General features: G+C 37.7%; 1 protein-coding gene and 2 pseudogenes across 1 annotated transcript; all 3 read left to right on the plus strand.

Moving 5' to 3' along the window:
• The first annotated feature begins 12,112 nt into the window (after positions 1-12,112).
• LOC141511851 (myc box-dependent-interacting protein 1-like) lies at positions 12,113-18,057 on the plus strand (annotated as a pseudogene).
• Positions 18,058-24,358: 6,301 nt separating this feature from the next.
• Positions 24,359-40,720, plus strand: LOC141511852 (guanylate-binding protein 6-like). The gene is made up of 6 exons (XM_074220864.1): positions 24,359-24,552; positions 27,820-28,033; positions 28,818-29,013; positions 33,784-33,896; positions 38,564-38,673; positions 40,297-40,720. The coding sequence occupies exons 1-6, from the start codon at positions 24,359-24,361 to the stop codon at positions 40,541-40,543; spliced, it is 1,074 nt and encodes a 357-aa protein (XP_074076965.1). The 3' UTR covers positions 40,544-40,720.
• Positions 40,721-45,956: 5,236 nt separating this feature from the next.
• On the plus strand, positions 45,957-54,089 carry LOC141511853 (guanylate-binding protein 3-like; annotated as a pseudogene).
• Positions 54,090-70,645: the final 16,556 nt, after the last annotated feature.

Raw genomic sequence — 70,645 nt, forward strand, 5'->3', positions numbered from 1 at the left:
CAAACACAAAGGAAGGTTCAAGGCTTAATGGGTTTTGTACTATGGTGCATTCAGGTGAACAGTTGAATCACAATTAAGGTCTCTTTAAGGCTGGGAACATAGAAGTGACTGAACTGGGATTTTGAGGGAAAACACTGACCTGAAATGAGCTCCTCAAGGTAAGGGCCTTGAAGGAAGAGTTGAGGCTTTTAGAGAGGTCTAGAATGCTAAGTAATATGATCAGGATGGAAGAAATGTCAGTGTTGACCTATAAAAGTTTTTTTGAGGGAGGGGAGTGTTCCAAATTTTTGAATTTCCTGAGAAATTGGGACATAAAAAGTACTCACTCAGTCTCAGCAAATGAATTTGTGAAGAAATGAACTCAGTATTAAAGTTTGAAAACTAAGAATTTGTACAGTAGTTACTCTGTCCCAGGCCCTGTGGAGAAGGACTGAGGCTTTCTCCCAGAGTTAGCACTAAACCATGAACCAGTGTCCACTATGCTTCTGTCTCTGTTGTATCAATTAGGTTCTGTTCTTTTTTTTAGGTTGTTTTTTTTTTGCAAGGCAAAGGGGGTTAAGTGGCTTGCCCAAGGCCACACAGCTAGGTGATTATTAAGAGTTCATGGTTGTTATTAGTTCAGAACACCATCAGAATGGGAGTTTGAGGGGCGGCTAGGTGGCACAGTGGATAGAGCACCGGCCCTGCAGTCAGGAGTACCTGAATTCATATCGGGTCTCAGACACTTAATAATTACCTAGCCATGTGGCCTTGGGCAAGCCACTAACTCAGTTGCCTTGCAAAAAAAAACCTAATAAAAAAAAAGAATGGGAGTTTGAGCCAATAGGCATAGTCAAAGAAATCTGAAAATTTCAGATATCCATAAGGGTAGAAGAAGCCTGGATCAGGACCCTGACTCATTAATGGGAGTTGGGATGAGGATGCCCAAAGCCTATAAAGGCTGCACTTATCTGTTACCACTGGGTAATCACTTGAAGCCTTGGTGGGGTGCTTAGGACTTCCACATCAAATTCATTTCCCAACCCTGACTCAAGAAGGGGTGAATGATATGTTTCTAGGTGCATTAATATAACTTATGACAAGGAATAGCAAAAAGACATGATTGGGTCTGCTGGCAAAACATGTGTTTAAGTCAAACTCCTCTTCATCATCTTAAAAAAGTAAGAAATAAACCAAATAAAATGATGGAAAGATAACAAAGCAAGTAGGAAAGAGAAAAAAACCCATAATGTGTGAACAGGAAAAGGACAAGGAGGAGGAGGAGGAGGAGGAAAAAAATCAGGAAGAGAAGGTGAAAAAAAGAGGGGAAACAGAAAAAGGAGGAGGGGGAAGGAGAAAAAGAAGGAAGAGGACAAGAAAACCAGGAAGAGGAGGAAGAGGAAGAGGAGGAGGAGGACTAAAGAATATTGTGACTTTAGCATCAAAACTCACTCTCATGCTACTCATTTTCATTCCCATATGTCCTTTATCTCTAATAGTTGCAATATAGATATCCCATTTCTATTATTATCTCTTCTGTCTTTTGTAGAATTCCTTCTACAATAGATGCATCCCCTTCCACTTCTCTCACTGACATCTTTTTTAAAAAAAATTTAAATATTATTTTATTCAATCTCTTCAATTACATAAAAATAGTTTTCAACACTCATTTTTTATAGTTCCATATTTTTTGTGTTCCATATTTTTCTGCCTTCCTCTCTTCCCTCAATACTCATGAAAGTGAAATCTGATATAGGTTAATGTTTCCTAATGTTTAACATTTTCATATTAGTCATGCTGTTAAAGAAGAATCAGAACTAAAGGAGGAAATAGTATGAGACAAAGGAAAAAAAAAACAAAAAAATTTCCAAAAAGTGAAAACAGTTTTCTTTGGTTTATATTCAGACTCCATAGTTTTCTCTGAATAAGTATGTCATTTTCCATCACAAATCTTTTAGAATTGTCCTTGAGAGAAGCTCATTGCTGAAAGGAGCTAAGTTCATCATAAAATGTTGCTATTATTATGTACAATTTTTCCTAACTCTGTTCACTTTGCTCAGTCCACCTGCTCATGATTTCTTACAAAACGATAGTTCTCCATCACATTCATATGCTATAATATATTCAGTCATGTCCCAACTGATTGGCATTCCCTCATTTTCTATTTCTTTGCCACTCCAAAAAAGAGCTGCAAAAATAATTTAGAGCATGTGGATCTTTTCCCCTTTTTAATGGTCTCTTTGGGATTTTGCTGAATCAAAAGGAATGCACAGTTTTATTGTCCTTAAGACATAGTTTCAAATTGCTCTGCAGAATGGTTGAATTGGTTCATAACTACACCAACATTACATTAGTGTCCCAGTTTTCACACATGCCCTCTAACATAGATTATTTTCCTTTTTTTTTTCCTTTTAGTCAGTCTAATAGGTGTAAGGAAGTACCTTAGAGTGGTTTTAATTTGCATTATTCAAATCAATAACGATTTGGAGAATTTTTTTCATGTAACTAAAGATAGTTTTAATTTCTTCATCTGAAAACTGCCTAGTCATATTGACATTCACCGACTGGGGAATGATTAGTATTCTTATGAATTTGACTCAGTTCATCAAAAAACACTAGTTTTGAAAATTGTTTCCCAGTTTTCTATATCTTTTCTAATTTTGGTTGCATTGGTTTTATTTCTGCAAAAATGTTTAATTTAATGTAATCAAGATTACCCATTTTGTATTTTATAATAATGTTCTCTAGCTCTTCTTTGGTTATCAATTCCTCCCTTTCCATAGATCTGACAGATAAACTATTGCTTGTTCTCCTAATTGACTTATAGTATCATCTTTATTGTCTAAATTCTGTACTCATTGTGACCTTATCTTGGTAAAGGGTGTGAGAGGTGGCTCTATGCCTTTTTTGTCCCATATTAGTTTCCAGTTTTCTCAGAAGTTTTGGTTACATAGTGGGTCTTTGAGTTTCTCAAAAAGTGGTTTACAACTGTTTCTTTTGTTCCTGATCCACCACTGTTTCTTAGCCAATATCAGGGAGTTTTGATGACTGCCACTTTATAATATAGATTTAGATCTGATACAGCTAGACCACTTTCCTTTGCAATTTTTTCCCATTAATTCCCTTGATATTATTGACCTTTTGCTTTTCCAGATGAATTTTGTTATTATTTCTTCTACCTCTATGAAATAATTTTTTTTTCATAATTTGACTGGTATGGCAATGAATAAGTAATTTAACTTAAGTAGAATAGTCATTTTGATAATGTTAGCTCAGGCTCCCCATGAACAATTGACATTTTTCAAGTTATTTAGATCTGATTTTAATTTTGTGAAAAGTGTTTTGTAATTATATTCACATAGTTCCTGAGTTTGTCTTGGCTAATAGAGTCCCAAGAATTTTGTGTTTTCTATTGTTAACTTTTAATTGAGTTTTCTATTTCTTGCAGCTCTGTTTTGCTGATAATATATAGAAATAATAATCTATGTGGGGTTTATTTTATATCTTGAAACTTTGCTAAAGTTGATAATTTTTTTCAAGTAGTTTTTTAAGCTGATTTTTTAGTATCGTCTAAGTATACCATCATATCATCTACAAAGAGTGAGAATTTTGTTTCCTCATTGTTTATTCTGATTCCTTCATTTCCTTTTTCTTCTCTTATTGCAAAAGCTAAGATTATTTTTGGCAAGGGAATAGAGTTAAGTGACTTGCCCAAGGTCACAACCTAGGTCATTATTAAGTGTCTGAGACCAATTTGAATTCAGGTCCAATGCTCCAAGACCAGTGCTCTATCCACTGTGTCACCTGGCTGCCCTGAAAAGCTAACATTTCTAATACAATATTGAATAATAGTGGTGATAAAAGGTATCCTTGTTTCACTCCTGATCTTATTGGGAATAGTTCTAGCTTATCCTATTACAAATTAAAGCTTACTAATGATTTTAGATAGATACTGATTATCATTTTAAGGAAAATTAAATTCATTCCTCTACTTTCAAGTACTTTTTTAATAGGAATGTGTGCTGTATTTTTTCAAAAGTTTTTTTCACCATCTTTTCAAATAATCCTATGATTTCTCTTAGTTTTGTTATTGATACGATCAATTATGCTTTTATTTTCCTAATATTTAATCAATTCTATCTGATCATAGTGCATTATCCTAGTGATGACTTCCTATATTCCTTTACCTAATATTTTATTTAAACTTCTTGCATCAACATGCATTAGGGAAATTTTTCTATACTTTTCTTTGTTTTAGCTCTTCCTTTTTTAGGTTATCAGTGTCATATTGGCTTCATAAAAGAAATTTAGCAGAACCCCTTCCTAGTCTGTTTTTTTCAAATTGGTTATATGAATTGGAATTAATTGTTCTTTAAATTTTTTGTATAATTCACTTGGAAATCTCCATCTGGCCAGTGAGATTTTTCTTAGGGAGTACACTGATGGCTTGTTCAAAATTTTTTTTTTTCAGAAATGTAGTTATGTACTTTATTTCCTCTTCTGATAATCTGGGCAATTTATATTTTTGTAAATATCCTATCATTTCATTTAGATTATGAGAATTATTGGCATACAGTTACATAAAATAGCTCTGAAATTTTTCTTTAATTTCCTTCACATGGGTGGTTCATTTACCCTTTTCATTTTTGATAATGGCAGTTTGCTTTTCCTTCTTTCTTTTTTTAAATAAAATTTATCAGAATTTTACCACTTTTCCATAAAATCAACTCTTAGTTTTACTAATTTGTTCAATAGTTTTCTCACTTTCAATCTTATTAAATTCTCCTTTGATTTTCAGAATTTCTAATTTAGTATTTAATTGGGAACTTTTGATTTATTCTATTTCTAGCTTTTTTATATACCCAATTCATTGATATCTTCTTTCTCTATTTATTCATGTAAGTATTTAGAGATATAAAATTTACCCAAATAACTGTTTCGGCAATATCCCACAAGTTTTGGTATGATGTCTCATCATTTTCATTGTATTGGATGAAATTGTTGATTATTTCCTGGATTTTTTTTTGATATACTCATTTTTAAAAATTGGGTTATTTAGTTTTTAATTTTTAGTTTTTCTTTCCATGACCCTTTATTACATGTAATTTTTATTGTATCAAAATCTGAAAAAGATGCATTTAAACTTTTTGCCTTCCTGCATTTAATTATGATGTTTTTATGCCTTAATACATGGTAAATTTTTGTGTAGTTTCCATTTACCTATCAGACAAAGGTATATTTTCTCCAGATATCTATCATAACTAATTTTTCTAAAATTCTATTCACCTTCTTCACTTCTTTCTTCTTTGTCATTAGATTTATCTAATTCTGAGAGAGGGAGGTTGAGGTCCCCCACTAATATAATTTTGCTGTCCATGTCTTCCTGTAATTCATTTAGCTTCTCCTTTGAGAATTTGGATGCTGTGCCACTGGTTTATATATACTTATATTGCTATTGTTCAATTATTTATGGTACCTTTTAGGAAGATATAGTTTCCTTCCTTTTCTCTTTTCATTAGATTTATTTTTGCTTTTTATTTGTCTGAGATCAGGATTGCTACTCTTACTTTCCTTACTTCAACTGAAATGTAATATATTTTGTTCCAACCTTTAACATTTATTTTGTGTGAATCTCTCTGCTTCAGATGTGTTTCTAGTCAATAACCTATTGTAGGATTCTGGTATTTAATCCATTCTCCTATTTGCTTCCATTTTATGGGAAAGTTCATCTTATTCATATTCACAGTTATACTCTTTATTGTCCTTTATCCCATCTCCCCTTTGTTTGTACTGTTCATTCACCTCTCTACCCTTCCTCAATAGTGTTTTGCTTCTGCACAGCGTCTCCCTCTATTTGTCCTCATATCTGCTTTCCTTCCTTTTCTTTTTGCTTTCCTCTTTTACTTTTTTCCCTTCCTTTCTTCCTTCCCTTCTATCAGTCACTCCTTCCATTCACCCCTTTATTTCTCCTAATTCCCTGTAGGGATAGATAAATTTCTAAGCCCATATAATTAATCCTCTTTGAGCCAAATCTGACGAAAGCCAAGATTCAAGCAATTCCCACCCCTTACACTTTTACTCTCTACTGAAACAGATCCTTTGTACTTCTTCATGTGATAAAATTTACCCTGTTGTCTCCTCCTTTCCTATTTATCCAATAAAATCCTCTTTTAAAAAGTCTTATTTTTTATAATCACATCAAAATCAATCCATGCCTCTATCCTCTAAGTCCTTCTAATATAGATATGATTCTCCCAAGTTACAAGTTCTCCCATGTATTGAATAACATTCTTTTTCTTTTCCCCTGTTTACCTTTTTTTATATATCTCTTGGGTCTTATATTTAAAGATTGAAATTTTTGTTCATTTACGATCTTTTATCAGGAAAATTTGAAAGTCACCTGTTTCTTTGAATGTCTATCTTTCCCCCTGAAAGAATATGCTCAATCTTACTATTCAATTGATTCTTGTTTGTAATCCAAGCTCCTTTGAATTCCTCTGTAGTATCATATCTCATGTCCTTCAATACTTTAATGTTGATTCTGACAGGTCTTGTGTAATCATGATTGTAGTTCCTTGGTGTTTGAATTGTTTCTTTTTTGGCTGCCTTCAGTATTTTATCCTGACCTGATAATTCTGGAACTTAACTATAATATTCCTAGGAGTTTTCATTTGGGAGTCTCTTTCAGGAAATGATCAGTGGACTCTTTCAATAATAATTTTACTCTCTGATTCTAGGATAAGAAGACAATTTTCATTGATTATTTCTTGAAAGTTGTTGCTTAGGTACTTTATTGATTATGATGTTTAGATAGTCCAATAATTATCCAATTATTTCTTCTGGATCTATTATCTAGGTCAGTTGCTTTTCCAATGAGATATTTTACATTTTCTTCTATTATTTCATTTTTAAAAATTTTACTTGTGTAATTTTTGCTTCTTCATAGAGGCATTAGCTTGCACTTGCCCAATTCTAGCTTTTAAGGAATCGTCTTCAGTTAGCTTTTGTATTAGCTTTTTCATTTTCCCATTTGTATTTTTAAAGGAGTTTTCTTCAGTGGATTTTTTTTCCCAGTTGGCAATTTCTGTTTTTAAAAGGTTGTTTTCTTTTTGCATTTGCTCATTTTTAAAGTTGTTTTTTTAGTCAAATATAGTACTTCCCTTTCCAACCTGCTGAATTTCTCTTGCATTTCTTTCCCAATTTTTCTATTTGCGTTTTAAAATCCTTTCAGGACTCCTCCAAGAGATCTTTTTGGATTTGAGACCAATTAATAATCCCTTCTTGGGCTTAACATACAGCATTTTTCCTGCTGTCCTCTTCTGTGATGGTGATGTGGTCTTCCTTACCACAATAGTAGCTTTTGGTCAGGGTTTTCTCTGACCTTTTTTTTTAAACTCATTTTTAATTCTGCTCCTGGCTAAGGAGTCACTGTCCCAAGCTTCTTGTGTTAAGAGAAGAGGCCTGAATACAGACTTTCCATGTTGCCTCCTGAGTGCTAGTGACTTGGTCACTACCTTGGGGTCACTTAGACAGTCACACTGACTGCATAGGGGTCCCACCATATGCATATTGTTGAGTTCTCACAGATGGTCTGCCAAGTCTTTGGTCCACTGAGCCAGGACCCTGGGTCTCAGTTTTTGATCTCTGGTATGGTTTTTGAACTCTCACTGTCAAAAAAAGAAAAGAAAAGAAACAAACCAACCTTTTGTGCTCTGTGGTTCTTTTCATCACCCTTAATAAAGTACTATTTAGAAAAATAATTTTGCTCTGTGAAAGTGAGTGAAAAATGCTTCTTTTTTTTTTCTTTCAAAAGTAATCAGCTTCCCTCTAATGGACAGCTGGCAGTTCTGCATAAAAGTGTAATCAACTCTGCTTTGAGAAAAAGACATACCTTTTCATTTGCTAAAAAGGGGGAAAAAAGTTTTTGGCTGAATCACTACTTATATGCCAGAGGATGATTTTCCAAGTAGATTGACCCTTTCTGTCACACCAGACACTGGCATGCAGTTAGAAAGAGCAGTTGGCATCTGGCAGGTTTTTAAGGTCACTGGATTTTCTCCATCTGGTTTCCTGTATCTCCCTTTGGGCACTTTCCTTCTCTCCCTAAATTACTACATAGTTTCTCTTCTTATCTCTCTAACCTGTAATCCTGCTATGCATAGATTTCAGTATTCTAGGGTCTTGTTTGGCATACAGATTGCTTTGAATTTACAAAAATTGCTGCAAGAAAACCTATGTTAGCATAAGTTGTTGACATCATATCTGAGGATAAGTTAGCCACTACCCTATTCTACTACCTGTTCTCTTTGTACTCTTTTGTGAGGTGCTCATAGGTCGACAGGTCCTATCCAATGTGGAGTGCCTGTGTTAGATTTAGAGAAACAGAAACAAGATTAGACTATTTGTTGATTGAGCCTTTTGACTCACTGGTTCTACATTTCTTTAATTTTTCAATTTAATAAAAATCATTATTAAGGGTCAATTAATTGGACTCTATTCTAGGTTATAGGGATACAAATACAAAATACAAACTGTCTCACTGGTATTGGATTTTACTGTGGTTGGGATAATATATAAACAGATACAAATATATACAAAATAAATTCAAAGTATTGATAAAAAGAAAGGCTTTAAAAACTGAGTTGGTGATACATGGATGGGAGAAAGTCTTCATTTGGGATATGACAATGAAGTTGAGTCTTGAAGGGATTCTGGGAATCTATACATACAAAAATATTTATAGCAGTTCTTTTTGTGATGGAAAAGAATTTGAAACTGAGAGGATGCCTATGAATTGAGGAATGGCTGAACACAAATTATGATATATGAATGTGATGGAATAATACATTTTAAGAAATGATGGAGATGAATTCAGAGAAATCTAAGAAGATATATATATATATATATATATATATATATATATAAACTAATGTGAAGAAAATGAAAAGAAACAGAATGACATAAAAACAACATTATAAAGACAAATAAGTTTGAAAAAATGATTGTCAGGCTCCATTTATCTATCATGTATGAATCTATCTCTTTATCTTCTATTATCTATCTATCTGACAAGGAAAATATAGAATTAGTTTTATTTGAATTACATTTTTTTTCTCCAAAAGGGCTGGCCTTAGTGAGGAGAGTCAATCAGTCAATAAACATTTATTAAGCACCTACTCTTTGCTGGCCATTGTGCTAAGTGGCTAGAGGTAACGAAATCACGGTACACCCCCTGCCTTCAAGGAGTTTACACTCTAATAAGGGAGAAGACATGCAAACAAGAATGTACAAACCAGCTATATATAGGATAAATGGGGGGGGAGTCAATAGGGAGAAAATTTCAAATTTAAGGGTGATTCAGAATTTTTTTGTGCATGAAAGGTGAAATTTTATTGGGGATTTGAAGAAAGCCAGAGAAACAAGGAAGCCTAGGTAAGGATGGAGAGTATCCCAGATCATAGGGACAGAGAGAGAGAGAGAGAGAGAAAATGTCATAGTTAGAAAATGGAGTGCTGTGTTTGAGATGTCCTAAGGATGTTTTTCATTGGATCACAGAGAACATGAAAAGCTACAAAATGTAAGAAAGGATAGGAATGTCTAGCTTCAGTCTGGACAGTTCTGAATGCCAAAAAGAATATTTTCCATCTAATCTTGAGAAGATAGGGAGGCACTGAAATTTACTGTGTTTGGGCTAGGGGCAGGAATGATACAATTTGATTTGTACTTTCAGAAGATTACTTTGATAATGTCATCAAAGGGAGATGGACTCCCTCCTTTTATACATTCCTCCCATTAATCTATCCACTTTTTTACATTTCCTCTTATCCTATTCCGTAACCCTCTAACTCATTACCCTCCTTATCCCCCCCCCCCCGTTTAATCATGGAAATATACTTATATTCACATATGCACACATCCACACATAGACATATCTATACACATACTATATACATATATATACACACACAAGTCCATACATAGACATATCTACACCCATACTATATAAATATATATATATATATATATCTGTACACTCACACATAGACATATCTACATACATACTATACATATATGTATATATGTATATTGTACACGCACACACATATGCAACTAGTTAGCACAGTAGATAGAGCACTTGGAGTCAGGGGCATAGGAGTTTAAATGTGGCCTCAGACATTTTGACACTTACTAGCTGTGTGACCTTGAGCATGTCACTTAACCCTGTTGGTCTCAAATCCAGGGCCATCTCCAGTTGTCCTGATTCATATCTGGCCACTGAACCCAGATGCTTCTGGAGGAAAAAGTGAGACTGGTGCCCTAGCACCTGGTACCATTATCTCTGTACTCAACAGGGTTGTGTTAGTCCCCTCCTGACCCAGACCACATCTGGCCTGCACAACTGGGCCTGGTGTCCCTCATCAGCAGAGGCGCCCTCTCTTTCTGTGCTCAATCATTCAACTCCCCATATTTGTATGGGTGATGTAAATTCCTATGGTTGAAGTAGAGGTGGTCTCCCTACCTGACTGCTCCCAAGGTTTGCCTCTTGCTGTTTCAGGGAACTAATCTGGTGGTGTTTGTTTTTTTATTCAGACAGCCAAGTCTCAGTTTGGGATGACTATGATGTAATAAAATAGTAATTAATATAGAGAACATAAATAAGTAATAGATATAAACCAATAATGATATCTTTAAATATGAACAGATGATAGAATAAATAATAGTAACAGTTAATAACTATTTAAAAGCTTAAATAAATAAAAACAGCTATGTAAAAGAAAATAATAATGAAAAATATACCAAAATTTCTGGGATTCACGTAGTCCTCAGAGAAAAAAAATATCCTTTCAATTAAATATTAACAAAATATAAAGACATTAATGAATTGAGTTTACAATTAAAAATTAGACAGTAAAAAACTAAATGAATACAAATAAGGAAGTCTAGATAATTAGAACAAATATAATAAAAATCCAAATATAGAAATTATTTTAAAGAGTTAGATTTTTTTAGGGTTTTTTTTTGCAAGGCAAACGGGGTTAAGTGGCATGCCCAAGGCCACACAGCTAGGTAATTAGTAAGTGTCTGAGACTGGATTTGAACCTAGGTACTCCTGACTCCAGGGCCAGTGCTTTATCCACTACATCACCTAGCTGCCCCTAAAGAGTTAGGGTTTTAAAAACTAACACATAGTTCAATCTTTAGGAAAAGTGATTTATTACAAAGAGTTGGGAAAAGAAAATCACCTTTGTTACAAAATACATAGATGAAATCATAACAAACAAATGAATAAAAAGAACTAATAGTACAAGTCAAACATAGTTATATACAGCAAAACTGAGATTGTTTAAAAGTGGTATAGGTAAAAAATACCCAAGATATATAGAATATATAAAAACCAAAATTATGATAAATAAGCTAGAGAATTTAAAAAGATATATAATCACAGAAAATGCAATTGACCAAGTAGTTTACTAGATGTACAAACCTTGCATTAGTCACAACAAGAGGAATTTCCTTTTATAGGGCAGAGGTGTCAGACTATGTGTCCTGGCCCTACCCTGGTCAGGTACATAATAGCAGGGATGTCTTCGGCTCTTGTATTCTTTGGTGAAGACCAAAGGTCCTCCCAATAGATGTGGAGCCACAAGGATGCTATTCCCAGCTATGGTTCAATATTTATTGACCTAGAAATAACAAAAGAGTTCCTTGTTTTAGGGACATGAAATTCAAATGCTCAGCTTTTCTTCTCTTCAGGGAAGAGAGGCAAATTCACACACATATGAATTATCATATATGAATGAGTATTTTGAAAAATATAATTACAGAAAATGTCTAGGTTATTCAATCATGTTTGATTCTTTATGACCCCATTGTGGGTTTTTTCTTGGCATAGATAGTGGAGCAGTTTGTCATTTCCTTCTTTAGCTTATTTTACAGATGAGGAAACTGAAGAAAATAAGGTTAAGTGACTTGCCCAGGGTCACACAGATGAAGCTTCCTGACCTGCTGCACTATCCTCTGCACTACCTAACTGCCCAGTCTTGGTCAATAATCTAAGAGGGAAGGAATTCACTTATTCCTACATATGAGATTCAATGACCCAGAGCCTATTTTTCTCTAGGGAAGATAGAGAATGGCAGTGGAGCCATCGTACCCCACTCCATCCATGCAGGTGCAGCTGTCAGGAAATTCAGCTGCAAATATGGTCAATGGTTTATAAGGTACAGGGAGGTATCAGTGGCCCAGGTCATAAATTTTGGTTAGATTCTGGTAGGAGATGACATTGTAAGAAGCTTTATTAGCCATACATTGACATTTATCACTAACAGAGTTTAATAGGGCATGTGAATAAGGTCCATTGGTTGGTACCACAAACAAGAGAGAATAGGCATCACTGTGGTTGGGGAAGGTTCCCACTCAGGGAAGTAAACAACAATATTTATGGGAAAGAAGAGCTAAAGCCTGACCATCAGCTAAGAGTGGAGAGGAGTCATGTTTGACAAGTGCTGCCCTGGGGATTTAAACAGTATTTTTATAGTGTTCTTCAGGGATTTTACTTCCCTCCCTCCACCTCCCTGAATGCCCCCCCCCCCCCACTGGGTTCCAATCTCCCACTGGAGGATAAAGAAAGGTCCACCTGATTATGCCTTTTGATAATAAAGAAGGAAGGATATGGCTACTTATCTAGATACAAAATTAGGGAAAGCCAAGTTGTGGGGGGAAGGCAGGGAATATTTAGCAAAGTAGATAGTAAATTTCCACAGAAAATTGTCAGATTTATAAGATGGACCCAAGGTCACTAAATGGAGATTTAAAAACATGAACAAAGTTCACAGTTATAACCATTTTGGGCTCTTGAGGAACTACTAAATAAAAAATACTTGTTTAGATAGATATTGATCTCATTAAAGGTGTAGTTAGTACCTGTGAGTGAAAAATTACTCTCAGAATTTAACCGAGACCTCATCCTCTTTCTCTCCCTCTTGGACTCTGTGATGGTATCAGAGCCTCAGAGCTCTATGTAGACTTTTGCCTGCTGCTTTGGTGCCCCCCACCTCCTGGGCATAAATACACCTACCTAGATTTAATTGGCAATTAAACTAGTGGCAGGAGAAAGAAAAGAAAGGCAGGAGGACATCATTGTTGAGCAAGGCACGAAGGGAGGGAAACTAGTCAATAATGGACAGAAGAAACTCCCCCATGCACAGGAAAAGATCCTACAGAAGTTGGGGAAGGCAGATGAGACTAAGGATGAGCAGTTTGAGCAGTGTGCCCAGGACTTCAACAAACAACAGATGGAAGGGACCAGGCTGCAAAAAGATCTCTCTACCTACCTGGCTTCTATCAAAATAATGTATGAAGCCTCTAAGAAGTTTTTGGAGTGGGCAGCAAGGTGGTGCCATGGATAGTGCACCAACCGTGGAGTCAGAAGGACCTGAGTTCAAATTTTGCCTCAGACACTTAATGTTTAACTAGCTGTGTGACCTTGGGCAAGTCACGTAACCCAACATCCTTTCAAAAAAGCCAAAAAAAGAGGCTTCAGAGAGTGGGCAAGAGATGGATGAACCAGACTGGTCCAGTAGAGAGGAAGCAAACAAAATAGCAGAAAACAATGACTTGCTTTGGATGCATCACCATCACAAACTCATAGACCAGGCACTTCTGACCATGAACACTTACCTAGGCCGATTTCCTGATATCAAATCTCAAATCTTTAAGTGTGGGAGAACGTTGGTGGATTATGACAGGGCCCACCACCATTAGGAGTCTCTTTTGACTGCCAAAAAGGATGAAGCTAGAATTGCCAAGGCTGAGGAGGGGCTCATTAAAGCCCAGAAGGTATTTGAAGAGATGAATATTGACTTACAGGAAGAGTTACCATCTCTTTTGAATAGATGTTTTGGTTTCTATGGCAACACATTCCAGAGCATCACTGGCCTATGTACTGGTGAGCCTGGGCAAGCAGCGTTGGAATCAACACACTTGCTGTTAAGGCCTAACCAAGTGACAATGTCCCCACAAAAGGGAACAAGAGCCCCTCACCACCACCTCACTGGATAGAGAACTTGGGGTGCGAAGGATCAGAGTTCAAATCCCACATCAGAGAACTGACTCTTATTAGCTGTGTGACCTTGGACAAGTCACTTAATCCTGATTGCTTCTCCTCCAGGGCATTTCCAGTTGCCCGATTCCTATCTGACCATGGATCTAGATGGCTCTGGAGGAGAAAGTGAGGTTGGTGACTTTAGCCAGTCCAACTCCCCCTCACTCAAATCCATTTCACTTGTTTGTCATGGCATCACCCCTGATGTCATGGACTTCTTTGAGAATGAAGAACAAATAAAATATCATTATCTTCATCATAATTACCCCTGAGGTCAAAATCATCCAGGAGTCTGAGGCAGTCAGCCTAGACACTCCCAGGGCTGCCATCCCCAAGTCACATCTCAACTTTGAAAAGTTCCACCAGTCCCATCACCTCCCAAGCACACTCCATCTGAGGACATCAACCAGGAACACATTATCAGTTTGTGTGATACCAATTTTGTCTGCAAGGTCAGTGTGACCATCCCCTCAGACCCAGGAGATGTGACAGAGGTGGGAAGGATGAAACCAGTGGCAATAGCTCAAGGAGCCAATGAGACGGTGGCAAATAAGGGGGGGGGGCTCTATTTCCCTACCTGCTGTGGTGGTTGAGACCTTCCCAGCCACTGTGAATGGAACTGTGGAGGGTAGGCCTCCCTCTAAGGGGTCTAACTGGCCCCCGGGATTCATGTTCAAGGTCCAGGCCCAGCATGACTACACAGTCACTGACAGTGATGAACTACAGCTGAAGGCTGGCGATGTGGTGCTGGGGATTCTGTTTGAGAGTCCAGAGGAGCAGGATGAAGGCTGGTCCTGGCTGATGGGTGTAAAGGGGAGTGACTGGAAGCAGCATAATTTGCTGAAGAGAAGCCGAGGTGTTTTTCCTGAGACCTTCACAGAGAGGGTCCAGTTGAGAGCTGGAGCTGTTGCTTTTCTTTCAAGAGGAGTGAAACCAATCTTTTTTTCCTTTCAAAAATCTGTGTCTATCTGGGTTTTTTCCTTTTCTTTTTTTCTGTTGGGGAGAAAAACAGAAAGAAAAACAAGGAGAAAGAAGAAGATCAGAAGCCACAAAACATAATGAATGACAGTCAAAATTCGAATTTATCAGAATGTTTTAAAAGTGTTATTTTGCAACTGGTGAATCCCTGTAGTTGAGTCCCAGGGCTGAGATACCCCTCCTCAGCTCTCAGTAGCAGGTGATCCTTGATCAGGGAACAGTCACCTGGCTGGGAGGAGAGTGACCTTGTTGGATACAAACAACAGGGGATACGCAAACCATATGCTTTCCAAGCACTGTGGTCCATCCCAGGGTGAAGGGTGTACACCCACTGCCCCAGCAGCTGCTATTAGCATAGGTGTTTACAAGCAGCCCCTCCCTCCTCTCATCATAGCTCCAAAGATCCTTCTCCAGCCCCACTGACCAGGACGTTTGTTGTGCTGTTTGACAATAAATCTAGTGCATAATGTTAAATGGAAAAAACGCCACCATAAAACTATAAGGAAAAAGCCAAATCAGCTAACCCCTCCCCCCCAAATATTAACTGATATAGAATGAAGAATTGCCAAATGCTTTTTGTGATGAAATTATTGCTCTAATACATAAGTTAGGGAAGAACAAAGACAGTGAATTATAGACACATAGTTTTTGCATTGATAAAATACACATGGAATGATATAGAAACTGCACTATCACTGAAAATATTATTGATTTTGGAAAAATTAAACTTCTATCCAAAATGTGAGAATTCAGAATTAGGCTAATAAATAATATAACTAATTATATCAAATAGAAACTGATTCCAAACCACAAGGTTATTAGCTGCAGTTACAGAAAAGTATCTTTGTTTAAAAACATACACAAATACACACACACACACACACACACACACACACACCTTTACTCTATATATAGAAAGGTCATATTTCACTATGAAACATGTGTATAATATTTATATTTAAGTAAATGGTTATCTCTCTCTGGAAATATATGAATACAAAGATATCAAACAAAAAACTAGTATTATTTTTAACAAGGAAATATTTTTACACTTTTACAATAAATAAGTATAAGACATAATGCAAGGATGTTCCCTTTCTGTACTATTATGTTATGTTATTCTCGAATTAATACCAAAAAAATCCCAGAGAAAAGAAAGACATGATTACTGGGTAAGAGGAGACAAAATGAAACCTCAAGACAACATGAGGGTTTACTTAGCAATTGTAGGAAAGTAGCAAAGAAGCTGATTGAGGCATCAGCTTCAGCAAATGAGTTAATCATGTATTTATTAAGTGCCTATTAGCTGTCAGCCTTAGCATTAGTGTAACAAAGCAAAAGTGATGTAGTTCCTGCCTACAAGGAATATACAAAGTGAATACATGGTGGAGGAAGGGAGGCCCTACAAATTGGGGGTTCAGGAAAGGGCTCACCTAGGAGGTGGTCTTTCAGCTAAGACTGAAAATTAGCAACGTGTTCATTGATACAGAGGTGAGCAGAGAGGTAATGCTGCGCAAAGGTGTGTTGGTGGCTATGTGAATAGAGAAGCCACTGACAGAAAGAGGTGGTGTGAAGGGAGGATAAGAGGGGCTAGAGAAATGAAAATATATGTGGGGTGGAGGAGAAGGAATTGATGTGAATCTGATGAGAAAGAGAATGGTGTCTTTGAAAGGCAATCAGGAAGTACCAAATCTGGGATATTACAAAGTCACTTTGATTGGACAATGTAATGCAGGATGGGAAGGATTCTATAATGAACTGGAAAGAAAGATTGGAAGCAGGTTGTGAAAAGCTTCAATTGGTCCTTAGAGGGATTTGTACTTGGACCTGGAAGCAATCGGGCACCACTAGGGACTAGTGAGCAGGGGAAAGAGACGGTAAGAACTAGGTTTGTTGGGGGCTTTATGAATAGAGAGGCCACTGACAGAAAGAGGTGGTGCGAAGCTAGGATAAGTGGGGTTAGAGAAATGAAAATGTATGTGGGGTAAAAGGCAAAGGAATAGATGTGAATCTGATGCCTCTTTGAGAGGCAATCAGGAAGTCTAACGAATTCTTTTACAGGCATGTTGAGTTTGAAATGCCTCCAAAGTGTGAATATTAAAATGTCAGATAGGGAGGTTTGGGTTGGGGTGGAAGGTCAGCAGAAAGGGCTGATAATTCTAGATATATGTGTGTATTTGAACATACCTGTGTGCATTTTTGTACATGTGTGAGTGCATTTACATTACATATGTGTTTATATATAGTACACACATACTATATATTATAGATATATAAAAATATATAATATAAAGGCTATATGTTTCTCTTTTTGTTTGTCCTTTCTGAAAGAGAAAAATGACATCAAGAATGAATCAAATGTTTTAGACAGCACATAATTTGAGGGACTATATTCAGGCCAACTTTCACTATATGCTATATTCTTCCTCCTTTCCTATCTTTAGGTACCAGTGAAGATGCCAGAGAATGTATCCAGAAGTTCTTTCTAAAAAGGAAATATTTCATCTCTGCCCCACCTTTGCCTCAAAAAGCTTGGGAAACTTCATGATGATGAACATGATGGTGACTTTGTGGAAAGTGCTTGAAACTTCTGCAATTACATCTCCAGTGACACTAAAAACAAGACCCTCTGGAGACACGGTCAATGGGCCTCATGAGTCTCCTTCTCATGAGTATGTCCCATGTCTCCTCAGGGTACTTGTAGGATACATTAGATTAAAGTAGAAATTCTAGTACAACCAAGGACAAAGGCAATGAATCTTCTGCACCAGATCCCACATTTGTCAGAGTTTTTGTACCAAAACATCTTTCTTTTACTTGATTCCTAGCATTCTTGTTGCTTCCTGTTCTATCAGGAAAATCACTTTCTGAGAAGCAAAATGAACTGCCCCCCCAAGAATAAATATAAAGCCTCAGTCCTAACCTAGACTGTTCTGCCATTCTCCTGATTGCTCCATTTGTCTTCCCTCTATAGGTCTAAGGAAACCTGGTACTGACATATGTAGAGAACATCACCAGTGGATGGCAAACTCAGTCTTGGCACTAGCTCAGCAGTTCAAGTGGCCCTTACACTCTATAAGAGATGATGGGACAGGAGGTACACTTCCCCAGGGAAACCATTCAAGAACTCTTAGACATACTCATCATCTGTAAAACAGAAGCCCTTCAAGTCTTCATCAAAGACTCTTTCGAGGATATGAACTAGAAATTTCAAACAGCTTTGAAAGTACCTCTATTATTTTCTGACCTTGTCTTGAAATCTACTTCTATTAAATTTGAAAACTTAGATATCTGTATTATGATCCTGATACCTCATTTTCACTGCTACCATTAACCAAAAGACCTGGAATTTTTGCACGCTTGGCAGATCTAGCATAATATGATTATCCAGTACATTATTTTAAAGTCTTGAGTATTTAAAAGTTATATATGAACAGTCCACTTGAGGCTTTTGGTCTACAAAAGGGTAGTGAGAAAGGTTTTCTGGGAATTTGGATAAAGACACGCATATTCTTTATATATTGAAAAATCCGATAAAAGTTCATTTCAGGTTAATGGATGAGAGGACAGATTTGCCTCTACACAAGCATAGAGACAACAGGTTTTGGTTCTAAGGGGCACCTGGAATTTTATTTCTTAAAATTTATTTTATTTTTCATTTATGAAATAAAAAAATTTCTATAATATAGCATAATGAAAAAAGATGAAAAAGATGATTGCCCAGGAAACTGCAAAATTCTCATTTTTCCCTTATTATCTTCCTTTTCCCTGCTGCCTAAGAGATGGCTTCCATTAGACACAAATCGATATAGGTATGTAAAATTTTTCTATACATACTTCTTTTTAGCAGTTCTTTCTATGGATGCAGATGCTTTCCTTTATATGTTCTTTATTTTTAATTTGTGTATATCTAATAGTTGAAATGATTATTTTGCTCAAATTCATTCTTAAAATAATATTGCAGTTACTATATATATATATATATATATATATATATATATATATATATTTATTATGTTCTCTTGGTTCTGTTCCTTTGGTCGTCATTCTTTCATGGCAGTTTTTCCATAGTTTTCTAAGATCACTGATCTCATCATTACAGCAATAGTTTGTCACAATCATATACCACAATCTGACATTTTCTTAAGGGAAATTTTCTGAAGGAAAATATGCTAACAATTAAAATTACTTAAAAGTAATTCATTAGATTTTTACAAGGAAAGGTTGAACAAATAGCTTGGGTGACATAGAGCATGGGGTAGATTAAATGACCCCTGAAGTCCTTTTGAATTCAAAATTGTGATCTTTTTTAAGTTTTTTTTTTGTAAGGCAAATAGGGTTAAGTGGCTTGTCCAAGGCCACACAGCTAGGTAATTGTTAAGTATCTGAGGCCGGATTTGAACTCAGGTCCTCCTGACTCCAGGGCTGGTGCTCTATCCACTGCACCACCTAGCCGGCCCTTATGTGATCTTTTTGTATCTCTTATGTATTACTTTTTTTCTTTAGTCTTTTTGATTATTGTATAATGATATAAAATAATTTTTCTTTAATCACTCCAGAGATTCAGCTAGAAGCAATTTAGATGATGTCTGTAAGCAAAATGAAAGACAGTCTCTAGACCAGTGCACAGTTTTGCTTCAGGATATTTTCAGTTCTCTGGAGGAAGCAATGAAGCAGAAAGCTTTCTCAACACCAGGGGGACTATGGCATCTTTCTTCAGAAGAAGCAGTAGCTCATAGAGAAGTACAAGCAACAATTCAAAGCTCCCCTTTGACCATACTATAGGATTACAGATTCGGAGGAGCCAGAAAACTTTAAGGGTCTGTCCCAAGCCTCAAGGTGAATAGTTAATAGTACTGTCATTTAGTGTGATGTACAAGTAAGCCTTTACTTTATGCCTATATCACTGTTTCCTGTTTCAAATTCATTGTCTATCTCGCAGGCGGACAAGACTGAAACAATACTTCAAGTCAAAGGAAACTAGAGAGGATACAATTAACCAGACCGACCAAACTCTTATACAAAAAGAAAAAGAGAGGGAGGTAAGAAATACATGAGAGAGACTCTGCCCTGAGTAATCCTGAGAATTGTGGCCTCTGATTTCAGAAATGTTATTTAAGATGAATTGATGTCCTTGAGAGCACTTGAATTCAAGAGAGATTCCTTTTGTGCTTCTTAAATGTTTGTCTCTCTGTAACTAGGGACAGAAAGCTACAGGGAATAGGGGAGCAAGGGGAAGGGGGCAACCTGCTACTTCTCGTTGTTGTTTATTGTTCAGTCATTTCAGTTGTGTCCAGCTCTTCCTGACCCCATTGGGGGTTTTCTAGGCAAAGCTTTGTGACTTTCTACTTCTTTCTCCAGTTCATCCTTCAGATGAGGAAACTGAGGCAAGCAGGGTTAAGCAATTTGCTTTTGAACATGATTACACTGCTAGTAAGTGTCTGAATCCAGATTTGAATTCAGGTCTTCCTGATTCCAGGCCTTATGCTCAATGCATTACCCCACTTAGCTGCCCTATCTACCTCTAGTTAAATGTGTATAATTCTTCCTTTTCAGAGCAATAGAGGAAAGCACAAGCTGCTGTAGATGCTGCAAGAGAGTTGGAAATACTGCTAAGGAGGCAAGAGCAGATGAAGTTGGAAGGCAAAAAGAGAAAAAAAAAGAGCACAAATGTGGAAGCCCAAAGGAGAAGGGGAGAAGGTTGAAGGGGAGAGAGAGAGAGAGAGAGAGAGAGAAGTGTAAACTAGGAGACAGTATTAAATTACCCCAGTGCAACATCTATCACTCTTCCCCATTACCCTGTAAATGGAGATTACTCAATTACAACACATTTCCCATCTTTATTAATCTGTTTTACAAACACTTATTAAGCACCTACTCTCTATAGCTACCGCGTCAGTCTCTGGAGATGGGGTGGAAGAGACATAAAAGGAAAGGTGGAAGGAAGAAAAGGAAGGGAGGAAGAAGGGAAACAGAGAATGATGGAAGTAAAGAAGAAGAGAAAGGATAGAAATGAGAAGAGGAAGGGGAGGAAAAGAAAACTTAAGGAAGGAAAGAGAGAAGGAAGGGAACAGAGGTAGGAAGTACAGAGAAAAAAGGCCTGGGAAGGAGCTGAAGGAGGAAAGGGAGGGAAGAAGGGAAGAAGTGAGGAAGAAAGAAAGAAAAGATGAAGGAAAAAGGGAGAGAGGAATGGAAGAAGAGTAGGGAAAAACAGGAAGAGAGGGAGAAAGGAAAGAAGGTAGGAAAGAAGGGAATAGGGATAGAGAGAAGGAGGAGGGAAAGGAGGAAAGGGAAGATAAAATTCAGAGCATTCAAGGAATTATTTTTTTTGCTGAACTTACAGAGCTCCTTTCTTACCACTTCTTGAACACTTAGATTTATTGCCTTATTTTGTTAATTTTCTTTGTTTTCTTGTTTTCTTTCACAGAAATTGGCAAAGCAATTTGTACATTCATATATTCAATGAAGAAAGATATCAAGTAACTAGAAATTAAGGAAGTCACTAAGAAATTCAGGAGAATGTAACTTCCCTGAAGGCAGGAATAGTTACTGGTTTTTTTAAATCCCACCACCTAGAACCTAGTAGTAGTGCTTAATTGGCTTAAATTTGTATTGCCATTTCTAAGAAAGGTGCCCCTCTGATTTCACCTAAACCTGCTCTGCTGAATACCCTCTTGTTCTCATTTCTCTTCAAAAACAAGCCCATTTACTCTAGGAACAGCCAATGAGGGCAAATGTTGAACATCAAAATTAGATCCAGAAGTTCTAGGTCTACTTCCATAACAATGACCCATAAATTGACTGTATTATATTGTGAAGTAAGAAGGTCACCATTTCACTCACCCATAGTTTCAGTGTCATTTAACTGGGAAATGTTTATCCTTGGGACAGTACATGATTAGAAGCTAAGCATGAAGGGGAACTTTCATAACCAAATCTCCTGAAAGATTCTTAGCCAAAGAAAGGACACAGAGATTTTAAAAGATGAAATAAATAATTTGATTGTCTGGAATTGAAAAGCTTTTGCAGGGGCAGCTAGGGTGCACTGGATAGAGCACCTATCATGGAGTCAGAAGGATCTATATAATTGTAAGACTATATGATTAAAGATATCTCAGAAAGCATTTGTCAAACCCTGGCACAAAGGTTGTGCCTTTTTCACAATATCTCTGCCAAGTAAGTGGTGAATTAGTTATGGTATATGAATGTCATAGAATATACTATTGTGCTGTAAGAAGTGACAAAGAGAATGGTTTTAAGACAAACCTGGGTTTTACAAACTGATTCAAAGTGAAGTGAGTAGAATCAGGGGAACATTGTAGAGAATAACAATAATATTATAATAATGATCAACTGTGAAAAATTTACTCTCATCAAGACAATGAAGCAAGACAATTCCAAAAAACCCATGATGGAAATTTCTATCTATTTCCAGAGAGGGAATTGGTGAACTCTGAACACAAATGGAAATTGTCTAATCTGATTTTCTTTAATTTGGAATTAATATTCCTGATTTATATTTCTGATTTAAAATTGGTCTATAAATCACTGGTTGGGGTCTGTAAGTTTGGAATGTACACCTGAATGCTCTCTTTTGCTCTGGTGAGGAATTGTGTCCTTATCAATAGAGACCTAAAGGCAGACACTGCCTCTCTATCTCTATCTCATTAACCTATTTCCTCGGATTGATATGTATTCTTGTAATTTTGAGTTTTTATAGTTGTGGAAAGACAATGAGATAAATAGGCTAAGTTTAGTGGGAATTGATCTGTGTCCCCAGAATAGGATATAATGGTCTTCCTTCTAACCCTAATTCTTATTTGTTTAATACAATGGAACAGTCTTTGTAAAATAGGATACAGCTATACTTCTATGTAAGATGTGCAATCTTATTGGTTAACTGCCAAAATTTATATGATTCTTTTTGTAAATCTTATATTGATTATTCATTTACTTCAGTTCCCTGTATCTATAAGGATGCCATTCACCTATGGGTTATTGATAAGATCCTAGAGAATAAAATTTCATTTATAAAACTAACTCTGTTGTTTCATTTTTACCCTAAGAAAATTATGATTAAAAAAGCATACTTTTGGGGCAGCTAGGTGGTGCAGAGCATAGAACACCAGTCAGGAGAACATGAGTTCAAATCCAGCCTTAGTCACTTAATAATTATTTAGCTGTGTGGCCTTTGGCAAGTCACTTAACCCCATTGCCTTAAAAAAAAAACCAAAAAAGCATACTTTTTTCACTTTTTCTTCCTTTTTTTTTGCAATATGGCTAACACGGAGGAATTTTTTATATGATTCACATGCATAGTTGGCATCATATTGCTTATGTTAATAGGTAGGGGGAAGAACTACAGGAATAAAGAATTTAGAATTTTAAAAACTGAATTAAAAATCTATTGAGAAATTTTCAAAATAAATTTTGTCAATGGATTGTGTTAGTTCCTCATATATCTTGAATATAAAACCTTTATCAGAGATATTCAAAATAAAAAAGATTCCTTATGAATTGTTTCACTTATTATACTAGATTTATCAATCTTTTTATGTGTGAAAGCTTTTATAAAAATTTTTTTATTTAAGGCAGTGGGGTTAAGTGACTTGCTCAAGGTCACACAGCTAGGTAATATTATTAAAAGCCTGAGGCTGGATTTAAACTCAGATCCTTCTTACTTCAGGTGCTGCACCTTAGCTGTCCCTGCAAAAGCTTTTCAATTCCAGGCAATCAAATTATTTATTTCATCCTTTGAAATCTCTGTGTGCTTTCTTTGGCTAAGAATCTTTCGGTAGATTTGGTTATGAAAGTTCCCCTTCGTGGTAAGCTTCTAATTTTTTTTCTTTACTTATATCCATTTTTAATTTATTATATAATAAAGTGTAGGTTGATATAAATTAGATCTCTTCCTACTTCTGTTGCATTGCCCTTTTTCTGACAGTTCAAATATGTATAGAAGACTTTCTGACCTGCATTTTGGGTGCCTGACCCATAGCAAGTGATTAATAAATTCCAAAATAATTGTCTAAATTATAATACATAGGAAGACTCTGAGACTCAATAGACTAAGCCAATCAATTTATCCCCCGGCTGAAAGGGATAATAGGGGGGTTGGGGAAGGGGGTTAGCAAGAATTGGTGGGGGTTCATTATCAGTGAGGAAATCACAAGGCTCTGACTCAGAAGTATAAGAAAAGTTCATAAGTTGTTATTCACAGTTTACTGTTAAAAATTACAAGTTAATTTATGGAGTTTTTTAAAGGAGACAACAAGGTAAAGAAAGTGAGTAGAGATAATGCAGTTAAGAAATGGCAGTGGCAGCAGCAGTGATGGCGACAGTGACAGTAGCAGTGGTGGTGGCAGTGACTGTAGCAGCAGTGGTGGCAATGGCAGCATTGGTGGTGGCTGTGGCAGTGGCAATGGCAGTGGTGGCAGCCATGAGTGGCAGAAGGGAGGTGGTGGCATAAGGAAGAGAAAAAAAGCTGCAAGGTAGTAGCCAGGTTGTCAGCAGTGATCACTGAGGTCAGCAGCTTGAACAGGAATTTAAAAAAAAAACTCTTGGAGTTGGGCCAGGTGGAGTTTAGGGCAGACCTGGGGAGGAATCAGGAGAGGGGTTAGAGTGGTACCAAGGAGGGTCTAAGGGGTGACTAAGGGAGTGATATAAGATTGTGTTCCAGCAACTATCTGGAGGGATGCAGAGCTATGACTTGAACTTAGGAATTTATGGCTTTATGGTGCCCTAACTGGAGACACAGGTTCAAGTCTTTGTCAAAACAAAGTGGTATCTAGGAACTTATGATGAATAACTAGGAGGTCCTGGGGAGAGAACTTGGAGATGCTTGTTTAGACAGGAGATCACACCAGATTAGTAGAGAACATAAATAGGGAAAGTGAGGCAGCTAGGTGACACAGTGGATGGAGAACTGACCCTGGAGGCAGGAGGATCTGAGTTCAAATCCAGTCTCAGACACTTGGTACTTACTAGTTCTGTGACTGGTTGGACAAGTCACTCTACCTCATTTTCCCACAATTTTTCTTCCCTCCCCAACAAAGATTTAACAGTTCTTTTAGCAGTATCTATTTGGAATAGGGTTTATTGATTGAAGAGGCAACTTTGTTAGGTAATAGGGATTTTGTCTGCAAGTACAAGACCTATTTAGAAAGGATAGGATTATAACAATACAGAAAAAAGGAGAGGATCATAACATTTATCACTTAATGGGGAAAAAGATAAAATGATTACAATATCTTTTTCTGCCTAGAGTCCTTCTGCTTCATATTTTTTTTTATTTTTGCAAGGCAATGGGGTTAAGTGACTTGCCCAAGGTCACACAACTTAGCCTAGTTCTGAACTCAGGTCCAGGGCCAGTGCTCTATTCACTGCACCTCTTAGTTGCCCCATCTGGAAATGAACCTGAAGGTAGTTGGACCTAAGAGATGCCCTCAACCTTCAGTGGAATCTTACTAGGCTTGTCCACACTTGACAAAGAAAGATGAAGAGATCAGAAGGAAAGCTCATCCTCAAAATGAGGGCAAGATTCCTTCAGGTACACTAGGCTCTCCTGAGCCACCCTGAATGGATTCTTGAAAGGATCACTTGCCCAAAGTACTGTCCATCCCTAGCATGTTCCTTTTCACTATCTGGTCTCTATGTTTATCTCAGATGAGAATCTCTATCCATTGACTTAATCTATGATTTTTCAATCATTTCAGTTGTGTCTGACTCTGACTCCACTTGGGGTTTTCTTGGCAAAGATCATTAGAGTGGTGTGACATTCCTTCTCTAGCTCATTTTACAGATGAGGAAACTGAGACAAACTGTGGCCAAAGACTTTCCCAGGGTTATCCCTCTAGCAAGCATCTATGGCCAGATTGACCTCATGAAGAAGAGTCTTCCTGACTCCAAGGATTCTATCTATTGTGGCACATAGTTGCCCTTGGTCTGGTATGTAAGGCATTAAAATAAATACCAACAGATAAGAAATTTTGATATCCTGACACTTCTTTAATGCCAGTAGTCAGGGACATAGATCATCTACCTGAAGAGTTTGCCCTGTGAGGGCAAATTCTCTTTATCTTGGGGAGTACAAAAGACTTGAGGGTGGTTGTTATGTTGGCATTAGAAAAATGCTTCTGTTGAGGCTCTCCCATCTGGGGAATAATTAGATTTTCATTGCATTTCTCAAACACCACACCCATACAATAAACTTTAGTCTCCCATTACACCCATATGGACTTAGGAACAGAGATTTGCTTTTAGTTTCAATTTCTCTTGTCTTTCCCACCCTTTCTTCCCTACCATAAATAATAGAAGCATTTTGAAAAGCAGCAACGGTAAGAGAGGAGAGGAGAAAGAAGAGAAAATAAGGGAAGAGTTGAGAGAAAGAGAAAACCTGCGAGAACATTAGAGAACAGATTGGTTTGAAGTCTCGGGAAACAGGTAATGACTATTGCCAAGTTTTCTTTTATCTTTTTCTTGTATTTTTCCCCTGCAACTTGAAAGTTTGTCTGAGGATTAAAACCCAGTGAGAAGGGGCAATGATACCAGATTATTTTGCCATTTGCTTTTCCATTGGATTATCTTCTGTCAACCAGGGCTCACTATCACCACAAGTTAATGATCCATGAGGAGAGTGGATTGAGCTAATTCAGGAGGTTTCCCAAGTTAAACCTTATCAAGAGTGAGGAGGGAAAGTAGGAAGATGAATAGCATTGGCTAACATCAGAATTACGCTTTAATGTTCACTGAGGGCTTTAGGGAAATTATCTCACTTGGCCGTACTAGAACCCAGGGAAGTAGGCACTTGTGCCATTGTGTCCATTGCTCAGAGAAGGAAACTGAGGAGCAGAGACAAGTCCATGGTCACCTAACTGGGATGTCCAGTTGACAGTTATGACCCCAACTGCTCCTGTCCCCAGACTCAGATCTATCTCCACCTTGCCACATAGCCTCAATAACTCCTTTGTTAGGAGAAGACATATCTTGTCACTTTTTCTTCTCTTTTCCTGACCCAGAATATCTGGATGCAGGTTATTTCAAATTATAAGAAGAGAAATGGGGTAAGTCCCCTGGCATTGCTCCATATTATCATGAGAACTATATAATAAAGGCAGGGTTGATACAGAAGGCAGTTTGACTCGGTGAATGTTGTCTTGCTCCAAGCTCAAGTTTCCAGAAATAAAGATCCACAGGTTATCTACATTGGACCAGAAACCCAGGGAAAACATCTATAAACCATGCAGAAAGAATCCCTGGTGATCCTGGGAGGCAGACAGGGAGGATGATCACTGTCTCCACTCCTGGCCTCATTTCCTGACTCCCAGAAAAGATTGTAAAGTTTTTAACAATTCTACTACCTGTTTAAGATTTGGGTTCAACCAAAGTTCTGGACCTGGGATCTGACTCCACCACACCAAAGCCCTCACCTGGAGGGACTGAGGGTGAGCAGAGTTAGTCATTGTTGGCACAGCCACCGTGGAGCTGGCTCTGGATTCCTGTCTTGAGCTCATAACTTGGGTTCTCCTTCACTGTCTGGAAAGGGAGTTACTTTCGCCAATGAGTTTTTTGGGATCTGGATCTAAGGATACTTCGGTGTAGTAATCTCCTAGGGATGAAACTCCCTCTACCAATATAGACCTACAACTGTTCTGCAGTGCAGTCTTAGAGAGATCTATGGACCATTGCAGATTATGTGGTTTACCTAAGGTCACACATTCAGGTTATGATAGAGACTGTATTTTATCCGTGTCCTCTAGACTCCCAAACCAACTCTATCTACTCTGCCTTGATGCCAATGATTATGGACAGTGCAAGAAAGGCCTTAGTCTAATCAAAGAGCTTCTTGGTGTCCACAAATTCAGAGGTCAAAATAGCATCCAGGAAACACAAATTGACACAGTAAATCAGAAACTTCAGTGTGGAGTTTGGGGAATGGGAGGGATGGACAGAAATCACCTGAAATTAATACAAGTAACACTAAGAAGGGACTAGCACCAGGTACTGATAAAAAACAACTATTTATCTCCAAGTGTTTGCCTTTAACACTGTCCCATATTATCCTTCCCTTGCTCAACTCATGACCATAGCCACCATGGATCTGGATCAATAATGCAGAGATATGATTATTGAACCAGGTAGAAATTTCCAGGGTGGGATTTTCAAAGATTGGAATATTTTCCCTAGATGATAGCCCTATAGATCAAGAATAATGGAGGGACAGCTAGGTGGTTCAGTGGATAGAGCACTGGTCTTGGAGTTGGGAGAACCTCAGTTCAAATCTGACCTCAGACACTTAATAATGACCTAGCAATGTGACCTTGGGCAAGTCACTTTGACCCCATTGCCTTGCAAAAACCAAAAAAAAAAAAAAGAATAATGAGCTAATTGAGGTAGCCTGGTGGGGTAGTGCTGATCTAGGAGTCAGAAAGACCTGTGTTTAAACCCTGGAAACTGTCTCTGTTTCCTCCTCTGTAAGAATGGGGCTAATAATTATACTTATTTCCCAGGTTCATCGTTAAATATAAGATAATATCTCTTAAGTGTTATGTAAATGTGAGGGTATGCCATAAAAGTAATTATGATCATTGCCATTATTGTGATCCTCATTATCATCAGTTATTGCCATGTCTGTCTTTCTAAAAATGGAATTCCACAAGTGTAGAGCATCCTCTCTTCTGTTACTAATAGGTGATGAAGCTAGGATTATAGGATTCTTCATCTTGATTTCTCTTTAAGGGACTCCTCTGATTTACAGGTGACCATGGCATCAACAATATGCATGATATTCCCCATCTGTTTGGTAGAAAATAGGAACGAGAAGTTGACAGTGAACCGACAAGCCCTCCAGATTCTTACTTCCATTTCTAAGCCAGTGCTGGTGGTTGCTATCGTCGGCCCATGTCGTACAGGAAAATCCTACCTGATGAATAGGCTGGCAGGAAAGAACAGAGGTAAGTGGAGTCTCAGGCCTTGGGAGGCTATTTTTGAAGGATATTATGCCCCAGGGTTAGAATCCCTATAAAGTATGTCTGAGACCTAAGGAAAAAAAGTTTAAAAAAAGGTAAAAATTGACCCTTGGTTTGCTGTTGCCTTCCAGTATGTTAACAAGCATTTTAAAGTGCCTACTGTGTGTAGAAATGCTGTTAAATGCTGAGGATACAAAGAAAGAACAATTCAATCCTTGCTTGGGGTGGCTAGGTAGCATAGTGGATAGAGCACCAGCCCTGGAGTCAGGAGTACCTGAGTTCAAATCTGGCCTCAGACACTTAATTACCTAGCTATGTGGCCTTGGGCAAGTCACTTAGCCCTATTGCCCTGCAAAAAAAAACCAAAACCCTAAAATTCAATCCTTGCTCTCCGGGAGCTCAGTATAATGCAAATACCACAATCTGAAGAAGAAAGGTGTTAGCATTAATGGGATCAAGGAAAGTTTCTCACTTCAATTTAGCTGAGAATTGAAGGCAAAGGGGGAAGCCAAAGGGAAGAGACGAAGGGGGGAGCATGCCAGGCAGGAGAGATGGGCCAGGAGATGAAGTGTTCATCAGAGACCTAGAAAATCCACTGTAATATTTGTGAATTAAATTACCCCAGAATAAATCTCTTTGGCATGGAGACCCGATGTTAGCATATTCACAAAGTCTGCATTTCTTTAAAACTGAAAAGTGTCCGCCGTTGCTGTCTCCTACTGGCTCTCTTATCTCCTGCTAGTTCTGTGCCTGCTCAGGGTTATTGCCTCTACTATGAATTATGTTGGTTGGAAAACGTAGTTGTCAATGATTAATCAGAGCAACTGAATCCCAAGAATAAATCATTTTCATAGTATTGATTGTTCTCATAGGAATTTTCTCTGAGAGCTGGGAGAGAGCATAGGGGACATGTAATTCAACCCCCCCCTTCTCTTTTTACAATTGAGGAAACTGATCCCCAAGGAGGTATAGTGATTTGCCCAGTGTCACACAGGTGAGGAAAGAACAGAGGCAAGATTTTGAACCCAAGTCCTGTCACTGGCAAGTCAGGGTTGCCCGTATCTATTCTTAGATTTCAAATTGATTTAGTTTGTTACTATATATTCAAAGTGAATCCTGAAGAATAGAATATCAGCAAGTTTACCTTTAGAATCTTCCTGCCCTTTTTTCCCCAATTTATGGATGAATTGATGAAGTATAACATGCCAATTACTCTGCTAAGTCTTACACACACACACACACACACACACGTTTCAGCCTGAAGTCATGGATGGGTTCAATGGTTCTAAGGTTTCAATAGAAAAATCAGCTAGTGATGTATCTTTATTGTCTCTTCTGATGATGAAAACCACTCTCACAGAGTCTTTGGTCATTGCCAAGGATTGTTCGGGGGATCTTCACTTGCTCCTGTGACAGCTGTAGAAATAGGGGTCACAGTAGCTGTAAAGTCTTTAGGCAGATCCAAAGGATTGTTTCCCTGGACTGTAGCTGCATGGGTAGACTGAATTCAGGACAGGGGACCAGGGTGAAGGGATTGGTGATGTTTTCAGGGTTCCAAGACTTACCTGCTGCTAATAGGGGGTGCCAACAAGTTGCTTTTGGTCAGCTCTTGGTAGTGGTGGTGGTAGGGATGGTTTGTCTCCATCTCAATGAGGATAGTGACTGCATTGGCCAGGTTGGGAGCAAGGCTGATGATCAGAATGAAAGGTTAAGGGTTCTCTTCTTCCTAGAGGTTTGGGGAGAAGGGATTTGAGCTATCTCTACAAGATCTGAGGGGAGGGCTTGATCAAGATGGAGGCAATGATTTTGTCCTGCTGTATTTGACTTCTGCTCAGGAGGCCTAGCAGAGTCACTGAACTGGAATTTCCAGTTCTATGTGGGCTTGTTGGTCAGAAGTTTTGTTACTATAGTAAAGATGGAGGGCTTCTTCTCCAAAATTACATATTTAGATTCTGGATTTGGGGGCCAGACTGGGAGGAGGGCTGATGGCCTGGGACATGCTGCTGTTTACAGGCTTCCTGGGCTTAATTGCTCAAATGTGGCAATTGGTCAGCAATTGTGGGAGTGGTAACTAGAATGATGGCCCCTCATTTCATCTTGAAACAAGACAAAATCCCTGAGTTCCAGGTTCTGCCATATGAATTAACACATAAACAGGTAACCCTTGATCCATAAGGATCACAACTCAGGGTCTAAACAGAACTGCAAAATCTCAGCAATCATTCTCATTTAATTTTTTTTTTTGATTTTCTGTTCAGGTTTATATAATTACTTTTCAATTTTATATCATAATTTTCTCTTAGACATGGTTGAAAAAGAACTTTTCCTCAGTCAACAACTGGGGAATTATACCTTCCATCTACTATTAATTCTTTATGATGCAAGATTTTTTAATTAAAGATTTTATTTATTTTGAATTTTACAATTTTTCCCTCAATCTCACTTCCCTCCCCCCCTCCCCACAGAAAGCAATTTGCCAGTCTTTACATTGTTCCCATGGTATACATTGATCCAAATTGAGTGTGATGAGAGAGAAATCATATCCTTCAGGAAGAAACATAAAGTATAAGAGATAGCAAGATCAGACAATGAGATATCAGGTTTGTTTTTTTTTTTAATTTATGGTAATAGTCCTTGGTCTCTGTTCAAACTCCACAGTTCTTTCTCTGGATACAGATGGCATTCTCCATCGCAGACAGCCCCAAATTGTCCCTGATTGTTACATTGATGGAATAAACGTGTTCATCAAGGTTGCTCAATATGATACAAGTTTTAAAATGTTTAAATCGCTGCTATTTTTGGCAATATGTAGTGTACAATATGCTATAAGATGTCTCCATGTGTCACCCAATTAGTATACCTCTCTGGTGAGAATCCATTTCAACCAAAGCGTCCCCCCAAAAGAGAACACATTCAAGGTTAAATATTTAAGCAGGTCTCCGTCTCCTTGGAGCCACACTAAGGACTAAGACCACTCATAATACTCTAGATATTAGTCAACCAAGTTCTTCCTAGATAAAACTCTACAAGCTTCCACCACCAACTGCCCAAATAAAAATGCAAAGTGCCAGGAAATTAGAGGAGGGTGTCAACACTCTCATCAACCTGTTTTCTCCTTCCTGGATTCCTCTCTGGGAATCTGTCAAAGTTCCCTGCTGTCTAGAAAGTCTACCTTAACCCCAGGTACATTGTTTTCTTTCCAGAAAACTCTCCCAGATTTTCACATTCCTCAAAAAGGTCTTATATTGTGTAAAAAGACCTTTCAGTGGTTCCTCTGTATAATAAATAAACATTCCCACACCAGCATCCTTTGTAAAGGTTTACACCTACAATAGCTAAATACGCCTGGTGCTCATACTCAAATCTAACAAATAATTGTGCAAAGCTCCTTATTTCTTCTCTCTAATTTTCTACTGGAAAAATTAAATTGAACATGACAACACAATGAGAAAATGTAGGTTTATAAAAACATGGACCTCACACAAGAGTAGTATTTTTAAGTCGTAAAAATAATAGTAATAAACACCAAAAAACCCCAATACCTACCCCAAATTAAATGACACAAAATAGTGAAAAGAAAGACAATTTCCCTGAAAGAGAAAACATTAAGATTATAAGGGGATGAAGAAGTCACTTCTTTGTATAGGTGTTTGTTCATGGATATGCTAGACAAACCCACAAAGTAGATGAAATGCTAGACCTAGCTACAGTCAGGAAGACCCAAGTTCAAATCTGAACTCAGACTGATTTGTGATGTGTGAGTCAGGCAAGTTGTGTTCCTCAACCATAAAATAGGTATTAACGCCTATGTGGCAGGATTATGGTGAAGATCAAATGAGATCTTATTCTGAAGTGCTTAGTACTTCTTATCTTGTCATTTCCTTATTATCCTGTCATTAGAGAAATAACAATTCACTAAGTCATAATGAAACTGAAGCTTCCATGATTCTGGGGAGTCATCCCATTTCTCAGATGTGTGTGTGTGTGTGTCTGGTTGTGAATCCCACAGAATAGAGACTTTATCTTCCCATATAGATCAGCTATTTCCCTGCCATTTAAGCACTTAAGATCTTAGAACATTTCCTGGGGGCTGGTGGGGCAGGGGTGCACAGAGATTCAATGCCTTACCTAGGTCCCACAGCTGTCCTGTGACCCTGGTTCCACCAGGATCTACTGCTTCCTTGCCCTTTCCCAACAGTGCCATGCTGATCTTTATTCTCTATGCTCAGGTTTCTGGGGTTGGTCTAAACCCTTTGCAGCCTTGAGGGTGACTGCGACTGTTAAGAACCACGATGTCTCCTGGCAGACCTGCAGCTCTCATTGATCTTGCTTACCATCTTTACCATAAATCTTACCCCAGAAGTCTGATGTCTCAGTGCTCTGGGTGAATTCATGCATTCCCCTTTGCATAGCTGATGATATTGGATAATGTGGGACTGGGAACCAGCAAGACAGTTTGAAAGCTTCCTCTGCTTCTTACTGGCTGTGTGAGCCAGCCTCCCTCAGTCTCCATTTTTTTACTCTGTGAAATGGAATTAGAAGAAACCTCTAGATTACACAGGTTTACTGTGAGGACAGAATTTTTACAGAACATCTATAAAATGTGCTACAAAACTACTTACCATGATGTTTGTTCTTATTCTTTGCCCATTGAGGACTTTCCCATCTCCTCCTCTAGGACCCAGGGCTTTGGCTGGAGCAGCCTCCAGGCTTCCTGACTCTACTGGTCACTCATCTCTTATCCTTCCCTTGCAGGCTTCGACCTTGACCCCAGAGAGGGCATCTGGATGTGGTGTATTAATCACCCCAGGAAAGATGACCACGTCTTAGTACTTCTTGATACTGAGGGCATTGGAGATGAGGAAAAGGTAAATCGAATCAATGATCTACTCCCTTGATTCCCCTCCCTCTGTCAGTTTGACTTAAGAAGAGTTGGCCTCTTCCATCTCGAAGGCCTGGGTAGGTATAACAGGGTGTTGCCAAGAGACACTTGCAAGTGCATCTGTGGGGTGATCAAGCTGGGTGGGTTCTGGGCTGAAACCAGGCTCCGGGAGAAAGAAGGCCATGCCATATGAACAAAAAGACCCATCATGAGGTCCCACTTATCTCATTGTATCAAGGACTTCCCAAAATTTCCAACTGCAGAAATAGATGGGTCAAAACAGCACACTGACCAAAACCAAGATGAGCCTGTCACTGAACCTCAGCTTGACCTGTATATCTGAAAATCCCATTTCTTTAAGAATCTCTGAATTATTAACCTGTTGCTTCAGGCTATAAATTCATCAATGTATAAAATAGATGAGCCTATCTAGTAGGCAGTATTTGCTAAAAACCTACCACCTGCAGAACTCAGGATAGAAAAATGCCAGAGACTTGGGCTCCACCTTCAAGGAGCAGCCAGGGACATAATGGATAGTGGGCTGGACCTGGGGGTCAGAGAGATCTGAATCTGTATTCTACCTCAAGACAGGCAAATGTGGTGTGACCCTGGGAAAGTCACTTGATCCCTCTCCAACTCAGTTTCCTCATTTATAAGATGGGAATAAAAATAACACTTCTATTCTAGAGTTATTGTTTGATTTATATTTATTGTTGATTATCTCTGATGAGATAATCTGTGGAAAATGTTTTGCAAAGTTTAGACTCAAACTCAAAGCAATGCATAGAAGTGTATATAAAAGTCAGGGAAACTGATAATCTGAGAGCTCATTCTATTACATCAGATTCATGTATCTTATATGACAAAGAGGAACTTGTGAAGTCTTAAGAGCAAAGGTCCTATTGTCCTCACCAAGAGAAATGTGATTCTGCCACGTCAATTCAATAAGACGGAATTTACAGTTCTTAGATGCCAGACACTCTGCTAAGCTGAGGGTACAAATTAAGGCAAACAAATGGAGGAAGGGAAAAGGAGGAATCCTCCAAAGGGATGATACTGCATGAAGTCAAAACCAAGTGGAAAATGGAGAATCCCTTAGAAATTTTTCCTCTGAGCCTCCTCTAATAGAAGCTTTTGGAAGAATTTACTGTTGCACCCTCACACCCTCCAATCAAAGGGCAGAGGCAATTGAGGGAAGTGAGAAGGTGCTGAGAATCAAAAATTCAGTCAATCAGCATGGTGATGAGATTTCAGGTGACCAACTTATGGGGAAGGAGATGATGGTCCCTGGAGTACAAACCATTGATGGAAAATGGACAGATTCATCACCAAGATCATTTCCCTTGGCAATGACAAAGGTTTATAAGATTTTTTTAAATCCCCTCAGCATCCTAAGATTGTTTCATGCCAATTACCTTTGGTAACTGGAGGCCCATCATTCTTTCTCCTTATACCCCTAATGTGCCGAGAAGATTTCTCCATGTTTCCAAATTTCAGTAATGACTAAGTTAAACCTTCTTTTGTATCCAGCAAATTTCTTTAATAGAATCCACATACTAAGGACAGATAGGAGAATGAGCCTTCCCACCTATAACTGTTTTCTCATTGTGCCTATCATGGCTCTAGACTTAGTACATAAAAATTAGAAAAAGATGAACATTATAGATATGCATCAAATATGGAATCTTTCCCATATAAAAACAGAAACCAGGTAGGTCCCATTTGGTAGTGGACCATTTCTTGAGTACTGCAAGACAATCTTTGTTGGTATAATTCTCACTAGCTATCTGGGACCTACAAACTCTTACTCACACAGACACACAGACATACAGACACACACAGACACATACACACACACACACACACACACACACACACACAGAAAAACACAAACAGTAATCTAGAACCCAAGTAACTGCTGGGATCCCACTCAGGTGTTTCATACCACCTTCACCTTTCCCCAGTAACTGATCTGAAATTTCAGGACACAATGCCACTGAGATAACAGAGACTAAATATGTTCCAAAATACAGGTAGAGTACAGTCTACTAAATAACAACAAAGTGATTTGGCTAGTTAGTCTGGGACATCAGGAAAGGTCTTCTTGAAGGAGTTGGCACATAGGTTGTGACCTGAAAGAAGCTAAGGGTTTGAAGAGACCCAAGTGGGGGAGAGAGAACATTCAAGGGATGGGACACAGACTGTGAGAAAGCAAGAAATACTGAGTATTGAAATAGATTGTGACCATAAAATAGAGCCACACTGAGAAAGAATAATTAATATTTTATCCTAGAGTCCATGGGCAGTCACAAAAGTTTCTTGAGCATAGGAGTGTCATGGCTCGAACTACACATTAACATAAAATTGGTCTCCTTTTACCCATATTAGGCAGAATTTACACTATAAATATGAGACCAAAACATTCAAGTGTCATAGAATTATTGATCTAGATATGGAAAGTGCCTCAAAGGGATAAAAACTAATCTCTTTTTACCAAAAAAGTAAGGGAACCCAGGGAGATTGGGAAACACACATCATATCTGATCCTGTGTTGAAAAAGACCTTTTATAGTCTTTTGTTAATCACAATTTCTACAAAGTCTTTTGGTCTATTCCTGTATTTTCTGGGGATGTCCTGGTTAAACATAGGCATGGTCCATAAAGAGACAATGGGAGGGACTGTAATTTTATATTCTACTTTGGAGTATACAATCTTTCCTTCTTTCCTCTCTTTCTCTAAGGGCAAGTCACTGCTCTAGGAGTCTTTTCTGTCAGAAAACTGCCTAATCATATCCTTTGACCATTTATCTATAGGTGATGACTTATAAATTTGACTCAGTTCCCTATATATTTGAAAATGATACCTTTCGTGGAGATATTTGATGAAAAAATACCTATTTCCCCTCGGTTTTATTCTTTCCTTCTCTCTTTTTTTTATAAAAATTGTGGGGAAAGCTGGAAAACGTTTTAGGGGAAACTACATATAGACTAATATCTCACACCAAAATAAGGTCAAAGTGAATACCTGATTTAATACATATAAAGGCTGATACCATAAGCTATTTGGAGAGTGTGAATTAGTTAAGCTATCAGATCTATAGATAAGGGGAGAATTTAGGACCAAACCAGATATAGAGAGCCTCAAAAATGGAATATTGATTATATAATATTAAAAATCTTTTTTGCACATGCAAATCCAATAAACCAAAATGAGAATGAAAGAAGCAAACTGGGGAAAATGATATTTTTTCAGCAAGTATCTCTGAGAAAGGCATAATTTTCAAATATATAGAGAATTGAGTCAAGTTTATAAGTCATTCAGCAATAGAAAAATGGTCAAAGGATATGATTAGATAGTTTTCTGACAAAAAATCAATTATCTATAGTCATATAAAATGCTCCAAATCACTATTAAGTAGAGAAATACAAATTGTAACAACTCTGAGGGACCACTTCAAGCCTATCAGATTGACTAATATGAGAAAAAAAGGAAAATGATAAATGTTGGAAAGGATGTGGGGAAAACTGGGACACTAAGGCACTTTTTGTGGCGTGAACTAATCCAAACATTCTGGAAAGAAATTTGGAACTATGTCAATCAAACTATACATAGTATCTGATCCAATGGTACTACTACTACTACTACTACTACTACTACTACTACTACTACTACTACTACTACTAGGTGTGTATCTCAAAAAGATCATAAAAAGGGAAAAGAATCTACGAGTGCAAAAGTATTTATAGCAACTCTTTTTGTGATGACAAAGAATAGGAATTTAAGGGATGCCCAACAACCAAGGAATGGTTGAAGAATTGTGTTATAAAATTGAGATGGAATATTATTGTGCTATAAGAAAGGATAAGTAAGATAATTTCAGAAAAACCTTGAGAAAATTATGTGAACTGATGCAAAATGAAGTGAGCAGAAGCAGAACATTGTGCATAGTAACAGTAATATTGTATGATGAAGTACTGTGAATGATTTAGCTAGTCTCGGCAATACAATGATCCAAGATACTTCCAGTGGGCTCATGATGAATCTTGCTATCTGCCTTCAGAGAAAGAACTGATATCTGAAGATAGACTGAAGCATACTTTTTTCTCTTTCTTTTCTATCTTCATTTATTCCTTTTCTTTCTTTCATTCTTTTTTTTTTATGTTTGACTATTCTTGTTCAAAGTGATTAATATGGAAATGTCTATCAGATTGTTTTCCAACTCAGGAAGGTGAGAGGGGGGTAGGGAGAGATAGAATTTGGAACTCAAAACTATAAAATATAAGAAAGTTAAAATGTGTTTTACCATGTAATTGAGGAAAAATAAAATACTACTTTAAAAGCTATTCAAATATTCAAAAATAGGCTGTCTTAATTTGCTATGATCAGTTAGATTAGGAGATAGTCAATCAGATAAAATCTAGACAGACCAAATGACAGATAGAAGACAGATGGATAGATTGATGGAAAATTTTTAGTCATAGATTCTAGGTAATGACTTAGGCTACAATCTCCAGATCCAAGGCTAAGGCATCAAATCTTGAACAAATGTGCATTCCCTGACACCAATTGGAAGTTATCACTGACTCCAAGGGTCATGTAGTGACATGGTTGAAGGGTTGAATAATAGGCCCAATGAAATAATCTGTTTTGTAGGATAACTCCAAGAATCACTCATGGATCTTTGCCTTGGCCATCCTGCTCAGCAGCACTCTTATATACAATAGCAAGGACATCATCAACCATCAGACTTTGGAACAAATGCAGTATCCTTTCAGAACTTCAGAACATCCAATCAATGTTAATGTTGCTCACCAGAATAGATGATAAACTGCCTACACTTTAGGAGCTGTACAAGATGAGTTGCTCTGTTCAGAAATACCCGTCACTGGGTGGACAACCTTTTTAGAGTCAATGTCCCTGGACCAGATTGAGTGCTCCTCACATGAGAGGCTGGCACCACATCCCCAAATGAAAGATAAGTATTACACTTCCATGTTCAAGAATTCTGAAATTCTTAATCATTCCATCTTTCCCTCTTCCTTATTATTGTCAAGTCTCTTCTTCTCTACTTTTTTCATGTCACATTGTTCATATGTCTTCTTCTATGTCCTATCCTCCACCTCTGTCTCACATGAATAGCTGAGTACTTTCTTTGACAAAGCAAGCTCATACAAAATTCCTTGACTCTATCTCATCCTGTCTCTTCTACCAGATTATCCTTGCTCTCCACTAATCTTTGTTCCATTTCTATCTATAGGCTGTATCCTTATCACCAATCAAATCAGCCATGTCTTTACCATCTTTAAAAAAAACCCTTCCCTCAATCATACTATTACCAGTAGCCACAATCCCCTACCTATGCTTTCTTTCATAAGAAAACTTACCGACAGTCTATAATCAGCACCTCTACTTGCCTTCTTCTCACTCTCTTCTAACTCCTCTGCAGTCTGTATTAGGAACTCATCATTCAACAGAATCTCATCTATTCAAAGTTATCAATAAATTCTTTTTTTTTTTAGTTTTTGCAAGGCAATGGGGTTAAGTGGCTTGCCCAAGGCCACACAGCTAGGTAATTATTAAGTGTCTGAGGCTGGATTTGAATTCAGGTACTCCTGACTCCAGGGCCAGTGCTCTATCCACTGCGCCACCTAGCTGCCCCACTAAATTTTTTAATTACTGTTTTTTCCCTCAATCTTCATCCTTCTTGATTTTGCTGAGCCTTTACCTCTGTGGATCATACTAGATACCTCTCCTCGATTTTCATGACATGATTTCTCTTGTTTCTCCTCCTATTTGACTTCTCTTTAGTCTCTTATGCTGATTCTTCATTGAGATATTTGCCATGGACCACTGGTGTTCTCCAAGATTCTGCCCCAGTCTGACTTCCCTTCTTCCATACTACTTTCTTGCTTAGTAATCTCATTGACTTCAATGGATTCAGTTATCATCTCAGAGCTGAAGATAGTCGGATATATTTATCTAGAGCTAACCACTCTGCTGAGTTCTAGTTTCTCATTTCTAGTCTATTGGACATCTCATAGTGACTGTGCTGTAGTCATCTCAAACTCACCATGTCCCAAAAGAATTATCTTTTCCCCCAAACCCTTCTCTCCTCACAGTTTTTTATTAATTCATGAACACCTTCATCTCCCCAGGTCTCTTGACTCTGGTTCTAGATCTCATCCAAGATGCTTCACTCTTTCTCATTCTCTTTCTCATTTCTGTCTTTATATTGTCTCCTCCACATAGCTACTTCTTTCCTCAGATATTATTGCCATTATGTTTGGGAGAGGATTTATAAAATTCACTGGTGAGAAGGGAAGATCTCTTCCCTGGAGAACTGATGATGCTGGTGGGCATTTCCTTTTCCTTATCCATGATCTTAGTTATATAACAGACCTACCAAAGTTAATCAAGTTCAAATCCTCACCTAATGCTCTTGGAGAAGAAGATTCAGCAGAGTTTGTTGGCTTTTTCCCAGACTTTGTATGGACTGTGCGGGATTTCAACCAGGATGGACACCCTATCAACCCAGATGAATACTTGGAAAATGCCTTGAAACTCAGTAAACAAAATTTATTAGATATCAAGATTAGGCTCATGGGTAACTTTGGGCCATACAGTGAAAACTGACATCAAATGTTTTTCCATTTCATTGTAGCTTAACTGTTTATTCCTGGGCTTATTTTGAATTTCATGGACTTAGGGAAATAGAGGCTCTTGGGGTTTTGTTGAGGGTTGGTTAATTTCTTTTTCGGTAGCTCCAAAATTTCCATAATCTAGTGACTTCTTTGAAAGGGGAGTTGTCCCTGAGATAATAAATTTGCACCAACTTCTGGGATGGGTTTTTAATCTTGTGAACTTATAAAAGGAGGCAGATGTCTTTCAGTTGGTTGGTGATCATGGAATTTCAAAAAAAGGGAATGACTTGATTTTAAGGATTATTTCATTTGGTCACAGGGTTTAGTCTGAGGAATTGCTCCTCTCTAAGTAACAGCATACACCATGTTCATAACAATAGCTAGAAAACTATGTCCTTGAAAAGTCATGTTGTACAACATTAGGGGAAAGACATTTGGAGTCAGAAACCATGGGTTCAAATGACATCTGTGGTGTTTAGTGTCCATGTGACTTTGGGAAATCATTTAATGTCTCCAAGACTCAATTTCCTTGGATTTTGGACTCTAAGATCTCCAAAAAATGCCCAATTATCCTTTCATTAACTAGAGAGGACAAAGAATAGCAGATGTTCCCTTTCAGTTCTGTCATTGTGCTAATACATTTTCTTCTACTAGCACTTCATAAAGTTATATGCACAAATTCTAATTATGCACTATTTTCATTGTGGACTGGTAACTGCCTAATGGCATATGGACAAGGATGTCTCTAAATTGTATTTGATAATATGTTCCTTCAATTCTGGTCAAAAGGCATTGATCAATTTACTCTTCCCAAAGGACTGTCCTCAGGATTCAGCATACAAGGACAAAAATGCCTATCTTAAAAAAGGTTACATTCTAGTAGGGGAAAAATGTGAAAGATAAGTGGCTAAAAAACATATGTGAAATAAATGTGGGTCCAAGGAAGGTAGAAAGGATTAAGGGAGCACAGGAATACTAAGACTTTTGTAGGAGGTAATATCAAAACAGAGATCTACAGAGAGTTATAGGTTCCAAGAGCAAAAGGTGAAAGGGAGAAAAGTCCAGGCCTAGGAATATCCTATTGAGAGAAACACAAATAAGTAATGGAACATCATGTACAGAGAACATGAAAGTCAATATGATGGAAATAGAGGCTATAAGGAGAATATTACGAATTCAATAAAGAAAGATTAAAACTAGGTTCGGAAAGGTTTAATAGCAAAGAGTCTTGTTTGTATTTGGTTCCAGAGACATTAAGGGACTAGCTCCATGAGTCAGGCAATATCATAATCAGACTTATTCATCTGATAATATCAATTTGGTAATGAGTCTGTGATGAATAGGAGAGAAGAGGAAGTAGAGGCCAAAAGGCCATTTGAGAAGGTATAGCAAAGTTCAGGTGAGAGGGAATGAGTACCTGAACTGAGGTGATTGAGAAGTGTCCTTGGACATAAAGCAATAAATTCAAGAGATATTATAAGTGAGGATGCAATTGACTGATATAGAGGATGTGGGTGATAAAGAAAGGTTGAGAAAATTTCTAAGACAGTGCTCTCTCAATGGCTAATTCTCTTTGTAGTTGTACAATTGTTATTAACTACAAACAGGGTGTATCTACTCTTATTAAACAGGAGCCTATGTTTTTCCTGATCTTAGCTTTCAGTTCCTGGGTCTTGTTCATTTTAAAGAACCACTATTATCTTTCTACATTATGTATAATTCTAGCTAATCAAAGCACAACTATGAATCTATGAGAGGTTCCATTCAGATTTGGGGCAAATCTACTTTCTCTGTATGTTTTTAGGTGTCTTCTCTGAATAATACAAATATCCTTACAAAAAGTGAATTGTTATTTATTTTCCAAAAATTTCTCCCTAAAATACTTCTAAGTTTAAAAATTCTCTATCACTCTACCTTAGGAGTGGATAAGTGAAAACTTGAATACAGTAATTGCCAGTCTTAAGCATCTTCATCAACCCTTTTCCCCAGGCTTGTGCCTTACTGTACTCTCTTTTTTTTCCCTTTCCCTTAGGCCAGGACCCCAAATTTCAAATGGCCAATCTTTCACGAGAATGCATCAGAAAATTCTTTCCAGAACAGAAGTGTTTTACATTTATCTGTCCAACAAATAATATGTCAAGCTTAGTTCATCTTGAAGATGTTCAAGAAAGTCAGCTGGAGCCTGTGTTCAAGGATCAGACAAAAAAATTCTGCTTTTACATCTTTTCCAATGTAAAACCCAAGATCCTAAATGGGAACATCATTGTCAATGGGAATTGTGAGTTTTCTTTTCTCCAATGCATACTGGATTGGAATTGGATATATGTTTTTGTTTCTTTGTATGTGTACAGGTATTTTATGATTTGAGGTTTCATTGTTCTTGTTTCCCTGTCTTTCAGTTTAAAAGTCCCTAGGAATATACACTCTGAGACAATGACAGTGATCTTTGATGGAGGTAAAGTTAGATAAAACTGAATTAGAGAGGTTTAATTCTTCAAAGGTAAAAAGATTGGGATTTAGTAAAGTATAAAACAGTATATTCTAGAGCATATTATTAAGGTGATGGTTTGAAAGCACTAAGTAAAGGGAGCAGTGATGACTAAAATTCAGCAGATTAGGCAAATTTCCCTGTTTGACACTGTAATTAGATCAAGGTAGATCAGAGATATAGTGTCAGTTTAGCATAGTTAGATTTAAACAGAATATTTAAGAATATTATACTGTGATCATGGATAAGATATATAAATATATATATATACAATAGATGGTAATGCAGGTAGGTATTCAGAACATATTAAATGACAAGCCATCCAAATATCCCTTAATTATATGAGATCAAATTGAAGGGAAGTGTCTAATGACATGCCTCAAGGTTTTAGAACATTCTCAATAACACTGACAAAGTTAAAGAAGATGCAAATGGAATGGTTATCCAATGTGCATATGACAAGAAACTCAGAATAACAACTAATACATTGAATGAAAAAAATGAGACAGAAATTTATCCTGGCAGAATAAAACAATGACTCAGAATAAATGCCAGCTTATTCATTTGATTTTAAAAATTAACTTAGAGGAGAGGGGGGATAGAGATAGAAAATAGTTCTTGGGGAAGTGTTATATTGAATTGTCAATTCAATAGGAATCAGTAGTCTGAGATGCAAAGTTTTTCAAGACTTGAATTCCAAGAAGTCAAGCATTTTGGATCCATTTAAGCCACCTTTGGTATTCTGTGTTTAGTTTTAGGCACTTCACTTTAGGACACACATAGTCAAACATTTCAAGAACATGATAAGGAATATTTGTGAAAGGACTGAAGTTTACATAAGAATAAGCCAATGGGAAAAAAAAATGTAAGTAAAATTCCTTTGACCTCAGAGGTCAAAATTAGGAGAAATGGGTATAACTTTCCAAGAGGCATATTTAGGCTTCATAAACATTGACAGTTCCTAACTATTTAAATTGTTAAAACCTAGAAGAGGCTGCTTTGAGTGATCTTGTTCTCAACTTCTGTCGAAAATGTTGAGTTCTGATTGGAAGTCATTTGCTAAGAATATTGTCAAAGAGATCCTTGGTCAAGCATGATAATTACCAGATAATTACTCCTTGGACTAATTTGAATGAAAGTTGCTCTTTGCCTCAACTTGCATTTCATCTTGTATATTAGGGCTGGGGAAGCTGCTGGAAAGCTACGTGAAGGCAATATCTAGTAGAGAAATTCCCTGCCTGGAGAACGCTATGTTGACACTGGCTCAGATTGAGAACAAAGCTGCTTTTCAGAAAGCTAGCAACCATTATAAGGAGCAGATGAACCGAAAGGTGAACTTTCCCACAGAAAGTCTTCAGGACTTGCTAAAGCTCCATACAGTCTGTGCAAAAGAAGCCATCTCAATTTTCATGAAGCTTTCATTCAAGTATAACATGCACAATTTCCAGAAAGATCTGATGGTATGTTTTCTCAGCTATTTATCCTTACCTTCTTACCTTTTTCCCTCAGTGAAACCTAGAGACTGTCAAAATTTTTTTCAATTTTTTTTTGACATTTGGGTCTATATCACCATTTCATTAAGAGAAGATTCTCTCTAGAGAGCTAGAGGCGTGAAGGCCAAATCTTATTTGCCATGAAAAGATACTTCTTCCTTGTGACACATTGAAATCAGTTAGTTCTTAAAAGACAAAAAAACATTCATTCACAAATTTGTTGAATTGATAGCATCAGAGCTTTCAGAGTTTACTCCAGTTTTTCTTGAGCTTCCAGACACACACTTCTGTGTTTGCCTTTCCTAGTCTAGCACCCTCAGATTCTTTGTAGGAATATTTTCTGCCAGTCTAAGTATCTACTCAGTCTTCCTTCCTGGTAGCACTTACTTGGCACACACAAAAGGGAGAATCATTATTATAGGTTTTCTGGACTGGTAGGGACATGAAGGATCATTTTATGAAATTTTTTCATTTGTAGAGACAGAACTTAGGGTACCAAAGATGATAGGTGTCCTGTCCTTGGTGACCTTGATAAAGAGTAAGAGATTTAAAACCAGAGCTCAAGTATCTTAGCTCCCAAGCCAGAATTTTCAGTTTTATTCTATCACACTTTACATATTTCCAGAAAAAGAAAAGTAGGTAGACTTTCCCTCAACAGTTTCTTTAAAATATTATTCTCTTCCCAATGAAATAGGTCACTGATGGCCTTTGAGGAATCATGTCAATCATGATTTGTTAATATTATTACTGTTATATTGCTTAAATTTCTCTGATTATCTTTTTTCCCCATCTCTCTGGCAGCACATGTTAGAAACCAAGAAGAATGATTTCATACTTCGAAATAAGGAAGAATCAACCAAAGATTGTCAAACTAAGCTTAAGAAAACCTCAAAGACTCTGAAGAAAGCCATTTCTAAAGGCAAATATTCTGTGCCAGGGGGTTATAAGCTCTACAGGAAAGAAAGAGAAGAAATGATAAACAAATATCATCAAGAGTCCAGGAAAATGGTAAAGGTGAGAAAAGACCTGGAGGTCAGGATTATATTGTGAAAAAGGCACCAGGATTTCATTGTTATTTGAGCACAGATTTTCTTCTACCAATAACTACCTAAGAGGAGAATGTTTAGAAGCTTTCAGCTTTTTAATTTACATCTCTATGGTAAGTTCTTGATAGAAATCTCTCCTTCCTGCCCCGAGAATATACTGAAGTTGAGGAAGGTGAACCATAGGAGGGTCATAAATACCAGGCCTAATGCAGACTGTCCTACTGTCTCAAGTTCACGCTTGGAAGAAAATGAGATATTCATGGCTATGCCTCTTTGTGACCTACTTTTTGGTGCTCACTGATGAGTAGGGCACATCGATAGTTTCTGTCTTTACTCTCTTATATCAATCATGTCCCTAAAATGTTTTTAATACCATTTATGGAAAAGAACATTCTAGCCTATATATCAGACATTGCCCCTACCATTAAAAAAGTATGTTCTCAGCAACTGACTTAGTCTGGGGAAATTATAAGTGTAATCTCCTCTTCATTTAACCCAGGAAACTTATATTTTTGTAAATATTCATCCATTTCACTTAGATTATTAAATTTATATGGTTTTCTAGGCAGATGAGGTACTTCAAAATTTTCTACAGACACTGGCCCAAAAAGAAAATTCCATCCTGAAGAGAGATCAAACTCTTACAGATCAAGAGAAGGCCTTGGAAGGTATAAGAAGCTCTGGTGTAACGATCTTGTCATTCAGGGGATTTGGTGGATTTGAACATTCTCTAAGGGCTTGAGTGTGGCATGAAGATTTTTCTGAAATACATAGAACTCCTTCCTTTTTTTACCTTCTTATTCCCTGCTGGAATTATAATAGCAATTGTGATTATAGCTGTTACATTTAGCAGGTCATAAAATACTACTCCCCCAGATATCCTCAGTTCTGTTTCTCTAATTAAGAAAATGGGAATTTTAAATTTTAAATCCCTTTGTCTTTAAAATTTTTTTCACATTACTACAATAGTCTTGTAGTAAAAGTACACATAATCCCCCTCCCCCCACAAAGATAGAGGAACCTCAAGATAAAGTGAGAGGGAAAAATGTGTGCCTCCATCTCTATTCAGATAACATCAGCTCTGTCTTTGGCATGGATTGCACTCTGTATCAGAAGTCCATCAGAGTTGCTTCAATATTTTTTCCCATAGTTGCTATTGCTAGCTGCATTTCTCTCCTTTCTATTCCTCCCCAACCCTATTTATTCTATTTTCTCTCCCTCCTTTCAACAGTCCTTCCTCAAAAGTATGTAATATCTGACTACCCTCTCCCCTTTCCCATGATCTTCCTTCTCTTCTAACACCTACACCCCCTCCCCTTCCCCTGTCCCCTTTCTCCTATACCTTTCTTCACCTTTTTCCCTCTAGATTAAGTAATATTTATATATCCTATTAAATGTGTATGTTATTTCCTTTCTGAGTCACTTCCAATGAGAATAAAGGATTACTCATCCTTCCTCACCTACCCCCTGCACTCCATGGCAAAAGCTTTTTCTTCCCAATTTTACATGAAATATCTTAGCCTGTTCTACATTTCCTTTCCCTTTCTCCCAGTATAATTCTTTCTTACCCATTAACTCCATCTTTATGATATATTATACCTTCATATTCAGTTCCCTCTTATACCTTGTCTATATCTGCTCCTTCTAACTGCTCTTATAGATAAGAAGGTTCATATGAGTTATTAATATCTTCTTCCCATGCAGGAATACACAGAAACACACAATTCAACATCATTAAATCCCTCATAATTAGTCCTTCCCATCTACCCTTTCTATGCTTTACTGAGTCCTGTACTTGAAGATCAAAGTTTCTGTTCAGCTCTGGTTATTTTAACAGAAAAGTTTGAAAGTTCCCTATTTCATTTAATATCCATCTTTTCCCATGGAAGATGCTTAATTTTGCTGGGTAGTTAATTCTTGGTTGCAATCCAAGTTCCTTTGCCTTCTGGGATAACATATTTCAAGCACTATGAACCCTTAATGTAGACATTGCTAAGTCCTGTGTAATCCTAACTGTAGTGCCACGATAGTTGAATTGTTTCTTTCCAGTTTTTTGGGTAACATTTTCTCCTTGACTTGGGAGTTCGGGAATTTGATTATAATATTCCTGGGAGATTTTATTTTGGTATCTCTCTCAGGAGCTGATTGATAGATTCCCTCATTTCTATTTTACCCTCTGCTTCTAGGATATCAGGGCAATTTTCCTGAAGAGTGTCTTCACAAATGAAATCTAGACTATTTTTTTGGTTCATGACTTTCAAGTAGCCCAATAATCTTTAAATTATCTCTTCTGGATCAATTTTCCAAGTCAGTTGTTTTTCCAATGAGATATTTCACATTTTCTTCTAGCTTTTCAAAAGTGTGTTATATCTCATTACCCTCTCCCATGATCTTCCCTCTCTCTTCTAACACCTACACCCCCCTCCTCCTATACCTTTCCTCAACTTTTTTCATCTAGAAAGTATACTTTGGTTTTGTTTTATTGTCTCTTGATTTCTCACAAAGTCATCAGCTTCCCTTAGCTTGTTTCTTTAGAGAACATTTTATCTCCTTTTCCATTTGGTCAATTTTGCTTTTTTAAGGTATTCTTCTCCTCATTTACCTTTAGGACTGCTTTTTCCATTTGACCTGGACTGCTTTTTAAGATGGTATTTTCTTCAGTATATTGTAGTATCTCCTTTATTAAGTCACTGACTTTGGTTTTTTGTGATTTTCTGTCATTGCTATCATTTCTCAAAAGATCAAGTCAAAAAGCCTTTCCTCATTTATTTGATTTTCAAAATTTTTTGAGCTCTTCCATAGACTGAGACCAATTTATATTTTTCTTGAAGGTTTTGGATACAGAAGACTTAACTTTGTTATCTTCTGAATGTGTATTTTAATCCTTCACTTAACCAAAGTAATTGTTGAGCAGAGCCAAGATGGCAGCTTGGCAGAGCCCACATGGTGGCATGAAGGCAATATTTCCTGGGAACTCCTTCCCCCCCCAAAACTCCAAAAGCCAACACATTATGACTCTAGCCAAAATTTAGAGGGGCAGAAGCTACAGAAAGACTTAGTGATACATTTCCTCAGTCCAAGATGACTTAAAAGTTCCATGGGAAAGGTGTGTTTCACCAGGAATGGGAGTCAGAAAAATCCCCAGTTGCAGCACAGCTCCAGAACAGCTTGAAGGGGTGGGGAGAGAATTCTGCTACATCTGAAAGAGTGTGGAGTGAGGGAGCACTGGTTTGCAGGTGCAGCAAGAATCTAGATAAAGCAGCCTGCACCCCCTAAAGCAAAACCCACAGATGGTAAGGGGGTCAGGGAAGACTGCAGAAATTTCCCTGCTGTCCCTTGGGACAGGATGCTGCTGTTTGCCTACACTCAGATCCAGGTTGCAGTTTGGGCTTCCATACTAAGATAGCCAAGCAGGACCCCTCCTTACAGCTCCAGGGCAGAGGGAAGTGAGGTGGTCATCTAAATATCAAAGCACAGGCAAGAGAGCATAAGACCTTGGAGGAATAAAAGTTTTAGTGGGGTGTCCCCCCAAAAAACCCCAAAGCCTTGGAAGTGCTGTAAATTATTCTTGGACTGCAGAAATAAGTAAACAACAGAAAAAGAAGAATCTGACCATGGAGAATTACTTTAGTCCCATAGAAGATCAAAACACATACTCAGATGATGACAAAATTGAAGCTTCCATATCCAAAACCTCCAAGAGAAATAGAAAATGGACTCAGACTATGGATGAGCTCAAAAAAGACTTTAAAAAGCAATTAAGGGAGGTGGAGGAAAAAATGGGAGGATAAATGAGAGCAATGCAGAAAAAATCAAAGTAATTGTCTATTTTCAGATTCTTTTTCTTCTGTTGTTTATTCATTGCCCCAGTCTATGACTTTACTTTAACTCTTTTTTAAGGTTTTGGAGTGGAGAAAGCACTTTTCCCAAGTTTTTGAGGGATACCTCAATTCCTCCAAGGTCTTTAAAGAGGCTCTAACTACTCTTCTGGCCAGTGCTCTGGTCTGTGGATAGCCACAAACACTCTTCTTTCAGCCCTGTAACTGTGAGGAGGATCCCTTCTCTGTTATGGCAACATGGGGCCCTAGATTGCAACTGGATCTGAATATCGGCAAAGCAACAGACACACTGACAGTGGAGAGAAATCTGCAGTCTCCCCTGATCTCCCCTTACCAACTATGAGCAGAGTACTCTGGAAGCAGTTGCTGGGTGACTCTGCAGATTCCTGGGGAGGGACTGTGCTAAGGCCTGTGCTGGCCTCAGCTCCAAGTTCACTGGTGCAGCAGAATTTTCTTGCTGATCTTCCAAGTTGTCTTTGGCAATCTATGAGCTGAGATGTCTGGAAATTGTCCCACTGTCACATATCCAGGGACACAGGAAACCTATGGGCTGTTTGTGGATGGTTGGAGCCAATTTGTTCCCATGGAAACAATGGCCAGAGATGTCCTGTGGCCATTTCCAACTCTGGAGGAACTGGGCTGAAAAATTGTTTCACTCAGTCTTTCTGTGAGTTCTGCCACTCTAGAATTTTATTGGAGTCATAATTTAAAGGCATTTGGAATATTCAGGGGAGAGTTTCTGGGATTTCCTGCCTTTACTATGACATCTTGGCTCTGCCCCTCTCTAATCCCTTTCTCACTGGCAGTTTGGGTTCTAGGAGAAAATATATTTGTCATGCTTCTGCTCAATGACCTTGTGGTGAATAAAAGACAAAATGACTAAGGAAACAAAAGTTCAACCTTTTAAGCAAAATTTACTAAGTTTTGTAGGTAAAGTGCCCCAGAAACTGGGACCAGGCCCAATCCACATCTTTGGCAGTGGACCCCCCCCCCAGAAAAAACTACAGACTATTATACATTTAAAATAATGAAGATCAATTAATTACAAGGAAACAATACAACATCAGGTAATCTGTTTTCTATTTAGTTGACAGATAGGGACTTTCCAGATTTGGGGGGAAAAAGTGAACAGATGAAATTCCCAGAAACCAGAAAAGGAGCTGTCCCACTGCCCTCCAAGTATCTATGGACAATCAAAGCAACCTGGAATCTATAATTGACTAATCATTAAAGGTGCATTTTTTTGAATAAGAAATTTACATAGCATGAGAGGTGTATAATTGTGAGAAAATTGCTTGCATCAATCTTGGGATCTCACTGGATTTCAGCTCAGGGCCCTTGGCTAAGAGACTCTAAATAGTAGGTCGAGGTGGACTAGCTTTATAGGCATGTAATGTTAAGTTCAGATAATATAATAGTTTTTCACATTTGAGTAAAGTTTTCTTCCAAGACAGAATTTGAACTAGACACACAATTCCATAGAAATTGAACTGAATTATCTCTAGAACTGAAGCACAAGATTTAAGTCAGTGAGGCTCATTCAGATATCACAATCAAGCACTTGTTCTCATAGTCCCCTCAACTTCCTCTACTTCCAATGACTTCTTATCTCTAAGATCATACACACTCCTTCACTTAACACAGAAAGTCCTTCATCAATCGCCTTTTTCCCTACCTTTTGTGGTCTTATAATTTATTATAATTTATTCTCTTTATATTTCAGTTCCAAGTCTTTACACTAGCTATTCCCTAACCCGTTAATTCTCTGCCTCATATCTCTTACCTCAACTAAAATTCCACCTTCTTCAAAAAAACCTTTCCTCATTCCTCTACCATTTAAGGCTACCTTCCTCATTCATTAACTGTATATCTTTCATCTGAATAGTTATTTGGATACTGCTTTATTCTCCTAGAATAACAGCTCCTTGAATTGTTTTTTAGCATTCTTGGTTTTTGGTCTCTCAAGTGTTTAACATAATGTCTAGCCCTTAGTAAGCACTTAATAATGTTTGTTGACTAATAGATAATAGATTAAAAACTAGCTTCACCTGATTTAATCTTTTGATTTTTTTTTTAAAATTCCTTCAAATAGTTGAACAGGTTGAAAAAGAAGCAGTTGAGAAGGAGACCGAGTCGTTGAAACAACAAGAAATAGAAAAGCAGCAAGAGATGGAAGCTCAGCAGAAAATTCATGAAGAATTGAAAAAGATGATGGAAGAAGATAGGAGACTGATCCTCAGAGAACAGAAAAATATTCTGCATCATAAGCTGAAGGTACACAGAGTTTTGGATCAGTGGCTATGCTTAGGAAGCAACACCATCACCATTGCAGGAAAAGGATGGGCAGACAGATAGCGAAGGCAAATTTGCCTTTCTGTGAGTCAGCAAGGACAAGAGCATTTTCATCAGAAGAACTAGGCCTTCCTCCTTCCCCTCCTTCTTAATTTTCTCATTTGTTATATAGGATCAATTATATCTTATCGTATGAGTTTCAAAGTTCACAAATCTCTATAAAGTGTTTTTCTAGTCAAACAGAAGATACAGTTAGTACAAAGCAAAGGCCTAATATCCTTTTTATACAAGGCAGACAACTGAGCTTAATCATCAGTCCAGAGAACAACCTTCAATGGTTATTCTCCCATAGGAGATCCATGAGTTTCTCTGAGCTTCAGCTGGAATGTGCCTTTTCTCTCTAAAAGGAGATTCCTGAACCTAGGGACAGAAAAAGCACTTTGGATCAAAAAACCAGAGCTGTGCCAACTAACTTGTATGTTCAAGCTTAAAGCTATTTTTGAATTCCATTTCTTGGTCAGCAATCTCTGATATTTTCTCTGCCAAGATCCCCTCTGTATTGAGATCAGTAAGTCCTGACTTAACTTCCGGTGCTAAACTTGTCATGAATAGCATTCACTAGATCCTTTCTGAAAACTTTAGAGGGCTAAGTGCAAGCTCCCTCCCCAACAGTCCTTGTCTCTTTCCTGCAAATATAAGAGAGAATAAGCTGGCCCTGTGACCTTGTGGATGGAAGGAACTGCAATACAAGCAGCACCACCCTGCAATGATCATCTCAGAGAATTTCTGGAGACACAGGGGAGGTCAAATCATTTGTCTTGGGTCACACAGCCAGGAAGGATTGAGATAGGACTTGAATCCAGGTCTTCCTGACTAAGGCTCTCAACAAGGCCATGCTAGGTCATACAAATGAGAGCGAGAGCCAAGAAAGACACAGAAGCAAATTTAAACCAGGGTACAAAGGTCACTGTCTTGTTCCTAGCTTTTTGTATATAATTGTGTTTACAAAAAGCTTTCATTATCTCTGTTAGGAAAAAGCAGCTTGAAATTCAGAAAGTTTCATGAATCTCTATAGTCCTGTGATTAGGACTTCTAATTCCATAACACATTAAGGGAAAGCTCAAAGGGAACTGTTTGGATTTGTCACTGTTCCACCTGCTTCTGACTGAACTCCCTGAATTCAGATCAAAGCCCCTTTGTTCTCAACAAAGACACTAAAAAAATCCAATCAGAGAGTTTGTGGAATCATCTATAATATTAAGCACCATGGATAGTGAAAGTTAATTCCACTGTCCCCTGTGGTTTGCGGCTGTTAGGATAATGCCAAGTATCCCAGATTGAGACAATTGTTCCCTCCTTCCTGAGCCCTGAACTGCTGGGCCCTGGGACAAAAATATATTCAGTGACTGACTTGATTCATTTAGCATCATCACCAAGAAACCCCTACTGATAGGCCATGTGATCAAGTGGATCTTGTCTAAATTCATGGAGTTTACTTGGTCAGTCCAGGCAAAAATAATAGAGGCAGCAGGTACTGACTGACATTTGTTTACGTGTTGATCAAAGAGCCAATCCCCTTCCAGGTTTATTTGCGACCATCCTGAATCACTCATATAGTGTTTTGTGAGCATCTATGTCACTCGATTAAGAATTGAGAATAATGATGCAGATGATAGCTAGCATACGTTTAAGGTTCATAAAGCAAATATTTCCTTTTTATTCTCACAACAATCCAGGAATTTAGATGCTATTATAAATTAAGGAACCTGGCTCCAGTAACAGCTGATAAGTATCAAAGACAGGATTCAAACTCAGGTGTTCCTGAGTCCAAGTCCAGCAGCATACCACCCAGTTCTCCCCTTTTAGAACCACGGTTCCAAGCCAACTGGCCATATATTCAGCTAATCCAGTTCACCCTTGGTCCTGAGGTCTAACTTCTTGTCTCTCATAGTGGGAAAGTACTGAGTTGTTTCAGAGAAGGCCCAAATTCTAGTTTTTTTTTCACTGCCCAGTGAGAAGAAATCTATTGTGCCCTTTTCCCTCTCTTCTAATTTTCTTAGAGTTTACAGATACATAGAAGAAATACATCAAGGTGGTTCTTGGTGAAATGGGGACTAACCAATGGGCAATACTACTGTGCTCGTGTCTTCTCTTAGCTTCAAAAGGAGCTGATGAATGAAGGATTTTATGAGAAAGCCGAAGAGATGAAGAGACAGATAGAGGACCTAAAACAAAGATTAAGGAAGCTGAGAATGAAGAGTTCTTTTTAATCCCTACTTTTAAAACTGTTGGCACAAAATTGATGGGCTTGTTATCTAATGAAGGGAAAAAAATCACTGGCTTGGGGAATAAGGTGCTGGGCAAATTGATGTCAAAATAAAGCAGTTTTGTTTTCTAAAAAAAAAGAAGTTAAAGAATATATCTGTTACATCTAAAAAAAGGACCTGAGACCTCCCTGTGTGTATGTGTGTGTGTGGTGTGTTTCCTGCTTCTAATTCAGCAAAGCAAATGCTCACCCATCAGGGTAAAGAACATTGGAGCTAATTCACATGAAGAGCATCCATTTCTTCAGTGTTGGTGAGATGAAACTTCATTCTACTAAATGGTCAGAAAGGCAAGAAGTTTGAATTTCTCCTCTTTCAGGGCACAACTTGAGGTCAGGAAAACCTGAGTCCAAATCTCACATCAAACACTTATAAATTGTAGCTCCCTAAGAAAGTCTCTACCTCAGTTTCCTCATTCATAAAAGGGGGTGATGATAGTACCTACTTCACAGACTTTATATGAGTAAAACTTTCTGGGAACCTCAAAGTAAATATTATTAATATCATGAGACACTGAGGCACAGAGATACCCAGTGATTTGCCTAAATCACACAGAAGATGGGATTTCAACTGGTCTCCAAATTTGTTCTGCTGATTTCAGAGCACAAGACCCTTGACCTCTTTTAAATTTGTCCCTTTGCTACTTAAGATTTTAAAATGTCCAAGTGGAACAATTCCTCATTTCAGGACTCCCAGTTATACTTTGAATTATTAAATATTTATGTGTGAACAATAGAAAGTATTCTGAGATTGTAGTCAGAAGATCAGAGCTCCAATGCCAACCCTGATACTTACCCCCCTATCTGAGCTTGGAAAAAATCACTTAACCTTTCCCAACCTTAGTTTCCTCCTCTATAAAATGAGCAGACTGTGCTTCAAGCTCTAAGTCCTACTTCTTTTGCATGGGTGTTACATTAGGGGGTCTCAGAATCCTCTCTATTCTGTTACATAGAAGGTGTCAAACATATCGTGTTTCCTAGTCTGATAAACTGACTTTGCAAGTTGTATCCTCACACTCTGCAAGCAAAGACAGATCTCTCTTAACTAAAAAACGAAGACATGCATACAGTTATATGCTTCATGACCAGTCTGAATATGACCTTTTACAAATACTAACTTGAAGGTTTCCAAACTTTCTCAATGCAGACAACCTTTAGTGTCATACCATTTTTTCAATAGCACCTGGGACAAAAGAAATACCTGTGAGTTCTGTTTATTAAATACCATAACAAGTACCTAGGTCCTAAAAACATAAAAGTCTTTTAAAACTTATACACAAAAATGGAATTTTTAAATTTCATTTTTAATTATTTAGTCATTTTTAGTCAGGTCTGTCTCTCTTTTTGTAGTAGTTTGCCATTCCATTCTCTAGCTCATTTGACAGATGAGGAAACAGACCAAAGGCCTAAGTGACTTGTTCAGGGATGCATAGCTAGTAGATGTGTGAGACTGAATTTAAACTTAAGTCTTCTGACTCTAGTTCCCATGCTCTAGTCAGAGTCATATTTCATTCTTTACTATTACAAATGGACTGTATGTGCCTGTTGGGCACAGCACAACTTCTCGAACTTGTTGTCCAGTTGGACACTATACCCACTGCCGTGTCCTGTTCCAAGGTGATTTTTCCTCAGTACTTGCCTTTTAATTCAACAACTGCCAAAAACTTAGCTTCATCAAGACATGATGATGTAAACGAGAACTTATTATCATAGACAAAAGCAGAAGTGAGCAGGCTTACCTCAAAAATTCCAAAATGGCATTGGAAGGAATGGAGCATGATCTAACATTAAACCCATGAGTTCTTTCTAGCCAGTAGTTAAGTCTAGTATCAGTCAACTATTAAATGGCCTGGTGTTTTCCTTGAAAATTCAAGTATCACATGATGTCCCAAAGATTCTCTGTGAATCTTTGGAGAGTCTCATCATACAATATAGGAACCACTTCCGATGTGATCTTCTGAGTGCAAGAACTGAATCCCTGAAAAGGTCTAAAACCTTTTCCACATGATACCCCTCAACCAACTGGAAACATCTATTGTGGCCCCTTTAGGCTTCTCTCCTCCAAGCTAAACCATCCTCATTTTCTTTATTACATCTTTCAGTCTAATGACTGGGCATTCAGACATCTCTATTTTTGTTTTTCTCCTTTTCAAAATAAAACTTTACATAATACTAGGAACTGTCTTTATATAAATCAGTTATAGAATCTCCACATGTTTTATATATCAAATATGTTGGAAGCATAAAATATGAACATGAGTTTACATTTGTATTTGAAGAGATGAAGGTGTAAGCATGCATGACATCATGGACTATAAAATGTTTCCTTTGGAGCCAAGAAGACTTGAGTTCAAGTCCTACTCACACTGACACTGTGACCTTGGAAAAGTCATTTCCTTTTCAGTGACTTAGACAATTGCCTATGCCTATAAATTACTGTGAAGATGATGACTAACATTTTTAGGAAAACTTTCTCACATAGATGATTCTTCTACCAATTAAATCTCAGTCCTTGTCCCTAGGAGGGAGATTAGGAGAGGGAGAAGGAGAGAGAGAAAGAGAGAGAGAGAAAGAGAGAGAGAAAAAGAGAGAGGGAGAGAGAGAGAGAGAGAGAGAGAGAGAGAGAGAGAGAGAGAGAGAGAGAGGCAAACAGACAGCCAGATACACAGAGAGAGGAACAGGAGGAAGAGGAAGAGAAGAAGGGAGAGGGAGGAGAGGAGGAAGAAAAGAAACAGACAGAAGAAACAGAGGTCCACCTTTCTTCTGCCTCTTTCATCAATTCTTTCCTGTTCTTAAGTGAAAGAGAACTGGAGCTAGCTATGACGTGATAAACTTTGTTGGTCATGAGAGTAAGAGCTATAATCCATGTCAGGATTTGCTACAAACCAAATGGCAACTAGTCAAGTCATGAATAAACTATCCCAACAAGGGCAGCCAATTTGTAGTTATAGTGAGTGATTCATCCATTCATATGAATAATTCAAAAGCAAATTTGATAAGGAGAATGCTATGTAGAATCTGTTTTAATTGTGAGTCCATTCTTTCCAGGAACAGAATTGGCCCAGAGGAAAATGTGGCCCTGGGTGCTGGGAACAAGTTTGTATTTCCACTCTTTATATATCTTCAAGATAAATATCTTTTTTAAAGAGTTTATTGTTATTATTGGTTAAATAAAATTGAACTTTTTTTATCTAGAGATTAACATTCAGGAGAACACCAGAATGGGAATTTGAGTCAATAATATTAGGGAATGACTCTAACTCTTCAACCATGTTCAATGAAATCTGAGAATTTTAGGCCTCTACTTTAGAGTGGAAGTATCCTGATTCAGAACTCTGACTCATTAATGGAAATTAGGATGAAGATGCACAAACCTTATAAGGGCTGCACTTACCAATTACAATTCCTAATAACTATGAGCACTGGATAGGATAATCACTTAGAGGTTTATCAGGGTGCATAAAACGTTCATGTTCAATTCCTTTCCCATCTTCAACCCAGGAAGAAGTGAAAAACAAGTTTTCAAGTGCATTTATATAACTTATAAAAAGTGACAGCAAAAAGACATGACTAGGTCTTCTGGTAAAATGTTTTTAGTAAAACGTCATGTCTATATAGTAAGAAATAAATCAAATAAAGCCATAGAAAGAAAAAATAAAACAAGGAGGAAAAGAGAAAGCATGATTCATATGGCTGCCTGTTTCCTCATTTACACCATGGGGAGAATTTTAGTACCTTCCTCTAAGGGATGTTGTATAGATTAAAAAAAAAATGTGACCAGAAGGATGAGGAGAAAAAAGAGATATCCTGCTTTTATTTGCTTTTACAGTATGGATTGCTCTTGTTCCCCAGTATCATTGGTCTACAGAGTTATTCCATGTTAAGATAATCATATGAGGGGTGGGTAGGTGGCACAGTAGATAGAGTACCAGCCCTGGAGTCAGGAATACCTGAGTTCAAATCTGACCTCAGACACTTAATAATTACCTAGCTGTGTGGCCTCAGGCAAGCCACTTAACCCCATTTGACTTGCAAAAAAATAACCATATGATTTAGTCCCAATTTTGATTGCCCAATTTTACACTAATTTTAGTTTAAAATATTTTTGCAATAAAATTCAATCTAACTACTAAACCTAGAAAATAAGTACCTGTATTTTGACTTTAATATTATGAAAATATGAGTGTATTATAAATGCTGTCACTGAGGACCAGGGGAAGAAGGAAAGGGGGAACAAGAAGGAGAACAGGAAACACAATTCCCAAATGTTTTGCAATAAAATAGCAATGTCAGTGACTGAGAATAATTGTTTTAATAGGCCATAAGCAGTAGGATTCAAGATTCTAGGGGATATCAAAGCAAAGCCAGGAACATAATTTTATTTAGTCCCTATGCTGTGCCATGTACTTTGCTAAGTAATGGGGATACAAAGAAAACTTACTCTGTCCTCATGAAGCCTACATTCTGATATAGGAAGACAACAGAGAAAAGGGGCTGAAAAACAAGGAAGTAGGGGAAGAGGAGAGTCAGAAATACCTCCAGAAAAAGAATGAAGCAGGGCAGTTCTGAGAACATTTTCAAAATGGGAGCCTCTGGAAAGAACACACCAATGGGAAAAGTGACCTCCATAGCAGAGGGATATTTCCATATGCAAAGCAATTTTTTTGATAAGTAATTCTATTTTAAACTCAATTCATGTCACATTTTTGAAGTTAGGCTCTAAATAAACAATGATGGCTAGCTTCATGTAGAGAATAAATTCTCAGCTTTTTCTTTTTCTTAATTTGTGAACCTTACAGCTTTGGTCCACACATACAGAGAGAGAGAGAGAGAGAGAGAGAGAGAGAGAGAGAGAGAGAGAGACAGAGAGAGACAGAGAGAGACAGAGAGAGACAGAGAGAGACAGAGACAGAGAGAGACAGAGAGAGAGACAGAGAGAGACAGAGAAAGCACAGATATGGACCAACTTCCTAGAATCAAATCAGCTTCAGTTTTAAACCGACTCAGAGTTGGCAATGTTGCTGGAGAGAGGGACGACTCTGGTTCCTTTGGATGGTGAAATCACCAAACTCTCTGCCTCAGGGAGGTCTTAAAGCTTAGACTTCAATTTACAGGCTGCACAAAAAATTTACAAGTCACTACAAAAATTCCACAAAGTAGTCCTTACTCCTGAAAGTTCTCAAGTTAGGTTATTTGGAAAAGCAGTTAGGCCATGAATTTCAGAACTGCTGAGAGTTAAAGGGAAAGAGAGACTTATCAGACAGGTGGATTAGCAGAAGATGAGGGAAAGAAAGGCTACAGTGAAGGCAGGAAACCACTGATCCCCAAAGAGGGAGCATAGTCACATGGGAATCAAGTTTAGGTACTTTAACGAGGTAAAGAGGATGAGTTTCTAAGAAGGTAGTGGAGTCAGGAAAAGAAGAAACTGCTGAGGGAGAATAAAAAAGAGGATAGTCAAGTTAAGAAAGGGAAAAAAGGGAAAGGAGACATCCAAGAGACATTTACTGGTCTTAGAACAACATAGATCCAGCCACATCAAGCTGGGACCACATGGGTCCGGGCCATGGTTCTAGCCTGTATAAAGGAAGGGGGAAAGAAACTGGGCAGCAGCTGCCCAACTGAGTCACACTGGAAAAAGAGAGGTCAAGATGGGGTGGAATGTTGCTTAAATAAATTTCTATGGTGGGCAGAATGGTGTAGTGGTTAAGAAGTGGTGGACTTTATTGAGCATATTCCAAGGGCAGGGCTAAATAAATATCTGAAGTCAGGTAGCATTTTACTGTTCATGAGTATTTCTGTTTCACCTGCACCCAGGGCAGGACCACACTCAGACATGGACCATCCACCAAGTCCAGACATTGGAATACTCAGAGGGGGTTTCCAAAAGCCAATACAAAATCAAGTGCATTTTAATAACAGAGGAAAATTGCAAGATTTGTTCCCAATATAAAAAGGATACAACATTTCTCTTCAACCAGAGTTCCTTTACTTCAGGAAGAAGTTCAGTTAATTATAAACCTTCCTTATTTGAACTCACAAAGTCTTCCTCTAGGATGGATTGCAGGGACAGTGGGCTGCCATTCTTCTGGGGGTGCAAAGAGTGAAGGGGGCATTCAAAATGATTTAAATGCAAAGAAACTGATCATAGCCAGGAGGAATTTCAAGCACTTTGCCTGATTATCTAAGGTGAATGGGTGACCCTAAGTTGGTCCCACTTAGATAAAGAGAGCTGCCAAATGTTCACTGCTGAGGACAGTATTAAGAAGCATCATTTTGGGGTCAGACTTCATGAATCTAAATAAAACCTGATTTGAGGAAGTGAAGAAGAAAAATAGCACCTCTTGTTCTCAAATATATGGTTTCATCTTCTTTGTAGCTATCATTAGTATATCTGTGAGGCATTTTATAGATTATCTCATTGGATGCTCACAATATCCCTGTGAATGTATTCTTATTATGCCCATTCTACAGATGAGGAAAGTAGACTGAAGATGACTAGGCATGGATTACAAAGCTTGTAAATTGTAACCTAATTGTACACAGAGTCTATATTGGATGTCGCAAACCTATGTATACAGTGAGTGCTCAATAAATATTTATCCTTGATTCACTCTAAAAGATGGGATGTTGTCTGGAAGGGCCAATATTCTGAGTTATGTCAAAGTTTAACCAGTTTTCAAACCTATATTCGTGATAAAAATTCTGATTTTCTTATGATTATAAAGAATGAAATATTATATATCTACATATAATGATTATAAACCTAGGAAGAAAAATCATGAGAAAATCCAAAAAACTTGTCCTGCCCTTTCCTATACTTAAATCTAGGAAAAGTAAACTGCATTCTTCTTTTGCCCAGATAGCACTGTAAAAAGATGATATTCTTTGAGGAGCAATTGTGTAACCTAATATTGTGCAACCAAATAGACAGACATACAAAGGGGTTTAATGATTCCCTTATCCTTTTTAATGCATAAATATTCCCTTTTTTACTAAGTTTGTGTAGACCATCTTGGATGATGGCTTCCACCTATAGGTTTCTTGAGAGAGAGAATAAACTTCATGACTAACATATTTTTTGTCTTTTTACTTTAACACTAAATTTTAAGATTTACAGTTAGCTTTAAATAAAATTGGTGGAGCCAAGATGGTGGTGTGAAGCTGGCATGCTATTGGAGGTTTTCTCTACACAATGTTAAATGAAGCCTCTACACAGACATTGAAGTTATAAGTTCCACAAATAAACCAAAACAAAACAAAAGAAAAATAACTTGACTGATAAAGATTTTCAGCTGTGGGCATCATGGAGGATCTTTAGGAAACGTCTTTCTTTGGGGGAAAAGGAGACATAAAGCCCAGTGAGGAGGGGAAGTCAGAAAACTGGTGGGCAGTGCAGCCTAGATGGCAGCTAGATGCAGCACAGGTCTCAGTAGCTAGATAGCAAGCTAGCAGGGAGAGTCCCAGTCCCAGACAAGTCTGAACCCTGGAAACAATGGGGCAAAAGAAAGGACTGGTTTGGGAATAAACTACTACATAGGCAGAGTCTGAGGAAACAAACCTTTGTAATAGGCAATGTCTGGGCTGCATAGGCAACATCTTGGCTTGTGATAAGCTGGGGATCAGATCCCCAACCCCTGCACAAAAAATCAGGATTATGTTCCTTGCACCCCAGGAGCAGAGCTCAACAATCAAAATTAGCCAAAAAAAAAAACCCCTCTAAAAGAGCCCCAACCATAGAAAGCTACTATGCAGATAGAAATGATAAAAATGCCATCTCAGAAAGCAGGGACAAATTACTTCCATGTGAAGTCTCTAAAGAGTCTATGATTTGGACTCAAATCCAAAACTTCCTAGAAGAGCTTAAAAAAATCTAAAAACCAAAGAAGAGAGAAAAAAGAAAAATGGAAAGAAGAAATGAGAGTCATAAAAGAAAATTATGAAAAGTTGACTAAAGAAATCGACTCCTTTAAAAGTCAAAATAACCAACTGGAAAAGAATTTAACTTCAAAAACTAAAATCAACCAACTGGAAAAGAAAGCAACCCATCAAAAACTCAAATTTAACAACTGGAAAGGGAATTCAACTCAGCAAAAAAAAAAATTAATCGACTGTAATAGAAGCTCAAAAACTAATTGAAGATATTAAAACCCTAAAAATTAGAATTGGACAAATAGCTACTAAAGAATTTATGAGACACCAAGATTCTATCAAACAAAGTTAAAGGGCTGAAAAAAAATTAAGAAAATGTAAAGCACCTTTTAGGATAAACTAGATCCCAAAGATAGATCCCAAGACACATGAATTATTGTTCTACCAGAAAGTATAGATTAAAAGAATGTCTGGAAAATTTATTTCAGTAAATTATCAGGGGAAACTGTCCCAATATACTAGATCAAGAAGATAAAACAGCCCTTGAAAAAAACATAGAACATCTCCAGAAAGAAATACCAGGATGAAAACTCCAAGGACTATTATAGCTAAATTCAAGAATTCTCAAATAAAGGCGAAAACACTGCAATCTCTCTAATGAACATTGATTCAAAAATCTTGAATAAAATTTTAGCAAAGAGGCCACAGCAAATTATTACAAAGATGGTCAGGTAGAATTTATACCAGGTAGGCAGAGATGGTTTAATATTAGGAAATCACTCAACATAATTGGACATATTAATAACAAAACCAAGAGAAATCATAAGATTATCTTAATAGATGCTGAAAAAGTCTTTGACAAAATATCACATCAATTCCTATGCAAAACCCTAGAGAGTATAGGAATAAATGGATTTTTCCTTAAAATAATAAACAGTATCTAGTAAATATCTAAATATTATATATATTGGGAATAAACTCAGAACATTTCCAATAAATTCAAGGATGAAGCAAGGATGCTCATTATCACATTACCATTCAATATAGTATTAGAAATGTTAACTTTTGCAATAAGAGAAGAAAAAAGAAATTGAAGGAATTAGAATTGGCAATAAGCAAGCAAAACTTTTATTCTTTGCAGATGAGGTGATGGGATATTTAGAGAACCAGAGACAATCTTCTAAAAATCTCCTTGAAACAATGAACAAATTCAGCAAAGTAACAGGATATAAAATAAACCCACATAAATCATAAACATTTCTATATGTGAATAACAAAGCTCAAGGACAAGAGATAGAAAGAGAAATCCGTTTAAAGTAACTGTAGACAGAATATAATACTTGAGAATCTACCTCCCAAGACAAACCCAGAAACTGTATGAACACAATTGCAAAACATTTTTCACACAAATAAAATCAAATCTAAACAATTAGAAAAATGTCAATTGCTCAGGATTGTATTGAGTCAATATAATAAAAATGACAATTCTACTCAAATGAAATTACTTTTTCAGTGCCATTCCAATCAAACTACCAAGTAACTATTTTACAGAACTAGAAAAATAATAAGAAAAATCATCTGGAGCAACAAAAGGTCAAGTATATTAAAGGAACTGATGGGAAAAATACGTAAAGGAAGGTGGCCTAGCTCTAATACATCTAAAACTGTACTATAAAGTGACAGTTCATAAATGGTCAGAAGTTATGAACAGGCAGTTTCAGATGAAGAAATTAAAGCTATATATGATCATATAAAAAAATGTTCCAAATCATTATTGATTAGAGAAATGCACACTAAAACAACTATGAGATATCACCTCATACCTTAGATTGGCTAAGATGATAAAAAGGAAAAATTATCAGAGTTAAAAAGGGTGTGGGAAGATTGGAACATAAAACACTGTTGGTGGAGTTGTGGCCTAATCTAACATTCTGGGGAACAATAAGGAATTATGCCCAAAGAGCAGTAAAACCGATCATACCCTTTGACCCAGTAATACCAATACTAGGCCTATATCCAGAAAAAATGGGAAAAGTCTCATGCATTCCAAAATATTCATAGCAGCTGTTTTTATACTGGCAAAGAATTGGAAATTGAGAGGAAACTCATCAATTGAAGAACGGTTGAACAAATTATGGTGTATGAATATTATGGTGTACTACTCTATAAGAAACTATGAATGGCTGGACTTTAGAGAAACATGAAAAGAATTTTAGGAAATGATGCTGAATGAAGGGAGTATAACCAAGAAAACACTGTACACATTACCAACAACATTGTGAGTAGATCCTACTTGATGGTTGCAGCTCCTCTCAGAGAGCTAGGACAACCCTGGAATTCCTGTTATGGCCAGTGTTATCCACATTTAGAGGAAGAAAAACAAAACAAAACAAAGAAAAACCTACGGAATATGAATGAATACTATGTTCACTTTTTAAAATATTTCTCTCATGCTTTTCCTTCCTAACCCATCACTTTCTTTCTTTTCCCTTAGTCCTAATTCCTCATATAGTAAATTATTAATATGGAAACAAGTTAAACACAAATTTACATGTACAACTTTTACTAGACTGTTTACTGCCAAGGGGAAGGGAGTAAGAAGGGAGGGTAGAAGAAAACTGTGTAACATAAATATACATGTAAATGAATGCTGAAAAACTTTCATGATATGCAATTCTAAAAATAAAATAAAATATCAATAAGAAAGAAAAAATAAAAACAAAAAACTGAAATTAATAAAATTTAAAGCAGAGAATGAAGAGGAAGGAATTTTGCTTCCTCAAAATTCAATGTTATAAATAAAAGTTTAGACTGTTTTCAGAGGTCTGATGACAAGAACCCAGAAGAGTCTAACTGAATCTGGATTTGAACCCAGGTTTTCCTGTTTTTCATCTGAGAACTCTAGAAAATCACTGTGGTTTAAAAACTAGACAAATAACCAGAAGATTTAGAAGTGTGTGTGTGTGTGTGTGTGTGTGTGTGTGTATATATATATATATATATATGTAGTATGACAATTATTACTATGATAATAATAGTGTAATAGTATAGTATATGTAATAGTATCATTTTCAGGTTTACAAAATGAGGAGCGTATGTTCTTCCCTTTGGTCCTCACAAGAAGCCTGGCAAGTAGGTACTATTTTTTTTTTTTTTAGTTTTTGCAAGGCAATGGAGTTAAATGGCTTGCCCAAGGCCATACAGCTAGATAATTATTAAGTATCTGAGACTGGATTTGAACTCAGGTACTCCTGATTCAAAGGCTGGTGCTCTATCCATTGTACCACCTAGCCACCCCGAGTAGGTACTATTTTAAACCAATTTGATAGAGGAGGAAACTACAGCTGAGAGAAAATTAGTAACTTAGCCGAGTCACAAAGCTGGTAACAATCTGGAGTGAAATTGGTACCTTCATATTTCAGGGCCAAGACTCTTTACCTACTGTGCTAGCCAGGTGCCTTTAGGATTGATAAACCCACCAGAGGAGGGGCAGCAATGGAAGGAGAGATGGGTGTGGACCCATCCAGGTCTGGGCTGTGCCATTAGCTATCTCTTTGACTTTTCGTGAGTTACATGACTTTTTTGTTTCTTCATCTTCAAAATTGAGAGCATTGGTCTAGATGATCTCTGAGGTCTCTTCGAATGAAAATAGATTAAAAAGAAGGGGGCAAACAATGGAAAATGAATGTTATTTAAGGAAATCTACTGTGTAAATTGGATTAGTGGTGATGAATGGAGATAAATCTGTATCCATTCTATATACTACAGCTACACTCTATTGTTGACCTAAATATATTTTAAAACCACACCATGAAAGAATTAATAGTGAAAGGAAGGTTATATTTTGTAAAACTATGGACAAGAAAAATTTCTTAATGAATCAGGTCTTAAAGGAAATTTTGAGATTAAATAATCAAACATAGAAAGGACTAGACATTTTCTCTGATCTCCAAACTTCTAAAACTGCTTAAAACAAAAACTATGTATCAAACATAGTGCAAATTCCACTTTCTCCATGGTCTTGGATATCTAGAATTTCTCCCACACAAAGTAAAAACAAACAATAATCCAATAAAACTGATACTCAGCCTGAGTTCCCTCAGCAATCCTCCCCCATGATCCACTCTACTGCCACCAGAGAGGTTGCACTAGCCAAGCCCAGGAACCAACACAGGGTCTCCTAACAAAATGCAACTCCAAATTCCATTCCCCTTGGCTCTGGGCTTTGGAACTTTGCTCAGGTATTGATAGGCAGCCAAAGCTGGGCAGCACTCCAGGCTACAGAAGCTTTCCGAAGTCCATCTCACAGACAGGCAGAGAGGCAGAGAGGCAGAGAGGCAGAGAGGCAGAGAGGCAGAGAGGCAGAGAGGCAGAGAGGCAGAGAGGCAGAGAGGCAGAGAGGCAGACAGGCAGACAGGCAGACAGGCAGACAGGCAGACAGGCAGACAGGCAGACAGGCAGACAGGCAGACAGGCAGACAGGCAGACAGGCAGACAGCCATGGAGGCAAGCTTCTGTGCTGAGGCCCTGTACAAACAATGCCTCTACTTCCTTTCCTCTCACTTTCTTCTTACTCTTTACATTTTAGTTTCTGTCCTCATCATTCAAAGGAAAATGTTCTCTTCAAAGTTGTCAGTGGTTTCTTAATCAAAACTCTAATGACCTTTCCTCAGGTCTCATCACTCCTGAACCCTCTGTAATCTTTAAAGTGTATTTATTTATTTATAAGTAAATCAACTATGTGTTAGAGGATACAAATAGAAAACCAAGACAGGCCCTGATCTTAAGGAACTCACATTCTAAGGGGGAAACAGTATGCACAGAGTATGTTAGCTCTAAGTAAGATGGACAACTCCATGTTCAGAGGCAAAGCCAGGATGGTAGAGTGAAGGGAATCAGTGAGGTGAACTCCCTTCACAGACTCTCCCAAACAGATCTAGATCATATACCAGACCCATTCTTATGGTGAAATTCAGAAGAAATATCACAATGAGTCATTTGATCAGTGTAACTCAGCATAGAGAAACAGACAGGGCGGTTTATGGATCCTGGGATTGGGGGTACTCTGACACCCAAGGAAGTACTATGCCAGGGCAAGAAGGTGTCTGAAATGCATATAGGGGCACCCCCAGAGCCACATCAAGAAACTTTAATGAGGACAGGTTCAAAATGCAAATTTGTCACCTACTCCCTAGTTTTGGGTCATAGGTTCATGGGAGTTGAGAAAGGGAAGGGGAGTTCCCACATAAAAGGAGACCCTAGGATGTTCATGGAGAAAGACAAACTTCAGAAATCCACATCAGCAATGATGCAACTCAGGCCTCCAAGTTTAGAGCAAGCTCTCCCTTCTAGCATCTAGCCCAGTCTGCAGAGGCATAACCAAGGCAGGAATCGTGGCATGAATGAGAACTGACACTTTGAACCAATAGAGTTTTCCAATGGGCTGCCAGGGCTGGAATCCAGTAGCAGTCTCCTGCTTCATAGACCAAACCGAGGTCAGATGGCTCTGGAAATTAAAGATGTGAAGACAGAAATGAGACAGAAGGATGACAGGGAGGGCAGCAGGTGCCACTGATCTTATCCTGAATCAGCACACTTTGGGAGAACTGGAAGGTTGTAGGTCACCAGCCAGTCCCTGAGAGACGGAAATAATACTTATCAATACACCAGGAAAGTTACAACAGGATGGGTTCAGATCTGCCCTCCAGAAGGGTAGCAGAGGCAAGGTTGATCATCAGAAAAGAGGCCAGAAGATTGGACAAAGAAGAAAAAGAACTCTGCCATGATGATACTAGAGCATGGGACTAGAGTAGGCCATCATATAGTGGCTATCAGGGCTGGGGTAAAAGCAGCAATAGTGAGGAGTTATTAGGAATTCATAATGGAACTTATCTGCCTCTTGGTGGCAGCAAATCAACAATTGTTGCTGCTCATGAGCCGGGTGAACTCTCTCTCTCTCCTCACTGACTTCTCCTTCCAAGGGTGGCATGGAATCTGGGCAGATCTGGCTGTTTGAGGGGCACTGCTACTCACAAAGGCTCTTGGGTTCATGCCCTGGCCTGTGCTCTCAGAGGCTGCTGTGCTACTTTCAGAGGCTGCTCAGATATCTTCTCTTCAGAATTAGGATCTTTGTGGTAGCAGGGATTCTGGGATGGGTTCTTTTGCAAGTATGGGTTGACTTCTGCAGCCTTGGTGGACAATGTAGTACAGTAGACTGAATGAAGATTCTTTAGAGGTTAGGAAATATTAGCCTTTCCTGTTTTGGGTTTTAACCTTGTTTGGGTTCTTAATGTTTTAGTTCATGGAGATAGCTGAAATTATTTTATCTCTAATGAATGATTCTAATTTGAAAAGTTGTGAGGATTCAAGATAATAGCCAGTCCTCCATCTGTGTGACAAAGAGCATCCTTCCTTGGTATATAATCTTGCCTTCTACAGTAAAACTTCCTTAATCTCTTAATTCTAGTACTTTCTTTCTATGGATTAACTGTAATTTCCATTAGTTCACATGGAATAGGAAAAAAAAATCCTTTGAAAGCAAGAATTTTCTTTTATATTTATTTTTACCTTCTTAAAGTTCAGGTTTGACCATTTCACACCACCCTTCTCCCTCCTCCATTCAATAATCTTCCCTGACTTCCTATTTCCTCCAGGATGAAATATAAAATCCTCTTCTTGGTCTTTAAAGTCCTTCATAATCTGATCCTTTCCTCTATTTTTCTTTTGTTACAAGATGTGTAACTTGACCATTTCCAGAATAGTAATCATTCTCTTCACCCCAGGGTAGAGTCTTATCCAAATGCTAGACTTGAGTGCCAGGTCACACCAGTCTTCTTTACCTCTTGGGAGTAACATGAAGGGAAAACGAGACAGTCAATCAAAAGTTGGGAAATTTGACCATGGTGTACATGCATGTAATGGAAGAAAGCTGCTTCTCCCTGAATTAAATGGAAAGGAAGATGCCATCTTTGGTCTTCCATGATTAATGATCATCTCAAATTGGATGTCCCCAAGACATCTTAAATTCAATCTTTCTAAAACTGAACTCATTATCTTTCCCATGATTACTGCCCTCTTCCAAACTTCCCTATTACTATGAGGATACCACCATTCTGCCTGTCACTCACGTAAGTGTCACTCAACCCCATACTCTCACTAGCCCCTACATACAATTTGTTGTCAAGGTCTGTTGATTTTACATTTATGACAACACTGCTATGGATGTCCTGCTTTCTACATACACACACACACACACACACACACACACACACACACACACACACACCCCAGACTGGTGTAGGGCGTCATTACCTCCTATCTGTGGGACTCAATAGCCTGGTTGGCCTTCTCACTTCAAGTCTCCCTCCACTCCAGTTCATTTTCCTCTTAGTTACCAAACTGATCTTTCTAAAACCCAATCTGACCATGTCATTCTCCTACTCAATAAATTCCAAGGACTGCCTCTTGCCTATAGTATCAAATGTTTTCTGTTTGTTTTTAAAGCCCTTGCTATTCAGAAGATGCCTTTCTATTTTTCCAGTCAGCTCCACTTATGTAATCTCTAATCCAGCTACATCAGTCTTGGTGTTCCTCATAAATGACACCCTATCTCCTAACTACAGACTCCATTTCACAGGTTTTTTCCTCCATGCCTGGAATACTCTCCTTTCTTGTCTCTGCCTCCTATGGAGGACCTAACTTTCTTTCAAACTCAACTAAAATCCCCTCTTTCTTCTTTAGGTCCTTTCCACAGTTTCCCAGCTAGTATCTTCTGTCTGAAATTATTTCTTCTTTTCTCTAAAAATAGTTTCGATTTATAATATTGATTAATTGTGAGCAGAATATTTTCACATTTTTTAAAATCCCTATCACCTAGCATAATATCTGCCACAAAGAAGTGTTGCCAAAGTCTTATATTCTTTAATTCTATATTTTAAATTTTATTTATTTAAGGCAATGGGGTTAAGTGACTTGCCCAAGGTCACACAGCTAGGCAATTATTAAGTGTCTGAGATCAAATTTGAACTCAGGTCTTCCTGACTCCAGGGCTGGTGCTCTATACACTGTGCCACACAGCTGTCCCTCTCATTCTATATTTCTGATCAAAAGTTTGTTTCTCAGCCCCTAATTTGGGTTTGTAAGGCTGAATGCATGCCTCTACTCACCTCAAGGTCTGTGTCTCTCTTGCTATAAATCTGAAGGCTGATTGTGAATTAGCCTGGCCCCCCTCTGATCCTGTCTGCAAGTTTGATGTTCACAGTTATGTAAACAATCAGAACAAAGATCATCTTGAGAAGGCAGGAAACCAACCTGCTTATCTTTATAAGAGGTGGAATAAATTCTTATACATATGACATTTTGCAGAGGGAGAAATCCCAGTGTTTTACATGTATGTCATATCTGATAACAAATCAAAAGTAGGAGACAGTAGTCCTGTTACTAATTGTCAGTTCTGACATAGAACAGAACTTATGGATGGGGTTAGAGAATCATAAAGTAATCAATGACACCTTTATTTACTAATGTGTGACCTAATTGATTGGCCACCAAACTTTTATGATCCTTTGTGAGGACCTCGACTCCCATTCTGTGTCCTTTCCTCTCAGAGTGTCATGCTGTGTCTGGCTGTAGATATGACTTTGTGGAATGAGTATTGGATGGAGAGGAAAGGGACATGGGCTTGGATTCTGACTCAGCCTTACAAGAATCATGGCTTTGGATACGTCATCTGCCTCTCACTCAGTA

The sequence above is a fragment of the Macrotis lagotis genome, chromosome 2 (assembly GCF_037893015.1).
Source record: "Macrotis lagotis isolate mMagLag1 chromosome 2, bilby.v1.9.chrom.fasta, whole genome shotgun sequence".
NCBI lineage: Eukaryota > Metazoa > Chordata > Mammalia > Peramelemorphia > Peramelidae > Macrotis > Macrotis lagotis.

What these genes read in the sequence shown, in the direction of transcription:
- LOC141511852 (XM_074220864.1), top strand. Translation starts at nt 24,359, where the DNA reads ATGCAGTTAAGAAATGGCAGTGGCAGCAGCAGTGATGGCGACAGTGAC. An exon ending in ATCACCTGAAATTAATACAA is followed by an intron (nt 28,034 to 28,817) that starts GTAACACTAAGA and finishes TCTGATTTACAG; the next exon opens with GTGACCATGGCATCAACAAT. An exon ending in GCTGGCAGGAAAGAACAGAG is followed by an intron (nt 29,014 to 33,783) that starts GTAAGTGGAGTC and finishes CTTCCCTTGCAG; the next exon opens with GCTTCGACCTTGACCCCAGA.